Genomic DNA, 72,089 nt, shown 5'->3' on the forward strand with positions numbered 1-72,089 from the left:
TTTGGGTGATCAGATTGTGATCGGGTAGCACTTGACCACATGAAAGTACAGGTGTAAATGCACCCGAGACGTATTGAGGACAGATTGTGATCCAATCAGCCAAAACAACTTCTGGAGGTGGTCAGGGACACCATGACCACATGGATGCAAATGCCTTGATAACCACAAAAACAGCAACTACTTCGGCGGAAATATGTATCGGCCGCAGTCTTCTGTAAATAAAATCCAAAAGTTTGACAGCGCAGACAGGAGCCTATACAGTGTGTCCATTCAGTGTTGTGCATAAACGTACTCAAACAGTGCCAATTATTGATCATGCTCAGGTTTTTGGTGAACTGATCGTGTCATCATCATGACACAATCTTCCTCAATAACAAATGTCCAATAAATATTTGATTTCATTCATTTGAATCACAAACGAATTAGCACTTTCTTTTCTATTAGGATATTTATTGTGTTGAGGAGAAGGGAATGAAAAAAGATTTTACTTTATTTTTCTCATGCATATTTGTTGTTTTGACTGTTCTACCTCAGCTTTGTGAAGTGATCCACTGTTTGATACCAGGCTGCTGTTTGGCATCAAGTGTTTGTCATGTTCTGACCATAAAGAAAAGTTTAAAAGCACAATTAACCATCTTTGTTCAGGAGCAAAGAATCTGCCTTTAAACTTATAATAATAAAAATAATGATTAAATAAAGATTTTATTATTTTTTCCATATCGCCCAGCCCTGTTGTGTTAAACACAATATAAACTACTAAAAGAAAAGAAAAGAGTAACTTACACATTATAAAGAAAGGTAGCAAGAAGTAAGTAAGTTTCACTTTCGCCACATACGCCTATGGCGGGTGGATAGTGTCAGAGCGAGGATTACCAGGAGAAGGAGAAGGAGCAGTCTACCCTGCCGTCGCCGCCAGACCGTGTGGATTTTTGAATGGGAGTGATTGGGACTGCAGACGGGAGACCGGCAGCGACTTGGCGGCGAGTGCATGGAATCAACGTCTTCCGGCGGCGACGTCACGGCGGCGTATGTTCGAATTCCTGTATAAATATACGCCTACTAAATACATCTGAACTAGGTACGTCGCCTTACAACCGTGTGATACACACGTCGTCACTAAGTACGTCGCCTTATAACCGTGTGATACACACGTCGTCACTAGGTACGTCGCCACCAATACACCACTGTCAGTGTAACTCCTATTTTAACTTTATTGAGTAAATTCAAGTCATGCTTTGTACAGCCTGTGTTAAATGCTTTTATTCTTGTGGTGACTGGGAACTCTGGAGTAGCCTACAGTTCATAGCCTGTGTTGTGCTTTATTGTTTGGATTCACTGTCCTATAAAATTCCACTGAAGAAGATGATGCTTTCACCTCCCCACAATGTGAAAATGGTTGTATTAGGCCTACAGTTACTTATAAAATTAATCATTGAAGTATTAGAGCTGTTTCATGCTTATTCAGTTTCTATTATTATTTGTTATAGGCATTTGCCTGTGGTTATTTTATTGGCAATGTATTTTAAATGTATATTTCTGCATAATGATTTGGATTATTTTGATCATGCTAATGCATTACTAATCAATGTAATCCTAAAGGAGTTATAAGATAATATGTTACCTTATATCTGCACTTTTTGTTTTTTTAGCAATTACATTGTTGTTGAAGTACAAAACACCAAATTAAAAATCTTAAGATCCTCAGTGAAGTTCTTCATTTTCCATCGGGATGCTACGCTAAGAGAAACCAGCATACTATTATACAATGATTCAAACGTAATTTCCCACTCTGCATAGCTTATTGTTAATGCTCATATAAATATAAAGCTCCCATGATTCTATACCAAGAACACCATTTAATGTTCAACTGTAGACAAACGTAAATGTAAGTGTTATCTGTTACAGTTAGGCCGACTGGTAAAATATGTAATTAAATCACAATTTCTTATGAAAATGCTTAAGATGCCATCTGAATATTTTCTTTAAAAAGCTTGGCTATATGTTGAATAATATTCATTTTGTTGCTTTGCGTGCATTTCATGTGCACATTGTCTTCCTTTGCCATTTCCAGCCACAGTTGTTTAGTAAAGTTTGTTGCTGTTCTGATGCTTTTGATTGGTTCTCATGTTTGAATTTGCAGCGCCACCGTGACTCAATTAAACTGCCTCTCAAGCTGTGTTTTTAAAATGGTTAACTGTTGAAAAACAAAACATTTATGGCAGCATCAAATATGAGGAAAACATTGATGTAAATAAAACATGTAGCTTGGTGTTGGTCTATTTTTTATATTATAAATGACAGTTGGGTACACAAAGTAAATGATAAAAGCACAATTTTAATCTACAGAATAGACCCAAAAGTAAACATCATGCCAGTTAAAAAAAATTAAAGATGGGAGGCTAGAACTTCAAGTTGTCCCTGATATCTATAATACAACAATATAGCATAATTTCATGGCCTATAGGCTACTCAATTAAATTACAAATATTACCAGTTATATTTTTGAAGTTAGAGCTATAGTCTATTAATGAATAAATGTAAAAACACACTCAATGTAATATTTAATTAATTTTCAAGTTTCTGCTGTAAACTTCTCAGCTGACATAACTTACAAAATTAAGTTGATTAATATCTTTGATAAATATTATATCCATTAGATTACCCTCCTTTTAAATTTCTGTGTAAAATTTAATTTTACAGCAACACTTTTAATGACAAAAAGGCTGGAGCATGTAGGCCTGTAGTCCTTGTATTGAAAATAATCTCTGGTTCCACACTCCAGTCCAGTTGGTGGCGCTAATGCACTTCTCGGCTAGTTTGCCAACCACCAATAAAAAAAAGAGAAAAGAAGAACAAGTTTGAGGGGAAAAAAACAAGCCTGACGGCGACGGGCTTATCAACAACGTTGTTCACTGGCGACGGAGTAGCCTATCCACACACGTAGCTGTCACACGACGGTCTCCTTTGGTAGGTTATCCGTGGCACAATCCACCCGCCATACTCAGACCAGCTGGACAGGATGAACAGCACAGTGGCCAGTATGCTGCAACCCTGCAGCACATGAGCCACACGTCTCCATCCTCTGCCTCTGCTGATGTGAAAGGAAAGGCTAAGAAGGTAATATATTTCGGATTGCAAATTCTCATGTTAGAATTGTAAAGTCTGTACTTGATATAGGTCTTACAGATTTAGGCCTAAATAGAGAGGTACAACCATTAGATGTGTATTTTAATTAATCTACAACATCTTCAGAGTTTTAACTTTCACACATTTCTAAATGTTCCCTTATCTTATTCCTTCATCTGATCTCTCCGATTCTTTTTCAGAACTTCCTACTCTTGACTGAAATACTGCTCGTGCTGCCAATCTCTTTGGCTCAGTGTGAGAGGAGATTTTCGGCACAGAATTGTATCAAGAATACCATCTCCATGCAGCAACCTCCCTGTCTCCACTGCTGAAGTCCTCTAAGAGGGCCAGGAGGCAAAATAAGAAAGAGTGCCCAGCAGACAGGGTTGGGAGGATTACTTAAAAAATGTAATCAGTAATGTAATCCAAGTACCACAAAATAAAAGTAATGTAAACTAATTACTTTAATTACTTTTGGATTACTTCAATGCCAAATAGGCAAATGGAGACAAGAAGAGAATCAATGATGTGTTTTCTGCTCAGTGTATTTTTAGAGAAACATAGAATAATCTCCGATTCCCAAAATGACAAATGTTTTGTAGGTATTCTTGATGATATTTAAGAGTTTCTCATTTGGAAAAGCATTTTAAAATGTTGATGACTCATTCTGCACTTGTATTAATTTGGCGTCCCATGAAAAGATTTCTCAATATAATGCTGCTGAAGCAGTGTTTCTGGGACCAGGCCCCACTGATAACTTTACAAAAACAACTTCACAGATTTTGGTGAAACTGGATCATATTTGATGGAGAAATATTAGAAATATGGGGAAAATATTTTCTAGTTTTCTCTCTGATGTCCCCCTGCTGCTGTGCCTCAACTCTGTGATTCACAGAGTTTACTGATAGACAGATAGCTTTACTTGTTGCTGAAGTTAGTTAACAGCTAACTAGCTGCTGTTTAGCTCAGTTAGCTGTGCAACCACTGGTCAAATTACCTTCCTCTGCCCGTATTGCGAGCTCGGAGCACCTGGGGAGTGTTAAGCAAGGATTATTGCCTATACCCTGTTGGAGCGATGCCCTAAACCAAACAGGAAGTCAGCCATTTTGAATTTTATGGCAATTTTTGGATGATTTACACACTCCGTACTTTAACTAGCTCCTCCTAGGGATTTAGTCAGAGATTTTTGCTGTGCAGTCAAAACCCATTGACGATTAAAAGTTGTAGAAACGGTGAATTTTTGTGGAGTGGCGTCCAAAATCAATGATTCGTCATAAAACAGGAAGTTGTTATAACTTCAGTCGACATGCTCACATCTGCACCAAATTTGGGATGCATTATAATACTCACACCCTAAACACATCCACATGCCAATATTCCATCAAAGTCATAGCACCACCTGCTGGCAACAGGAAATGACACGTTTTACGCTGTAATCTACTACTCCTAGCAGGTTGGACATACCAAGTTCAAAACTGTCCCAGGAAACCCTGGGAACGAATCATGGATTTTTGACAGTACGCCACGGGCAAACTGGTCGACTGGTAATAAATACTGGTTTAAAGAGTCAATGGGTTTAGACTGCACAGGGAAAATTTGAAGTCGAAATACTAATAATCCCTTCACTTTTAACAGGTACCTCACATTTCGTGCTCGACCCTAATAATCCCTTCAGTTTCAATAGGGACCTTGCACGGTTCGTGCTCGGGCCCCAATAATAATAATTCCTAATGCAATTAAATGTCTGTCAATTGAGTCAAAAGCAACTTGCCTTTTCAGGAATAAATGTTCGATTTACTCTAATTTTTTCATTAGAACTACTACTACTACTACTACCACCACCTGTGTGAGTCTTTCTTGCCTGTTTTTAGGGGGTGTGTCCTTGTTTTCTGTATAGGGTGGCCCTGTGAAGTTTAATTATTAATTATTATCCATTATTATAACTTTGACTTAAATGAGCACCACACAAAAATGATTCGTATCATATCATCTAAGTAATTCATCACTTTGTATGGTGATGCATTTATGGATAGTTTGGACTACTGCAATGGAGTCCTTAATGGGGGTCCCCAGCAAATCCCTGGACAGGCTCCAATATGTCCAAAACTCTGCTGCCAGCGTCCTCTCTCGCACCAAGACTGGCAGCACATCACCCCAACCCTCATCCACCTTCACTGGCTCCCAATCAAGTCCCAAATCAACTACAAAATCCTCCTTCTCACGTATAAATCCCTCCATGCCCTTGCCTCACAGTACCAAAGCCTTAAGTATTGCAGCCCCGACCCCCTGGAATGCCCTCACCGCAGAAATCCACAACGCTTCATCCCTGGACAAGTTTAAAAATCTCCAACACCTTCTGTTCACCACATTCTGGAAACTTATATATATATATATATATATATATATATATATATATATATATATATATATACACACACACACACACACACACACACACACATACATATATATATACACATATATACACACACACACATACACACACACATATATTGTTTTGCCACATAGGGAATTCTGTAAAGTGTCTTTGGGTTAAGTTATTATTAAAAACAGAATAAACTCTGACCACATTGTTAACATTACAAGTTGGTTTTCTTGAATTAGGAACATGCTGGGATCTGTTCGTCCTCTCATCCTCAGCCACAGGCGACAACTGAGGCTAGCTCCTCTGAGCTCACAACTTACTGAGGCGGAAGGTACAGAGTGCACATCCCCACCACACTGCACTTCTGACATCACATGCGCCTATTAGATTTCATCGGGCTAGGCTAATTGTCTGCATCTTTCCTCCATAGCAACCCTCCATCAAGCTGTGCTAGTGCCGTCCGCATATGCACATTCAACCCGACAGCATCAAGGAGGTATAACAGTGTGTGTTGGGGACCCCGTTATGGTGTCTTGAGTGTCTTGGTACAAATGTCATAAGTCCGACTATTTACGAGATTACTTTCAAAGCTATTGCCCCAAACCCTGTATCATGGGTGATTCCTCAATACCTCCGTCAAGAAAACATGTCGCCATACATTAGACCACTGCACACTCGTTCATAATGCTTTGGCTGGCGTTGCTTCTTGTCGATAATATTGTCTTCCATAAAAATAGCTGGGCCGTAGCGAGCTGTCACAGCGTCAATCAATCCAGAAACTTTAACTTGTAGCCTACCTAAATGAAAGGGGCATTTTACAAAAATGTAAAAAGGGGACAGCAGCGTGAATTTCCCCACGCACGAGAATTCCACATATAATGGCTGCTGGTGAAGCTTACATTAACGCCAATGCAGCTGAGAGCGAAATGAACGTAAGTGATGTAACATTACAAAACGCACGGTTTCATCAACGGCGTTACTTCTTACCGGTGTGAGTCATTCGTCAACAGGCAGCGGTAGAACTGAGAAGCTGTTGAATTCTGAGCCCGTCACGCGCTCGAACCTGAATCCACGGTTCGAAGCCTAGCCTGCCTCCAGCAGCTCTTCACACCATCGCTGAACGGAGACGCCGGCTCGTACATCCAAAAGCACGTCCGTTTCTGGAAGCAAGGCGGTCACAACACAGTCACTGCTGGAATGTGTGCGCGCGTGTGCGTGAATATGGGGGCTTCAAGTGCGCAAGCCTGCGGTAAGTAAACTGCGACAAGTTAACCACAGCTAGCCAGAACGACACCGGAAAACAGGTAATTTCGCTCTAAGAAATAAAAGCACACTTTCCTTGTGTGACATGCATGCAAAAACTGGAAACAATATGAAATTGAATGATTGACAAAGAAATAGAAACGGTAAATTAACTTAAATTATCTGTGTGATGAAATTCAGAATGCAAATATCAGATCACAAAGTAACAAAATAAGTGATGTGCAGTATGAGCAAACGTGGACTGCCAAGATTATGTTGGGGTTTTTTTTGCTACAGCAGTACAGGAGGCACCTGACGCCTCTTATTATATATAATTGAGTTATATTGTCCTTTAGCTGCATTTGCAAATAAATCAAAATCACCATTAACCACACAGTGACTCTGAATTAATTATCTGTTCTCTGTGTGTAGCATGAAGAGACTACAAATTTTCTTTTTGTTATACAACCTTGTGTTATATAGTGATAAATAAACTACCTTGTATGACCCTAGTACAATTGGTTATTCAGCCTAAGTCCCAAAAAATCTCATTCATTTCTGACACGGTTATGTTATGGTTCATTTGCAATTAAGGACTTTATTTTGAAGCAAATGTGGAAGTAGCATTTTGTTACTTCAGAGTCTTTCACTCTGGCCGATTCATACAACAGAGAAAGAGAGGAAGATAATGGCCTTTCTTAGACATGCCTTGTGTAAGACCAGGAATGAATAGCCACATTTTTTTTGTGTGTGTGATTTTGTGAAGTTTTTATTTTGTTTCAAGGAAAAATACATATAGGCATATGTACTTTACAAAAATAGAGCGTAAAGATATATTCACACACACACCTATACATACGCACATATACAGATACATATAATTAAATTACTAAAATAAAAATAATAATAATGAAAGAAGAAAAAAAAAAAACACCCACTCCCTGGATCCAGAACTCCATATCTCAGTCACATATTACATCTGAAACCCACGGACGATAGCTAAGAGTGAATGCCAAGCCTGTATTGCTGACTCTTTTGCTCCGTGGATTCTAGCTGTCCACATCTCTAAATTGGCAATATCCAAATATGTAAAGAATCAAGCTTGAAGAGAGAGAATGTGGAGTTTTCCAACATGTGGCAACTATTTTCTTTGCAGCTGTGAGTCCAGCCAACAATGCTCTTCTCTTATCCAGTGTCAAACTCAGCCTTGACAAAACATTCAAAATGAGTGTAGCAGGCCAACAGGGCAATCTAATCTCAAACAACTTAGACAGGTTAAAGGCAACCATCTTCCAAAATTTAGCCACTGGGGTACACTCCCAAAACAGGTGAAAAAAACTGCCAATCACATTGGAGGAACAGAAAGTGCACGTAGGATCATTAATAACCTTCGTCAAATGAAGTTTCCTAGGAGTTAAATATACCCTGTGTATGTAATTATAATGTATTTGCTGATGATCAGGGTTTCTGGATGCTAAGCCTACATTGATCCACACCATATGCCTGTGAAATGTAGGTTCCAAGCCTGGAACATCTCTCCTCCACACCGTGTCAAACACCAGAGGCATATAAGCGTGCTGCAGTAAGAACCAGTAGAGCCTCAATACAAAACCCACTTGCTCCCAGCAGTGTAAAAAACAATTTGCAAAGTGGATGTGGTGTGAGAGGGCCCTGTCTTAAAAGAAGTCTGGATTGAATTCTTTATTTCAGAAGACTTACTAAAAAGGACATATTTCCATTACATTTGTTGTCAGTAGTGGGATGGTTTGGCAAAGTTTGTCTGGGACCTGAGTCAGCCGGTGACTGATCACCCTGGAGTAAAGTGTTTCAGCCTCAACTTAGCTGACTTAACAGATGGGAGGGTCGACCGTCCGCACCCCAGTGTCATGTACAAATGTCAACACAGAGTCCATGGGACCATGTTGGCTTGATCGTTCTGTTGTGAGTCAGGACAGAACGGACCCAAGAGGAACAGAGGACCGAGAAGGAGAAGAGGCCCAGGAGAACTGACTGGAGGGATGGAAGAAGGAGTGTGGTGGCAGGCATACTGGCGAGGAGCGAGGGGGGAGCTGAGAGGACGCTGTGGAAGACGCCTGAGGGGAGAGGGCAGGTAAGCAAGCCCAGCTAACATGACGGTGGACAGAGGTGAGTGAACCTGGGGAAAAGGCAAACAGACAGACAGGGTACATAGGGAAAACAGAGAACAGGGAAACAGGGATTTTGCAGGATTCAAAGGAACTTGAGTAATGCAGTGGCACCAAGTCAGGAGCAACGACGATCAAGCGGAGATTGTGTGGAACCGTGGTTGATATACTGGCAGGGATGGAGTTGATTCCTGGCAGGTGTAGCAGGCAGAGGAGGCTGCTGATGAGGTGCAGGTATGGATCGTCAGCTGGGCTCAGGAGCGGAGAGAGAGAGGGAGAACATAAGCAGTCAGCACTTCTATACTAGATATGATCAATCTATCTTTATCAACAGGCTATGTACCACAGTACTTTAAAGTAGCTGTAATTAAACCTCTTCTGAAAAAGCCCAACCTTGATCCAGATGTTTTAGCCAACTATAGACCTATATCTAACCTTCCATTTCTCTCTAAGGTTCTGGAGAAAGCAGTCACTAAACAGCTGTGTGACCTTCTACATAGCAATAGTTTATTTGAGGATTTTCAGTCAGGATTTAGAGCTCATCATAGCACAGAGACAGCACTGGTGAAATTACTAATGACCTCCTAATTGCATCAGTCAAAGGACTTGTCTCTGTACTGGTTTTATTAGATCTTAGTGCTGCATTTGATACCATTGACCATCAGATCCTATTACAGAGACTGGAACAGCTCTAAGCTGGTTTAAGTCCTATTTATCAGATCGATTTCAGTTTGTACATGTTAACGATGAGTCCTCCATGCACGCCAAAGTTAGTCATGGAGTTCCACAAGGATCTGTCCTCGGACCAATCCTGTTCACTTTATATATGCTTCCTTTAGGCAATATTATCAGGAAATATTCCATAAACTTTAACTGTTATGCAGATGATACTCAGTTATATCTATCGATCAAGCCAGATGAAACTAATCAGTTAGCTAAACTTCAAATGTGCCTTCAGGATGTTAAAACCTGGATGACTTGTAATTTTCTAATGTTAAACTCAGATAAAACTGAAGTTATTGTTCTGGGGCCCAAGCACCTCCGTGAAGCATTATCTAAAGATATAGTTTCTCTTGATGGCATCGCCCTGGCCTCCAGCACCACTGTGAGGAATCTTGGAGTTATCTTTGATCAGGACATGTCGTTTAAGTCTGACATTAAGCAAATTTTATGCCTTTTTTCACCTACATAATATTGCGAAAATCAGAAACATTCTGTCTAAAAATGATGCAGAAAAACTAGTCCATGCATTTGTTACTTCTAGGCTGGATTACTGCAATTCCTTATTATCAGTCCATTAAGACTCTTCAGCTGATCCCGAATGCCGCAGCACGTGTTCTGACAGGAACCAGGAAAAGAGATCATATTTCTCCTGTAGCTTCTTTGCATTGGCTTCCAGTAAAATCCAGAATAGAATTTAAAATCATTCTTCTTACCTACAAAGCTCTTAATGGTCAGGCACCATCTTATCTTAAAGAGCTCATAGTAACGTACTACCCCACCAGAGCACTGCGCTCCCAGAATGCAGGGTTACTTGTGGTTCCTAGAGTCTCCAAAAGTAGACTAGGAGCCAGAGCGTTCAGCTTTCAAGCTCCTCTCCTGTGGAACCAGGTTCCAGTTTGGGTTCAGGAGGCAGACACCATCTCCACATTTAAGAGTAGGATTAAGACTTTCCTCTTTGATAAAATTTATAGTTAGGGCTGGCTCAGGTGAGTCCTGAACCATCCCTTAGTTATGCTAGTATAGGCCTAGACTGCCGGGGGAGCTCCTCTCTCCTCTACTTTCTCTCCTTCTGTATGCAACCTCATCTCATTAATGCATGTTACTAACTCGACTTCTCCCCTCTCCTTCTGTCACTTCCTGCAGGTGTTTCTGGCTCTGGAGCTGTGCAGTCTGAATCTGTGGTTGCGAGTCACCTGCTGCCCCCGTGTTCCTGCTCGACACCCTCTGCTACAACTATTGTTACTAGTCTTATTGTTATTATAATCATTTACATTACAATTATTATCATTAACACTACTATAAATTTCTGTTCCATTTTTCATTTAGTCTATAGCAACATCACCTTTACTGTCTGTACCTCTGTGTGTATATTGTGTAGGCTGCCTCCCTCCCCCCTCTCTCTCTCTCTCTCTCTCTCTCGCTCTTTCTCTCTTACTCTCTGTCCCTCTCTCTCTCTTCCTCTCTGTCCCTCCCTCTATCTCTCTCTCCATCAATTTCAATTCAATTCAATTCAAATTAGCTTTATTGGCATCAATGTGTAACAACAACATTGCCAAAGCATCATACATACAACATAAGAACAATCAACCCCATACATTTCATTAAACAAGTAATTAAAGCGTAAAGTAATCAAAGCGTATGTGTTTGTATAAAAAAAAAAGAAGAAATATTAAAAATTTAAATTAAATAAATAAATAAAACAGTAAGCGTTTGTGTGTTTGTGTCTGTGTGTTAAAAAAATTTAATAAAATAAATAAATAAAACAGTAAGCGTGTGCGTGTTTGTGTGTGTGTCTGTGTGTTAAAAAAATAAAAAAATAAATAAAACAGTAAGCGTGTGTGTGTTAAAAAAAAAATTAAAAATAAAATAAATAAACAAAACAGTAAGTGTGTGTGTGTGTTAAAAAATTTAATTAAATAAATAAATAAAACAGTAAGCGTGTGTGTGTGTGTATTAATAGACAAAAAACTATTTTTTAAAATAATTGATAATTGATTGATTGAATAATTGATTAAAAAATAATAATAAAATAAAAAATATAAATAAAAAAATAAAATCAGTGTCAAATGTAAAAACAAAACAATTACTAAAATATCAAACAATCAAAATACGTGATCAGCTCGACAGAGATGGCGGCTTAGGGTTTTAGCTCTTGGCCTAACCCCGCCAAATAGTTGTTTTTTATGGTTCCGCCACTGATATTTTTATCACTTTGTATCATTTGAAGCAGAATGGCAAACAAGAACAAAACTCAACATGCCGATATGGACGCAATGGCAGATGCGGTGCTGGAGAGACAGAAAGGCTACCTCAAGTCGCTTTTCTCTCGGAGTGACGAGAAGCTAACTTCTATACATGCTCAGCTAGCATCCCTGACTGCAAGTCTCTGCGCTATCAGATCTGATCTGGACACTCTTAAAACGGCCGTGGAGAACAACTCAAACACTCCCAGCGGCTATGGCCAAACTTTCGAGGAGCAGCGGGTGAAGCTAGCAGATATGGGGGACAGAAACCGCAGATTCAATATTTGCATTATAGGGCTAAAGGAAGGAATGGAAGGCTCCAATGCTATTCAGTTTCTCTCGTGCTCTCTGCCCCTGTGGTTCCCGAAATTGTCGGATGTCCAGATCGAAATTATGAGAGTTCCCCAAATCAAACCTGGTTTGTGTTGATTTCTTGATGTGTACTAGTTCTGGTCACACTGTTGTCTGATATGATTATAGAGCCTGTGTCTCTGAATGACATATCTGTCTTGTTGAAAAGTGTTCGCCATCGTCTCTTTTTGTTTTCTGTTGATGGGAAATGTGGTTACTTCAAAGCCAATTTAGTATGGATCCAAATTGATCTTACAAGCAGGTTCAACAGGGCCCATATTCACTGTACCCCTGTGCTGGCCCGTGTTTCATCTCTGATCACTGACCTAGTTTTAGTGTTAGCCTGGCGGCTCTCAGGTAGACATAAATCTTTTTCCAGAATAGACTTTCTTTTTGCTTCCCCCCAATTATTTCATTCAATTGACAAAGCGGTGCTGCTCCCAATGGCATTGTCGGACCATAAAGGGGTTTTTTGTGCCGCCACCTTAGACTGTCTGTCTCAACGTGCTGTTAGATGGTGCTTTTACGCCTCCTTACTAAAAAATGAATCCCACATCACTCAGTTTATAGCAGAGTTCAAATGTGCAACACCATACTATTCTGCTATAACATGTGTAAAGCTACAACACTGAGACAGCAAAATCTTGAAGCTGAGTTCACCAGATTAGACTCACTGTTACAAACTAATTTTTCAGACCGAATAGCTTTAGAGCGATCATTAGTCAAGAAGGAAATAAACAACTTCTGAAACAGAAGTCTGAATTTCTAATTCACAGAACAAGACAGCACTATTACTTTCAGGGTGCTAGACCTAGTCACCTTCTGGCAATGAGATTAAGATCCAATGACTATTTTGCAGATATTCCAACTATTAAATCTTCAGATGGTAGCCTTAGAACTGACCCTGTTGAAATTAATAAATCCTTTCAGACATTCTGTTCCAATCTGTATGAATCAGAGGTTACTTAAATCTCACTGTTACAGCTGGTTGAATCAGCTTGATTTGCCTCAGTTGTCAGCAGAGGACTCAACTAACTTGGACAAATTGATTGCTATCGAAGAGTTAAAGGTGGCAGTACAGAATATGCAAAAAGGAGAATCACCGGGCTTTGATGGGATTCCCCCAGAATTCTATGCAACTTTTTGGGAACAGTTGGGCCCTTTCCTTCTTGACATGATTAACTTCTCAATTGAAAAGGGCGAATTCTCTAGGGATGTTAACACAGCCTTAATTTCCTTACTCTTGAAAAAGGATAAGGATAAGTGTTCTAGCTATCAACCTCTGAGTTACTTAATGCTGATATAAAAATCTTAACCCTAGCCCGTCGTTTGGAGTCTCATATGGCAAAATTAGTGAACCCCGACCAAACGAGACTAGCAGCAGATAATGTTGAAGAAGAAGACGTCTACTTTTATTGGTATGATTAAGCTTTGTCTTCTAAACCCTCAGCTCGAGTCTTAACCGGAGGCACCTCCTCCTCTTTATTTCCAGCTTCGACATGCAACCAGGTGGAGCCGGGCATTGAACCGCCAACCTTCCAATTAATGGCAAGAACAAGAGTATGATATCTTCATAGCAGCGGCACACTCTGACAAGCCTGCCAAAACAAAGGCATATATCCTCCTCAATCTCGCAGGAGCGGAGGCCATGGAACGGGAGCGTTCATTTGTTTACGCAGTGGAGGTGAGGGCGCCAGGTGACGATGGAGCCATTGTCGTTCCAGCTGAGTCTAGAGAAGACCCCGAGTGCCTGAAACGTAAGTTTCGAGAGGTATGTAACCCTCAACATAACAAAACCATGGAGAGACACAAGTTTAATTCACAAATTCAAAAGCAAGGTGAGACTATCAAATCCTACATCAGTGACTTGAGGATCAAAGCTAACAGTTGTCACTTTGGAAACCTGACAGATGAACTGATTTGTGACAGAATAGTATGTGGCATCAGAAATGACAGCATAAGAAAGGCTTTGCTACGTGACAGCGAATTAACTCTAACTAAAGCCATTACAATCTGTAAAGCTTATAGTTAGGGCTGGCTCAGGTGAGTCCTGAACCATCCCTTAGTTATGCTGCTATAGGCCTAGACTGCCGGGGGATTTCCCATGATGCACTGAGCTCCTCTCTCCTCTACTTTCTCTCCCTCTGTATGCAACCTCATCCCATTATTGCATGTTACTAACACAACTTCTTCCCTTTCTGGTAGTCTTGTGCTTTCTCGTCTCTCTCCTCTCTCCTATCACTTCCTGCAGGTTTTCTGGCTCTGGAGCTGTGGAGTCTGGATCTGTGGTTGCGGGTCACCTGCTGCCCCCGTGTTCCTGCTCGACACCCTCTGCTGCAACGACTATTGTTGCTAGTCTTATTGTTATTATTGTTATTATAATCATTAACATTACGATTGTTACCATTAACACTATTATAAATATCTGTACCATTTTTCATTTAGTCTATAGCAACATCACCTTCACTGTCTGTACCTCTGTGTGTATATTGTGTAGGCTGCCTCCCTCCCCTCTCTCTCTCATTACATCCCTCTGTTTCTCTCTCTCTCTCTCTCTCTCTCTCTCCCTCTCCCTCTTCCTCTCTCCCTCCCTCTCTCTCTCCTTCACCCCCAACCGGTCGAGGCAGATGGCCGCCCACCCTGAGCCATGGTTCTGCTCGAGGTTTCTGCCTCTTAAAAGGAAGTTTTTCCTTGCCTCTGTCGCCTAGTGCTTGCTCTTGGTGGGAACTGTTGGGCTTCTGTAAATATCATCACAGAGTACGGTCTAGACCTGCTCTTTTATGAAAAGCGCTGTGAGATAACTGTTGTTGTGATTTGGCGCTATATAAATAAAATTGAATTGAAATTGAATTGAATTATCCAATGTGCAGTGTTTGAGGAAGTTGCCACCCAGATGTCAGGTGCTAAAGTGTTGTCTGTGTTAGACGCAAAGAGCTCATTCTGGCAAATACGTCTCGATCACAGGTCATCAATGCTGACCACATTCAGCACACCTTTTGGGCGCTACAGCAAGTGAAGTTTTCCAGTGCTCAATGGAACAGCTGTTTGCAGGATATCTGTGTGCTATTATAGTGGACGACATCATCATAGGAGGTCGTGATGCTACGGAACACGACGCCAACCTAAAAAAAATGCTGGACCGGGCCCGAGAGATAAATCTCAGGCAGAACCGTCTCAAATGCAAGTTCTGCCTGGACCAGGTCTGCTATGTGGGTCACATATTACAAAGGAGGGTCTCAAGGCCAACCCCGCCAAGACAGTGGCTGTTAGGAGTGTGGTTTTTGTGTTCATGTCTTTCCTGTTTAAGTCTGTTTTAGGTTCTGTGTTTCTCTGTGTAGTCTTAGTCAGTTAGTTCCTAGTCCTGTACATTAGTTAATATCTTTTGTGTTTACTCCTGGTCTTGTGTTCCCGGTTTTGTCTTGTGTATTCCCTTGTTCATTTACTGGTTCTGTTTAGCCCGTACTTGTGCATTCTTGGTTATTCACCCATGTCTGCTTGTCTAAGTGTTCTCTGTTGTCTCTGCCTGCATCTCTGTTTTCCTGCTGTCTCTCTGCCTCCCTCGTTAGCCTCATGTCTGTCACCTGTGTTGCTCCCGCCCTGCTCGTTAGTCCGTGTGTGTGTATATATACCTGGTGTTTCTGTCTTGTCTTTGTCTGGTCATTGTTCATGTTACCCCCCAGTCTGTCGTCTGTGTACTCTCTGCCTTCCTGTAACCAGTCTTGCTTGTCTTGTCACCCTGTACCTCTGGATTTTGGATTTCTGTTAGGAACTACCTTTGTTTTGGATTCTGTATCAGCCACTCAATCAGTAAGTGTGCTCGCCTTTTATTTGTTTAATTAAACCACCGAACTATACCTGCTCCGCTCTGTGTCCTGCGTTTGGGTCCTCCAACCTGCCTCCACACCACCCACCGTAACAGTGGCGATCACAGACGTGCCAGTCCCTCAGGACGTCCCAGCCATGCAGCGATGCCTTGGCATCTGAGACAGCTCACGCACAAAGACACTGCGTGGTGCTGGTTTCCACAGCATCAGCAGGCGTTCGACCGTCTAAAGTCATGCTTATCCAGCGCATCAGTCTTATCATACTACGATGTGAGAAAACCAGTTACCCTGACCTGTGACGCGTCATGCTACGGACTTGGTGCTGCATGCCTACAGGAGGAGAGACCAGTTACCTACGCGTCTCGCACGCTCACAGACACAGAAACACGATATGCTCAAATCGAGAAGGAGCTGTTGGCAGTGGTGTTTGCATGCACCAAATTCAAGGATTACGTGTATGGGAAGCCTACGGTCATTGAAACCGACCACCAACCTCTCGTCACAATCTTAAAGAAACCCATCCACACTGCTCCTGCCCGATTGCAAAGGATGCTACTACAATTACAGGCCTATGACATCACACTAGTCTACAAGAAGGATAAGCACATGTACCTAGCCGACACCTATCACGAGCTCCAAACAAAACTCTCTCACAAAGCCCAACTGCAAACAACACATTTGAGGTGATGTCCATCAGCTACATCTCAAGTAACAGACTAGAGGAGCTCCGGACCTACACAGCACAGGATCAGGTGCTACAGACTCTCAGCGCAATCATTCAACGCGGATGGCCTGACAAAGAACACAGCGTCCACCCATCCATCCGTTCATTCTTCCCTTACAGAGATGAGCTGGCAGTGGAAGATGGAATAGTCGTCAAGGGCCACAAAACAGTAATTCCCCACTCTCTGCACTGGGAATACATCAATATTGTACACAGAGGTCACCCAGGCTTAGAGTTAACCAGGCGCAGGGCTAGGAGCACTGTCTTTTGGCCGTCAATGAACAAAGACATTGCAGAAGAACTGCTATCATGCTCTGTCTGCAACAGCACCAGACCACACCAGCAGAAGGAACCTCTACAGCCACATCCAGTTCCAGCCTTGCCATGGTCTACAGTGGCTGCTGACATGTTTGAGTGGCACGGACAACAGTACCAGGTGCTGGTAGACTCGTACTCAGGGTGGTACGAAATTGACCTTCTCCGTGACACAACTTCAGCAGCTGTGATCACAAAGCTGAAAAGGCACTTTTCTGTCCATGGTATGCCTCACACCCTCATCAGTGATAATGCGAGGCAATACACAAGCCAGCGCCTTAAGGATTTTGCCGAGCAGTGGGACTTCATCTACGTCACCAGCAGCCCGGAGTATCCTCAGTCAAACGGACTGGCAGAAAGAGCAGTCCGCAGTGCCAAACTACTGATGGAAAAATCTCACAGAGATAGGACTGACGTGTTTCTCAATCTGCTGAACATCAGAAACATTCCCCGCGACCAAGCATTGGGCTCGCCTGCAGAATGTCTGATGTCACAGCAGATATGCTCGACTCTTCCTGTCAGCACCAGACTGCTGGAGCCAGCCCAAAGAACACAGAGCGGGTCACTGCTCAACTCCAAAATAAAAGACTCAAAAGCGATACTATGATGCATCAAGCCGCCTGTAACAAACTATGGAATAACAACAAACAAAGGAAAATGTAAGGTAACCACGGCAGAGCTTTATTTTAATAGTTTCCTCTGTTAATATTATGAGTCCTCATTTGGCGCCTCCTAGCGGAACGTTAATTTCGCATCTAAAGGGTGGGAATGTTTTTTGAGACGTACCCACGGAAGTGAGGAGGAAAAACACATGTCGCTCTGAAATCGTATAAATCTCTTAAAAGGATAACTTAGCACCTAGCTGGAATGGGAACAAGGTATTGTGTGTTTGATTTGTTTAATGTTTATGTGCAAAATATGTAGTTTAATCTGTTCAACTGTGAAGAAGTGTTTTCGTATTGTTATCTCGTCATGTGAAGTCATGCTAATCTAAGCCATTTAGTTAATATTGACGAAGGTAACATCTCAGAAAATGCTTTTATGAGCAGCTGTCTGTAAGGTTAATGCAGCCTTTGGCTAATGTTCATGCTTGTAAGAGCAAATTTTATGTTGTTTATCTGTCCTATAGCTCTTACGGTGTTTCAGGAAGAAAGGGTGTAAGGAGAGAGAAACCAGATTTGTGTTCAAAGCTAGGTTGACGGCTCAACGTAAATAAAGGCTTCTGGAAACATCAGTACGCTTCACCATTGTCTGGCTGGGGGTTAGCTACACCGCCCACTACAGCCGCTTGCAGAGGGACAAGTCGTCAGGATGCAGACCATCAAGGGACACAACCACTTGGGCACAGTTAAAGAAGTTTGCAAGGAACCACGCTCCTACATCATCGAGTCCGACGGAGGGAACTACAGCAGGAATCGCCATCACATCCTCCCCGTTGCTGAGCCACCACCACGACAGGTCGACCCTGCAGACTTTCATTGCCAGTCAGTCCCCCACACAAACCACACACACCTCGAGAGACTCAGGTAACCCCTCAGCCAAGCAGTGGGCAGCAGAGGCCTGCTGTTCAGTCTCCAATGGAGGTAACACCAGGTAACACACTGTATGTGACATGCTCAGGTCGCATCTGCAAGCCAAACCCAAAGTATGAACAATGTGCCTTAGAAAGTGCTATTACAGAGCCTTGGTCACTCCATGACGTTCTCTTTGCCAATGTTTCTAGCAAACGGTGCCAGCTACGTTTTGGCCCTATTATCTCTCATCTTATTAAAACTTGGAGATTGGCTGAAACTGGCACACGTTTTCCCCTATATTCAATAATACAGCACTCCTGATTGGGGGGAGGCCAGTAACAGCCTCACAATGGGAGAAGATGGGACTTTGTTGTCTAAAAGACATTTTAACGAGGTTGGCTTATTGCCTTTTTCTGTCTTGCAGAACGCATTCAGTCTACCACGTTCCTCTTTTTTCTTTTACTTTCAATTAAGATCAGCACTCAAGGCATACGGTGTCCCTTGGCAGAGGCCTTTGCCCACCCATCCTATCCGGGAGTTATTTACTGTGCACCCTAAAAACTGTGGGATTGTATCTAAGCTTTACCAGTTCTTAGTGATATCTGGCCACTCTGCCCTTCATATTGAGAGGATCTGGGCGCGCGATTGCCCAGGCCTGAGTATCGATTTCGACTGGCATGATGTATGGTCGAACATTCCAGAAGTATCACGCAATCCAGACCATCAGCAGATTCACTACAATTTTATTCATAGGACATATCTCACCCCTGTGAAAATGCACCACATGAAAATAATTAACAGCCCATTATGCACCCTCTGCCCAATAAAAGCACAAGGCACGTATTTTCACATGATCTGGGAGTGTTCTCCTGTGAGTCAGTTCTGGAACAGTATTGCATCCAAAATATCTGCCTTGTTTAATGTTACTGTACCTGTTACTGTCAATGTTTTGATTTTAAATGATTTGTCTGCCTTTCAGCTCTCTGGAACTCAGAAACGTGCTGTATTTGCTGGACTTACAGCTGCAAAGAAAATGATTGCAACTCGTTGGAAACCACCTCACGACCTGTCTATCCACACTTGGACTATTTCCTACTTGGACGTAGTATATATGGAGCTGTCCACGGCGCATATTAATGGAGCGCCAGGAAGGACCCTGGACACTTGGGTGAACATTGCTGAGGCTGTAAAGTCCGGGCTGTAGCCGTGTTTGGTTCCTTGTCTTGTGTCTGTCTGTGTGTGTCTGTTTGTGTTTGTCTGTTTCTGCTTGTTGTTTTTGTCTCCCTCCCTCCCGTCTGTCCTCTTTGCTCCTTTTTCTTTTTTCCTTTTACCTTTCTGTCCCTGGGACACATTCTCTGTCTCAGTGTATTGTTTGTAGTTGTTTTTTTTTATTATTAAAAGAAATAAACATTTGATCACAAAAAATGAGCATTGTCCTTTAGCTGTGCAATGACTACTGAGAAATTCATTCTCATTTTGCTGTTCCTGCAGTTTTCCCAAGTCAAACTGAGGTAGTGTTATGTCTGTCTGTGGAGGTGATGGTAGAGTTGACACATTGAACAGCTGTGTTGTGGATCTTAGGGTCGGGACGCCTGGACATTGCATTCGCTTTGGCATGTTGTTTACTTTCCCGGTGTAGGAGGTTGTAATCATACACGTCCAGCTCGAGAATCCATCTGCTGTGTCTGCCAGTAGGATCGTTGTCCACTGGTTCTTTCCTCAGATTCAGAAGGGGCTTATGATCTGTGATCACTGTGAATACACTGCCAGACAGGAAATGTTTCACAGACCAAACCACTGCCCAGAGCTCACGGTCAAAGGTGGACCACATTCTTTCAGGAGGCTTGAGTGTGTGGCTGGCATAGCAAACTACAAAAGCAGGAGCACAATCCGATGAATGCTCTCAACTTGGTGGCTTTTCTCGGAGGTGGCCATCCACAAGCCTTTTCAAGGTTTCCTGCATCTGGTTGGAGTCACCGATTGGAGACTATGTATCCCAGGAAGGTCACTTGTGTTTGAGCGATCTGGCACTTGGATTTCAACTTGAGACCAACTTAGCAAAACCCGGCCGAACACTTCCTCAAGGCTCTGTAGGTGATCCTATAAAGAGCGACTGAACACAAGGACATCATCCAGATAAATCAAACAGTTCTTCCAGTGCAGGCCATGGAGCACCAGCTCCATCAACCTCTGAAACATAGGTGGGGCGTTGGTCAAGCCCATAGGCATAACCTTAAACTGGTACAGAGCACTATCAGTACTGAATGCTTTTTTCTCTTTGTCATGTAGCTCAAGCTCAACCTGCCAATAGCCACTAGATAAGTCCATTGTGCTGAACCAGCATGCACCTGATAGGCTGTCAAGGGCCTCTGCAGGATGTGGCAGTGGGTGTGAGTGGTGGCTGCATTTAATTTTCTGTAATCAATGCAGAATCTGCAGCTGCCATCTTTTTTCTTTACAAGAACAACAGGGGAAGACCAGGGGCTACTGTTGTGTAGTGAAAGGTTCATCTTAATGACCAGAACAGGTGTCGTTCAAACTGAACGTTTATTCTCCAACATGCTGAATTTTACAGACAAGGGGGAAAACAACTGCTGCACGCGACATCGTAGACACACCATAGAGCAGCTACTTCCTGGGAAATTCAAAGTTAAGGCTTCCCTGTCAAAATAAAAGCGTCTCAGTCTATTGCTTGAAACAAAGCATTTTCTCCATGTAGTCTCCATTTTAACAATGAATAATTACGATTACCAGACCTTTTATGATGGGTCACATGTATAGTAAGCACCATAACCTTTAACACTGTAAATCCTTTGCATTGTTTTATGTACAGCTTAAACTGAAGATTTCTTTACTTACTAACTCAAATCAACAAAATGTGAAATCAGTATCTTATCCACAACATTCTCCTGCCCGATGAACAACTGTTCATCATTACTCAGTTCATCGCTTCAACTAATCTCTAAAGGATATATCAACTGAACAGGTCTTTTCAGCAAACTGCCTGTAGTGGTACGAACATTACAGGAACGAATTAGTCCATCTCTCCCTGGATACAGCTCAGTTATCCTGCCCATTTTCCAGATCTGCCTGGGTATGTTGTCCTCTCCAATCAGGATGACGTCTCCCACTTTCAGCACAGAGGGTACAGGTGTCTCACACTTGTGAGCTGATTTCAAGTCCATCAGGTAGTCCTTCCTCCAGCTGTTCCAAAAGCTGGTCAGGAGTCTTTGCGGGAACCTCTATCTCCAGCTCATGTCTTCTCTGCTCAGAGAAGTTACCTGAGATGGTGGTAGCATAGTCTTTGGCGGCAGGGAAGTCAGTCTTTTCCCAACCAGGAAATGAGAGGGTGTAAGGGGGTGGGGCTCTGATGCATCACTGTTCAACACAGCCTCTACCTCAGCGAGCATGCTTGTCAATTCCTCAAAGTTCAGAGAAGCCCTCCCCAGGATCCTTTTTAGACATGCCTTTACAGATCTCACAAGTCTCTCCCAGAAGCCACCCCACCAAGCGTCTCTCTCTGCTATAAACTTCTAAGTGATCCCTCTGTCAGTGAAGAACTCTGCAAGCTCTGACTCTCTGATCGACTTCCACAGTTCCTTCAGATCTTGGTCTGCTCTTTTGAATGTTCTGGCATTGTCTGAATAAATAACCTTACACAGCCCTCGGCTTGCAATAAATCTCTTTAAGGCTAAGAGAAACCTTTCTGTAGTTTGATCTGAAACTTGTTCTAGATGCACTGCTCTCGTGACAGCACAAGTGAAAAGTGCAATGTATGCCTTAGACTGACTACTAGACTTAACATATAGTGGCCCTGCAAAATCCACCCCAGTAACTTCAAAAGGTGGTGACTCAGTAACCCTGTTTCTGGGAAGAGGAGCTGTGACTTGCTGTGCTATCTTCGCCTTTAGTCTCCTGCAAACGTAGCAATGTGAAAGAGTTTTCTTCACTAACTGTCTCCCCTTTAAAACCCAGTATCTGTCCCTCATCTGCACTAGAGTATCTCTGACCCCAGAATGCATCACTCTTTCATGACAGTATTGAACTAGTAACTGAGAGTACCTGTGCTTTGTCGGTAACACCCACGTGTGTTGCTCCCTGAAGCTGAGATCTGAGTACTGTAGCCTGCCCCCTACACAAATAAGGCTATTCTCATCCAAGAATGGTTTCAAGTCTTTGATTTTTGACTCTCTCTTAATTTCTTGTCCAGATTTCAGCTGACTGAGCTCTTGGTTGAAGCTACGCTCTTGGGTCACCTTCACCCAATACACTTCTGCTGCAGTGAGCTCCTCTGTAGTTAGCTCTCCCCGGGCCTTCTGACTAGAGCAGGAATTAGCTTTGAACCTTCTTACCCAAGCAGTAATTCTCAGCAATGTTTTCAGCCTGCTGTACTTCTCCAGGTCTAATAGTGGCTCAGCTTGTTCAGTGCTGGTAAACTGGACTACAACCTGAAATTTAGACCTAAGCTCAGTGTTCATGTCATTTGCAACACAGTCCTCATCAATGTTCTCTGCATCATCAGTTGACGGCTGGCTCTGAATGAGGGCTTCAACGCTCTGACCTCTGGTTGGTAAATCAGCAGGATTGGTTTTGCCGCTGCAGTGAAACCACAACTTGATTGTCTTTGAGTTTGGCTGAATCTCAATTTGGTACCATCTTGGAATGGCCACCAGGTGGAGCTTCGGCAGCTCCACACACCATTGATCCCATTTTTCAGCCAAGTCTCGAGGGAGCTGCTCATCCCAACTGATTCCCCTTTCCCACAGTTCTTGAAACAGACATTTTACACGTATGGTGAATGGAGCAAGGAAACCGATGGGATCAAAGATGCGAGCTGATGTTTGCAGCATGTTTCTCTTTGTGTTTTCTTTACCCTTTAGAATGTCAAGCAGCCCCCTTGGATCAAACACAAAGTCATCCCTTTCTGGTCTCCACACCAACCCTAACACCTTCAGCGCATTTCCAACAGTATCTGCTCTGGTGGAGGATCCACTCCATTCTCAGTCCACTATGCTCTAAGTTCTGGTGAATTTGTCACCCATTTGCAGAGGTTCATGCCTGCATGGGACAGAATCTCCTTGGCTGTTGTGGTAACTGAAAGGGCTTCATCCACATCTCCTGAGCTGGAAATAAAATCATCAATGTAGAGTGACTCTCTCAATGCTTCCACTGTCTTAGGCTGCACTGTTTCATACTGCTTGATGTGTTTTCTTATTGTTGTAGCTAACAGGAATGGGCTAGGTGAGACTCCAAAAAACACTCTACACATTCTCATGATGCGCAGCTCATCTTTACAGTCTTTGGTTGGAGGTCCATGTAACCACAGGAACCTAACAGCAACATCTAACAGATTTGGATTAAGGTTTGGCCCAGTCAGTAAACAGTCATTCAGGGATGGGCATCCCTCCTCATGTGATGATGCATCAAACACTACTCTCAGTTTAGTAGTTACCTTGTCCTCTCGTGTGATGTGGCATGTAGTATTTCACTGTGTCGGGCTGCTCTGCCACTGAATCGCTGTTTGGTACATCCTCACAGATGCCCTGCTGCAGATAATCCTGTATCACATCATTGTACCTTGTGTACAATGTTGCATCCATTTTTAGTCTCCTCTTGAGGCCTTCAAATTGTCTTTTTGCAACTCTGACGTCATCTGGAAGATCTGATCTGTCAGGTCGCCATGGTAACTCAACTTGGTAGCGGCCATCCTTGTGTGTAGTAGACTGTTCGAAACTCTGAAGAGCCTCTGATTCCTCTGGGTTCTGTGTTTGCTCGTTGACAATGCCCAGCGACTCCACCTCCCAGAAGGCTCCCAGGGCGCCGAGCAGGAACACGGGGGCAGCAGGTGACCCACAGCCACAGATCCAGACTCCACAGCTCCAGAGCCAGAAAATCTGCAGGAAGTGATAGGAGGAGAGAAGAGAGGGACGAGAAAGCACAAGACTACTGGAAAGGGGAGAAGTTGTGTTAGTAACATGCAATAATGGGATGAGGTTGCATATCGAGGGAGAGAAAGAAGAGGAGAGGAGCTCAGTGCATCATAGGAAATCCCCCGGCAGTCTAGGCCTATAGCAGCATAACTAAGGGATGGTTCAGGACTCACCTGAGCCAGCCCTAACTATAAGCTTTATCAAAGAGGAAAGTCTTAAGCCTACTCTTAAATGTGGAGATGGTGTCTGCCTCCTGAACCCAAACTGGAACCTGGTTCCACAGGAGAGGAGCTTGATAGCTGAACGCTCTGGCTCCTAGTCTACTTTTGGAGACTCTAGGAACCACAAGAAACCCTGCATTCTGGGAGCGCAGTGCTCTGGTGGGGTAGTACATTACTATGAGCTCTTTAAGATAAGATGGTGCCTGACCATTAAGAGCTTTGTAGGTAAGAAGAATGATTTTAAATTCTATTCTGGATTTTACTGGAAGCCAATGCAAAGAAGCTAAAACAGGAGAAATATGATCTCTTTTCCTGGTTCCTGTCAGAACACATGCTGCAGCATTCTGAATCAGCTGAAGAGTCTTAATGGACTTTTTCGAGCAGCCTGATAATAAGGAATTGCAGTAATCCAGCCTAGAAGTAACAAATGCATGGACTAGTTTTTCTGCATCATTTTTAGACAGGATGTTCCTGATTTTCGCAATATTATGTAGGTGAAAAAAGGCATAAAATTTGCTTAATGTCAGACTTAAACGACATGTCCTGATCAAAGATAACTCCAAGATTCCTTACAGTGGTGCTGGAGGCCAGGGCGATGCCATCAAGGGAAACTATATCTTTAGATAATGCGTCACGGAGGTGCTTAGGCCCCAGAACAATAACTTCAGTTTTATATGAGTTTAATATTAGAAAATTACAGGTCATCCAGGTTTTAACATCCTGAAGGCACATTTGAAGTTTAGCTAACTGATAAGTATCATCTGCATAACAATGAAAGCTTATGGAATATTTCCTGATAATATTGCCTAAAGGAAGCATATATAAAGTGAAGAGGATTGGTCCGAGCACAGATCCTTGTGAAACTCCATGACTAACTTTGGCATGCATGGAGGACTCATCATGTACAAACTGAAATCGATCTGATAAATAGGACTTAAACCAGCTTAGAGCGGTTCCTTTAATGCCAATGAAATGTTACAGTCTCTGCAATAGGATCTGATGGTCAATGGTATCAAATGCATCACTAAGATCTAATAAAATCAGTACAGAGACAAGTCCTTTGTCTGATGCAATAAGGAGGTCGTTAATTTTCATCAGTGCTGTCTCTGTGCTATGATGAACTCTAAATCCTGACTGAAAATCCTCAAATAAACTATTGCTCTGTAGAAAGTCACACAGCTGTTTAGCAACTGCTTTCTCCAGAACCTTAGAGAGAAATGGAAGGTTAGATATAGGTCTATAGTTGGCTAAAACATCCGGATCAAGTTTGGGCTTTTTCAGCTACTTTAAAGTACTGTGGTACATAGCCTGTTGATAAAGATAGATTGATCATATCTAGTATAGAAGTGCTGACTTAGGGTAAAACATTTTTATCAGCCTAGTCGGGATGGGGTCTAAGAGGCAGGTTGATGGTTTAGATGAAGAAATTATTGAAGTTAGTTGGTAAAGATTGAGGGAAGCAAAACAGTTTAGACATATTCAGTTTTTAAGGTTCCTGAGTTTAGAGATAAGTCGGTGCCAGTTAAGGGCAGGTCTTGGTGAATTTTGTTTCTAATAGTTAGAATTTTATCATTAAAGAAGCTCATGAAGTCCTATTTTCCTCAATTAATGATGAGTAGTACGCTGCTCTAGCATTACGGAGGGCCTTCCTATAAGTTTTAAGACTATCTTGCCAAATTAAACGAGAATTTTCCACTTTGGTGGAACGCCAATTCCTCTCAAGTTTCCGCGATATTTGCTTTAATTTGCGAGTTTCAGTATTATACCATGGAGCTAACCGTCTTTGTTTTATTATTATCTTTTTTAGAGGGGCTACAGAGTCGAGTGTCATTCGCAGCGAGCCTGCAGCACTATCAACAAGATGATCGATTTGGGAGGGACTGAAACTAGCATATGAGTGACTTGATAATGGATTTAGAGCTGATGGAATCGCATCCTTAAATTTAGCTACAGCACTAACAGACAGACGTCTTGTATAGAAATTTTTGCCCAATGGCGTGTAGTTCAGCAATACAAACTAAAAAGTTATCAAACAGTGGTCAGATAAAGAGGGATTCTGTGGGAACACTATTAAATGTTCATTTTCAATACCATACACCAAAACAAGGTCGAGGGTGTGGTTAAAACAGTGAGTCGGTTCATGAACGATCTGAGAGAAGCCAAAGGAATCTAACAGAGAGATAAACGCAGTCCTAAAGCTGTCATTCTCAACGTCCACATGAATATTAAAATCCCCTACAATAATAACTCTGAGAAAAACTCTGCAAATTCAGATAAGAATTGAGAGTATGGACCAGGTGCTCGTTACACTATAACAAAAAGAATTGGTTGCAGTGATTTCCAACTTGGGTGTGAAAGACCAAGAACAAGGCTTTCAAATGAGTTATAGTTTAGTTTAGGTTTAGAGCTGATTAGTAGGCTAGAGTCGAAGATAGCTGCAACTCCACCTCCTCGGCCTGTGCCTCGAGGAATGTGAGTATTAATATGACTGGGAGGGGTGGATTCATTTAGGCTAACATATTCTCCATCACCCAGCCTGGTTTCAGTAAGACAAAATAAATCAATATCATAATCTGATATTATTTCATTTACTAGTACACCTTTAGAAGAGAGAGATCATTGATGTTTAATTTTCCTATTAGTTTGCACTATTGCTCTTGTGATTTTAAGTTTTATGAGGGTTTTATGCATAGCTCCTCTTCTATTTACCTTTGATTTAAATTATTTTGATGGTCGGGGAGCAGACACCATCACTATAGGATTTCCACTAAGTAACTCCTAGAATGGAGGAGCAGAGAAGTGTGTTAGACTGCGACTCTGCGTAGGGTAACTGCTGAATTCGAAGGGCAGAGAAGTGTGTTAGACTGCGACTCTGCTCCTGGTCTCAGCTCTGGGTTGTCATGGATTTGGTCCACTAATAAACTTGGCCAGATTTCTAGAAATGAGAGCTGCTCCTTCCCAAGTGGGATGGATGCCGTCTCTCCGAATCAGACCAGGTCTTCCCCAGAAAGTCTGCCAATAATCTACAAAGCCCGCATCGTTTGCTGGACACCACCTCGACAACCAGTGGCGGAATGATGACATGTGGCTATACATGTCATCACTGGTCAGATTTGGCAGGGGTGCAGAGAAAACTACGGTGTCCGACATTGTTTTTGCATATGTACACACCGACTCAACATTAATCTTAGTGACCTCCGATTGGCGTAACCGGGAGTCATTACCAGCCGACGTGAATAACAATCTTACTGTATTTACGTTTATCCTTAGCCAGCAGTTTCAAATAAGACTCAATGTCGCCCGCTCTGGCCCCAGGGATGCACTTAACTATGGCCGCTGGCTTCGCTAACTTCACGTTTCTCAAAATAGAGCTGCCAATCATCAGAGTTGGTTTCTCAGCGGGTGTGTCGCTGAGTGGGGAAAATCTGTTAGAAATGTGAACAGGTTGATGGTACCCCATGGGCTTTGAATGCTTACGACTATTCCTCTTTCGGACAGTCACCCAGCCCCCCCTTCCTGGCTGCACAGGAGATGCCGGGGGACTAGACTGATCTATCAAGGTGCGGAGCCGGACTTCTAAATCACTGAGCCTCGCCTCCATGTCTAAAAATAAACTACACTTATTACACGTGCGAACAGCAGTCACTAAAAGATGGAAAGAACTGTGAGTGCTTAGGCAAAATTACTGTAAGAATAAGTGTTTAGTGGACAGTTGGCCGCTGTAATCTAACAAATGTAACTGGTATTTAGCGAGAGCAGCACAACACACTACCAACACACAAGCACCGGAAACGGAAATGAGTCGACACGTTTACCGCAGTACGTCAGCAACGTCAGAACCTCCACATGTGGTAATGGTCTTCTAAATCTGTTGCACCAGGACAGGGATCATGGCTAATGACATATTTTAGAGGTCCTGACTTTTGTTTATTGGCTGGCCCATGGGGTATCTTATCCAGTGATGTTCCATGTTGAAGTGTCCTTGGGCAAGATACTGAATCCGCTGTTCCACCAGTGTATGAATGTGTGTGAATGCAAATGTAGTGTAAAAGCGCTTTGAGTGGTCGAAAATTGTGCCTTATTGAAGGCACAGGAGGTTGGGCCAAACTTCTGATCAGAAGTTGCCCTGGCCTGTGAATTCCTCTACAATCTGTGCCTTACTCATGGAGATATCTTGGAAGAGCCAGAGCTCCAGCCTGAAGAACCCCCTGCTCTACCTGACAAGCATGCCATCCAGGAGAGGAGTGGGGCCAACTTGAGGGATGTGCTATGTGCCCACATATTGGCACCCCATCAACTTCAGGCCCTTTTCATATGCCAGATTATGAATATTTTACTTGAGTCAAATTCCCTTTAGTTTACATTTATTACCAACTAAAACAACTCTGCTATACCTTTTAGAACATTTTCTTTGCAACCTGTTGAACATTTGACTTTGTGGACAATAAATCCATAAATTACCTCATACTTGACTTCTGTGATTCTTGTTTGTTATGGAAATGTTCTGACCCTAAAAAATTACATTACAACACACATTTGTTCTGCACCCTCAAAACCCATTTATGGCAAACCCTTTCAACACTCACGCTGGAAATCTTAAATCAAAGATCACTGCACTGAGAGTTGCTTTACATCCGTGTACAAAGAAGGTGGATGAACGCCAATACCAATTTAAATGCATTCAGCTCATATTGGCTTACTGAATAGGACTGAACAGTCGTTCAGTATGATAAAAAAAAACAAACATGTACAGGCAATTCACATCTGTTGTACATGTACACTACAATGCAATTACAGTTACATTTAAGTCTAAACTTACCCTGTAGTGCTTCAAACCTTCGACTAACTGATCATAACAGCTCTGTCGTTGAATGAGGACATGGTAAAGTATTGCTTTCCTCACAAATTCATCTTTGTTGGCCATACTGACAGGGTTTGGAAGACCTCCGATTTGGTATCTCCATGGGTCACTGTTGTGGGGACAGCCCGGCTGACGGTGAGTGTCCTGTTCTTTTCTCGTTTTCTTTTTTCCACTGTTTTGTTCTCCTGTACTCTGCCTGCCTCCCTGCCTTCTCCTCCTCTCTCTCTCTCTCTCTTTCCGCTCCTGAGCCCAGCCACCTGCACCTCATCAGCCACCTCCCCAGCTTGCCACACCTGCCAGTAATCAACCTCATCCCTGCCTGTATATCAACCCCGGTTCTCCACACCATCTTTGCTTCATCGTTGCTCCCAACCTGGTGCCAGCCTCTCTCAAGCTCCAGTTAACTCCAGAAGAGATCTCTGTTTTCCAGCCCATGGTTATTTCCTGTGTTTAACCCTGTCTTTCTGCTCTCCCTCCCAGGTTCACTCACCCTTGTCCTTCGTTCAGTCGGCTGGGCTCGTCCTCCGGTCCTCTCCTCTCCGGCTTCCTCCACGGCGCCCTCCCGGCTCCCCCCCGCTCCTCGCCAGCCCTCCTGCTGCCTGCCACTCCACTCCCTTCCCCGGTCCCCTGCCTCCCATGGCTCCCCCTTCTTCAGTGTTTCTCTCAGTTCCATGTCAGCTATGTCATCTGGAGTGACATTCACTTGAAAGATGTGTCCTGTGAGAAGGTAGTCCACTACATGAGGAAAAGTAGGGCTGGAGGCTCACCACCCTGGACTCTGATGGTAGACATCATGTGTCCAATAGTGCACTCCATTCTGCACATGACAAATGTTCATTCACTTAAAGCCATTTCGAGACTCTAGGAGAAAAGGACAAAAAAAAAAAAATTCTGCTTGTGCAAAAATAATCGTTCATGGATACATAACCTAAATGTGATATCTGAGACTTAACAAATTAATTAATTTGCATTTGAGTTCCCCAAATTTTATAGGGCAATTTACCCATTATTTAAGACAAAGCATTTTAACAGCACAGTAGCAAATTAACATTTAGTACCAAACATTTATGCAAAATAAGATTACCTTCAAATGCTCCACTCTCTCTGTAGATAGCTTTTATAAGTAAGTTTATGGCAGCCATGAGGCTTGCCACAGTACAACAGCGTTCCTGTTTTGTAATTTTTGCGTTATTTGTTTGTGAAGTGTCGTGCTTGATCCAGCACACTCGCTTGGAGCTCTTAAACCTCAGATACACTTCTCATAGTGATCTGGGTCCATCCACGTCTCTGCTAGAGAAATTACGGGAACTAAACATATCAAGCCTTTCAACATCATGGCTGCCGACCAAAAAAAGCCGCCGCTCAGGAACCTTTGCTAGGTTCAGGAGACGCCCTTATTGGCCACCGCTTCCAGCCCTCTTGTTGTCAAACGTGAGATCTCTTCGGCACAAAATGGACGAATTTCAACTTATGTTACAAACCAACAAAGACTACAGTGACTGCTCTGCCATCTGCCTGACGGAGATCTGGCTGGATCAATCAGTACCCGATCAAGCGGTAACACCTCTAGGCTTCACATTACATCGTGCTGATAGATCACCTAAACTATCGCAGAAGTCGAAAGGCGGTGGTATCTGCTACCATCAGCAGGTAGCTTGCCCTAGCAGAGGAACCAACACGTTGGACCACTGCTATACTACCATCAAAGAAGCTTACCGTGCCTTTCCGAGGGCTCCGTTGGGAAGGTCCGACCACGCAGTGCTGTGGTCCTGTGCATTCCACTCAAAAAGATCATATACTACAATAACAATAAACCGTGGTTTAACAGCGACATTAAACAATTAAGAAGTGAGAAGAATTCAGCTCAACTATCAGGAAAAAAAGAACAATATATGGCTGCCAAATACAATGCAATAAGAAGAGCCAAATCCAATTATGCCACTAAACTTGAAGAACAAATCACCACTTATGACACGGTTAATTTGGAAAAAACTCCAAAACATGACAAATTATAAAAAGAAGCCCACTATTACACTCGACGGCGATAATCAGCTTTCTGATACACTCAACCTTTTCTATGGGAGGTTTGAGCAGGTACCTGTTATACCACCATCCACCCCCGACCCTCTCCCTGCCCCCCCTTTTACTATTTACGAGGAGGAGGTGAGGAGCATCTTCAGGGGACTTAAGGAAGGAATAAAGCCCCAGGCCCAGATAACATTTGTCCTACCGCTCTTTACCACTGCGCTGCAGAACTGGCTGGGGTTTTTGCTGACATTTTCAATACCTTCCTCCGTCAAAACTCAGTACCTAAGTGCTTTAAAGAATCCATTATCATCCCGGTTTCCAAAACCAAGACCATCTATTGCCTCAATGATTATCGACCTATTGCATTGACATCAGCAGTCATGAAGTCATTTGAGCTCATCGTACTCAATTACCTAAAAACTGTCACCATCCCCCTCATGGACCCATTCCAATTTGCATACAGAGCCAACAGGTCAGTTGAGGACACCGTCAACATAGCAATTCATCACATACTGAATCACCTCGAGTCCGCAAATACATATGCCCGTATTTCTGATTTTAGTTCTGCATTTAATTCAATAAACCTGGCCAAATTGCTCAATATACTACTCGACATGAATATCGACCCTTGCATCTGTTACTGGATTCATAGTTTTCTATGGAATAGGCAACAGAAGGTAAAGATAAAAACAATACATCCTCCTCTCTGTTTCTCAGCACAGGCGTACCTCAAGGCTGTGTCCTCTCACCCTGGCTATTTTCCTTCTACACAAACCAGCTTACATCACACCACAGTTCTGTCAACCTATATAAATATGCAGATGATACAACTATTATAGGACTCATTACCAACAACCAAGAAACTGCATACCGTGCACAGATCAACCAAGCAGTGACCTGGTGTACAGACCATGATCTTTTACTTAACACATCAAAAACAAAAGAACTTATCGTCGATCTGAGACGTCAGCCATCCTCCAAAACACCTGTGCATATTAATGGCGAACCCATCTCCATCACTAATACATTCAAATTTCTTGGGATACACATCAGTAACAATATTAAATGGAAAATCAACACAGATAATATCTACAAAAAAGCTCAGCAAAGACTTTTTCATCTTCGACAGCTTAAGAAGTTTAGAGTAAGGTCTCATCTCCACTTCTACATGACCATCGTTGAAAGCATCCTCATCTCATCCATCACAGTCTGGTTTGGCAGTTTTGACTCATTTTCCCAGAATAAATTACAGCGTATCATTAACAAAGCATCTAAAGTTATCGGTTCACCCTTACCATCCCTTGAATCACAAACGGACACTATGCAGAGCCCACAAGATAATTTCTGATACTTCCCATCCTTCGCCTTCAAACTACTTCCCTCTAGGAGGCGTTACAGGACAATAGCCTGCAGAACAACTCGCTTTAAAAACAGTTTTATTCCAGAAGCGATACACATTCTGAACTCTGATATCTGAACGCTGAGGACAGTGGATTAAGCATGACCCCTCATGTATTATGTATTATATATAGTAATGTGGTGTCTGTATGTACATGTATGTTACTTTATATGTTAATGTCTAAATATCTATTGTCTAAATGTTGGAACCTGTATCAAAAAGCTGTACTGGAAACAAATTCCACCAGCCTGGCTGTGTGGTCAATAAATTAAATTAAATCAAATCAATCAATCAATCAATCAATCAAGTACACGGAAGAATTCTCGCCTGGACCCTCTGAGGTCTTCAGCATCTTCATTCGTGTCTCCATCACTGGCAAAGGTGACATACAGCACATAGGTGCTCTCAGCAAATCTGAGTCTACTAAACTGTCGAAGGGCAGTTGTCCACACATTTCCTCGGCCGATGTACTAGATGGATCTGTATGCTGTTCTGACAACCTTCTCACTGTGTGCTTTTACAATTCCAATAATTTCCTCTTTGCTCAAAGTTTTTGAAAACCTTGAAAAAAAGTACCTTAACACACAAGCCAAACTGATCTTGTCTTGTGTGAATGGTGCAACACTACTAGTTAAAAATACCCTGAAAATCGTAAGGACTCCAGAGACTCTTCCATAATCCTGCGTCTGATGGCCTCCTGAATGGCTTCATCTTCTTTAACATCAATAGGAAGAGATAATAGACATGAGAGGATAAAAGATTAATTCCCTAAAAAAATTAACCAACACAAAATGTAATGTAAATGTTAGGAAAACCATAACACGTGTGTTGTTTTTTACCCACCTCTTCGTTGCAAAATCACTGTCATCAGACAGTTCCACACATCCATTCTGCATAATAGAAAGGTGTGAACTCCTATGTTAAACAGGGAACTTGAACACCAAGTTACAAAGCAAAATCTTTTACATTATGACACATAATTTTATCTGACTGACAAATCATATATTTTGTGTGGGGCGTATGCAACATCTAGCTAGCAGAAGGGGGTAGAGGACTGTGGTGGATGAGGTTGTGTGGGGTGTATCCGTGATCGCATACAGGTTCATTCATCACTGGATCACCATGTCATAGATGTGTTCTCTCCCATGTGCAGTAGTGGGTTGTGGGTCCTTCTGCCTTAGGTCTGTGGAAATGTAGGATCTGAAAAACTGTTGACTACTGTGGGTTTTTAGTTTAATAAATGGGCAGTAACCTATTTGGACTAAAACTCCTGTCTCACCAAATTGGAATCAACTAAACTAAATTATGCAATGATCTTCTCTCCTGTGCTGAAATTTCCATTCCAAACATACAACTTCCCTGGTGTATGTTTTGACATGTCTTCGGTTCAAGTAACCCGATCGAGACCCGCCACGCCAAGGAATTGATGGCAAGGGGAACCTACTGAAAAAGAAAACAAACAAAAACACAACAACTGAAATTTATCTTAATGGTGCACATAGAGTGAAAGAAAAGCTGTAAAGAACTGCATATAGGCTGACATTTAGTGTTGTGAAGGCACTCCAATCATTTTGCCATTCACAGGATTCAATCAGTAAATGCCAGCCAAGTTAAGTTACATATAACATTCCAATTTACAAAAGCCCATTATGGCCAATGTTTAAATTCAATATTAACCAGACATTGTTCTATCAGTGATTCTTTAATAAATTCTAGGCAAATTTAAAATAAATAACTACATTAGCAATAGTAGATAACATAATGCTATTGCCCATCATCCCCTGCAGCTGGCCTCAATAACAAGGCTGGGTCCCTCGCAGACGCACAGTACAGTAAGTAATGCTTTACTTTTGCTTTACTTCTATTGCTATATTAAAGAGCCATTCTTCAGATAATAGGTGGGTTCTAGTGATGTGCAGATCGCAGTTATATCCGTGGATCGGGTGGGTCTTTGTCATAAAAATTAACATTCTTATTAGTAGTGGATGGGTGAAATAGGATGAATCGACTCCCCATTAAGAAATGCGCTGTGCGTGTTTACGCACAAGGTACAGCAGCAAAACCTCATTGATTATTTAAATCTCCCGAAACTCTGACTGACAGGATCGGTTAAGATGCGCTGACAGCAGCCTCTCCAATGATGAAAGGAAATCGTTAAAGAAAACACACATAGAATTCTATTTATGCATGATCCTTGATGATAAAGATACAGAAAAATTTAAATGCATATCAAAATAGCAGACTGTCAATACTTTAGAGACCCTCCAAATGTCACATCATGTTTTCAAGGGAGCTACTGACCTATTAAGAAGAGCCGAGCTCCCCCTGGCTCCCTGTAGTTTGCCCCCTGCCTACAATTTCAAATATTTCCAGCAACAGGAAATAAGGTTTTTACTCTTTTACTCACAGATTATTCATATGGTGCTGAAAAACCACTTAATTTTGGGTTTAAAGGCGTTGTAATGTGTGCTACTGAGACTGTAATGTTAACAGGTATAACAAAATATTATTACTAATGCATGATATTACTGCGTTAACGTTACAGCATAAAGTTATATATTACTTTGATTGCATTACTTTTGTAACACGTTACTCCAAACACTGGTGTACAATGAAAGATCAAGACAGGCAACAGCAGCACAACAACTCTTAACTTACCACACATCACAACTTCACTTACTATTCTCAGTATGTGGGCAGAGCTGGAGGTGCCTGTGGTTTGGGGTTCCCCTGTGGTGTGGTCGCCTGAAACAAGAGCCCGTATAATGTAAGATGTGGCGGCAAAGCCCCCTCAACTTAATGTAACGTTAGTGAGCAAGCGAACGAGCTAGCTATCCAGGAACGTTAGCCACATATTAACCACAGCATAGAATACAATATAGACTAGGCTTCATAAACTTGAAAGTTTGTTGCTATCCAGCTTATGGGTAACTTTGAAGGTTACCTCATAGCTACAGAAAGTGCATCACAAAAACCTTAGCTTGCATCTGACTCACACGTTACCTGGCTAGGTACGTTAGCTAAAGGGAACTCCATCCAGCATGCATTAAGAAATTAAAATGAAACCCAAACTTACCGTTAATGGTGTGACTGGTAATGTTACCGGTGGAACTACACCCTGGAGGGCAACCCTCACCTGCCACAACCGCCTGCTCAATCTCTCCTAGTAGTGGAGTAACGTTAGACATTTTCCTATCACCATCATCTTCTTCTTTTTCTTCTTCTTCTGTGGTGGGAGGGTTATGGTGGTTTTATAACGTTAACTCAGACTCTTTGTTTCACATGTGGATCTCATGGCTGATCCAAGGTCAGTGGTGTGGGTGAGAACCGAGAACCTGTGGTCAATTTGCATGTTTTCTAAACATTTAGATTTAACATATAGATTTAACATTTATATAGATTTAACATTTAACTATTTATTTTACTTTATAAACAGATTTTAAATGTGAGAAAAGTTAGCTAAATGTGAGGAAAGTGAGCTAAATAATCATAATATATCAGAAAAGATTTTTACACTGTGAATTTCATACTCATATTGGTTGAACAAACCATGGATGCAAATCTCGGCAGGTAGCCTATAAAATCGCCAAATAATGCATCCAGCCCACCTCTTAACTGGACACATGAAATCAAACTGTGATAGCAAGGTAATGGTGTTATCGGCATACTTTATTTGATCGATTGACAGGGTGAATTTGACGGCTGACATTCATTTTTCACATTTCGCAACTTAATTTTAGAAAACCTATTACACTTTATAACTGGTAAAACACATCGATAAAGACAATACACACACAATAATTGAGAAATTAATCAAGGAAACCTCGCAAATTTCAGACCATTGATCATGCTATATCCTGTGAGTCTGATAAAATATTAATGACTCTTAAAGTTCATAAAATATAGACTTCGAATAATTTATCACTACTGGTAACCCTCACAAACAATTTTATATAGTTTTTTAAAACCGTAGACCTACTTTGGCATAGAAATCATTGATATCTAGTTGTTTTCGCTTTAGCTGTGCGCGCTCCCGCAAGGTGCGTGCATGCACAGCTCGGCACAACAGATCCCAAACCGCAGCAGCAGCCTTCATAAGGCAGTAGCTTACGCCAGGAACTAGGTGTCCAATATTGATGAAGGCTGTAAAGAAGTGAAAAGAAAATGTCGACTTTAAGATATTGTGATAAAATTCGCTGGACCCGTACCCATTCTGTAACACAGCTGAGAGCAGCGCTGGGTGTTAGGATGGAAATGATGGATGTGTGTGGATGATGTACGCGCATCGGGGATCATTCCTTCTCTGATAGAAGAGTCTCCGGGATAAAAAATCACCATCGCATCTCTTCGCCCGTCTGCCTCTTAATATTCCGAAAAAGAGTTGAGTGCAGCGGAGCAGAGGAGAGGACAGGAGGTGGATAGCTCTGGGAATGAAAGACGCTACCATTGCATCTCTGGACGGCTGCACAGTTCTCCTGATTGAAGGGCCCGCTGAAGGACCGGGAAGCCAAACCCACCAATGTGGGGACGGAGAGAGCCTATATAAAGCCCAGCAGCGGGATTTCAGATGGTGTCTGTCACCATCATCATCATCATCATCATCGCCGCTTTTCGACCTGCAAACTGACTTGGATTGATCATTATTTTGTGTTGTCAGAATAGCATAAAGGAGCAGCCATGTCTCATGGATGGGGATACGGACCAACCAACGGTGAGGCTCTGGCAGCAGGGAAACAGGGAAATGTGTTCTTTTTATTCTATACATGACAAACCTTTAAAACGTGAACTATTGGTAGAGTCTAACCTTCCTCATGGGATGAACAGCATTTGGACTGACTACAACATTATATGCTGCATACACATTAATCAATCATTTAACATGTATTATTTTACATTTTACTGCTAAGAAAAATGGTAAATATATTGTGGATCTTTTGCTATTAATGGGTTATAATAATTTAATTGAGGTACAATTGTGAGGTACTTGTACTTGACTTGAGTACTTATATTTTAGTTTCCATTTTATAATACATAGAAGCAGCTGTAATTATAGCAGTAATATCATGCTAAAAGAGGCCATTCTGCACATTTACTTCTTTAACTTGTAAGACAGGTTTGGTGCATTTTGCTGATAATACTTACATGCTTTTACTTACTTTAGTGAGTATGTTTGCACTGTTTTATTGCTTGATTTTTGAATGTGGAAACTTTGCTATTAATGGATTATTATTTTTCAATTGTTGAATCATGTGAAGTATCAGAACTTTTTACATTACTACCTGATAAAGCAATGATCAAAAAGAGAAGTGAGGAAAAGAAACAAGAATTATTGTCATAAATCTAGTGGAAGTACTTTAAATAGGTTGGTGTGGACATGCTCCACAGAACATAATAGAATAGCACTGTTTGTGGTATCAACATGTATTTATTTTATTTGTTTGTTTATTTTTTGTAGGACCTGACAGATGGGTAGAGGATTTCCCTGTAGCTGACGGGCCCAGACAGTCTCCCATCAACATTGTCCCTAAGGAGGCCAAATATGACTCTACTCTGAAGGCTCTGAAACTCAAGTATGACCCCTCCAATGCCAAAGGCATTCTCAACAACGGACACTCCTTCCAGGTGGACTTTGTGGATGACACAGATAGTTCCAGTAAGCACAGCTCAGCTCTTAGTGTTAGGACATAGATAAGGACATTTTTTATTGTCATTCCAGAGCATCTTATACACTTATACCGTAATGTTAGTTGCTCTATTATTTACAGTTTTTGTACAACTGTACCTGCACTAAAAAATAAGTTTTACAATATTTACATAATATAACGTAATATAAAGGGTTTTCTTTTAAACTAGAAAAAAGGTCTAAAAATGCCAGACTCTAGAGAGTTGTAGAACTCTCACTTGTCTGTATGTATTAAATTGTTTTTAAACTGACACCCTAAATAATCAAAAAAATCTATATATTTCTAGTAAGTAAACTTTATCTGGCCAACTTGTTTGTGCCTCCACCCTTGCTGGATACACTCTAGCAGATAAGAGACTCTAATGATGTCAGCGCTCAGTTAACCCTGATCAACCCTGTTTCATTATCTGGGGGTCAACAGGACATGTGCACCACCTCACTCTGTCTCACTGATACTGTTTATTCAGCATTCATCCAGCAGTGCAAATTATTAAAAGCATATCAATATGAATTCACAAAATGTCATGTACTTTTATACAGTTGAGAGACTCACAAGAGACAGATTAAAAACAATATGGTTAAAATTGAAGCAACAGAGGCTAAGATAGCCAGAGTTACCATAATATGGGTGAAGCTCCAAAACACCTGGATGCTACATTTCCCATAATGCATCTAAAATAGTATATTTTATTTGATCCTTCCTGACTGGGAAGCACCCACATGTTTAAACTCAAAACCTCCACTTTGTAACCCAGGCTTTCTGTTTTACAGACAACTGACCTTTATGTGGTACATTTTGTGCAGTGCCTCTTTCAGATGGCGGTGGAGAACAAATTTTTCATTGACAGAGGATCTCTTGAACGTTGTACAGAACATGGGTGTCTGTGTTCTATGGTTAAAAAAAGGAAATATGCCATTTGAATTTGCCCCTCTTACTGAGACAGCTGATGAAACCATGCTGACTTCTTTAAAGGAACAGAGCTAGAGCCACACATCTACAGTGGGATAAAATTGTAGAATTTGAAATAAAATATGAACAATAAAAGCAGTAAAGTAGAATATAAACAAGTAGTAACAAGTAATAGGAATATAAAGCAAAGTCCCAACATGTTATTACGAACTGTTTGATAATGTGCTGGTTACTGATGAGCATAGATTACTTAATTGTTTATTTTAAATGTGTCTTTTCCTGAGTGCATCTCTGTTGTTTTGTCCCTTTTGTTTTGTTCTAACCAGTCCTGACTGGAGGTCCTATTTCTGGAACATATCGTTTGAGGCAGTTTCATTTCCACTGGGGAGCCAGTGATGATAGAGGCTCCGAGCACACTCTCAATGGCATCAAGTTCCCCAGTGAGGTAATGAAATTACGGTACCTGAATGGGGATTAAAAGATGCTTACAACTACCACATACAGTAATAGACCCTTGATTCATGTTAATGAATAAACAGATAGGTGATACTATCCTGTCTTTGTCAAGATTTTTAGGAAAAAATATGTTACATCTGCTTATAATGGTTCTTTTAGTTTTTCATATGCAGAATTTTTCAAAACCACAGTGGGCACATTGGGGTATTCACACATTGGGGTATTCATTCCACAATTAACATTAATAGTTCATTCTAGTACCTTTAAACCCAGTATGTTCAAATGTAAATATGCCAATAAACAAACAAATAAATAATTCCTTGCAATGTAAAGAGGTTTTTAACAGCATTTAGATCTTCATGTAAATGCTCCGTATTTGTATAGCGCCTTTCTAGTCTTTGCGACCACTCAAAGCGCTTTTACACTACATCTGCATTCACCATTCACACACTGAGCCTAAGTGCTCAAACGGAAACTAACATTCACACACATTCATACACTGGCGGAACAGCCACCAGGGGCAAATCGGGGTTCAGTATCTTGCCCAAGGACACTTTGACACGCAACCAGGGGGAGCCAAGGATTGAACCGCCAACCTTCCGATTAACGGCCAACCCAACCCACTCTACCTCCTGAGCCACAGCCACCCCGTGCAGGGAAATAGAATTTACAAAACATTTTAAAAATCTATATAATTTAAAACATTTAATTTTATTTGAGTTTCGGTGGGCTTGGACTCATGACCTCAGTATTTCTAAATCTTGATCCCTTCATTATCACAGATGCCCCTCCTCCTTTGTTCTTTCCCCCACCCCATATTTGTGGATCTTTCATAATTGCGCACAAAGACTTGCTGAACACAAGAGAAGCTTGAGAACAACTGCAATTGTCTCTCTCATTTATAAAATATACACACAATTGCATATGTTAAGTTTTGGCTAAGGTGACACACTATCTGTAGTCTGTGTCTTAAAAGTCACATGTTGCCTCTTCTTCTTCTTAGCTTCACCTGGTACACTGGAACACTAAGTACCCTAGCTTTGGAGAGGCAGCCAGCCAGCCTGATGGACTTGCCGTGGTTGGGGTCTTTCTCAAGGTGTGTCGTCAGTAATTCATCATTAACATACCATCAGTCTGTTACTGCACTACACACTAGGGGTAGAAAAGTGATCCACGTATTCATTCAATTAACTTGTGTGTGTTGTGCTCCAGACTGGTGCTGCCAACCCCAGGCTTCAGAAAGTTCTGGATGCCTTGGATGCTATTAAGACGAAGGTAAAAACAGCTGTCCCAGAATTTCCAAAACACAGCTTTGCTGAATACAAATGTGCTCATACTGCCTATGAACAGCAATTTTTAAGCTTGGGAAATCACAACTCCATTGCCATGGTTAACAATGTGTTCTAATTGCTTTCTTTCCTTCTTTCCTTCCTGTCTTGGTCCCTTCCATCAATCTTTCCCTGACACTTGCAGGGAAAGCAAACCACCTTTGCTAACTTTGATCCAAAGACTCTTCTACCTGGTTCTCTGCATTATTGGACCTATGATGGCTCTCTGACAACACCCCCCCTGTTGGAGAGTGTCACCTGGATCGTCCTCAAGGAGCCAATCAGTGTCAGCCCTGCACAAGTAGGCTACTTAACTTGCTTCACATACTCACTCACTTTACCTACATATAATTAAAATTAGTGAAGAAAACACACACACACACACACACACACACACACACACACACACACACAAATCAGACAAAGCTCATGTGCAGGAAATGAGGACACACGAACACATGATTGAACTGAAAGCATGCCTTCTGTAGCTCTTACATAAAGGTCTTAGAGCACAAATACACTTGCTTTAAACTAATTGTGCATGATTTCTATCTTGCGTATCAAGTACTACTTTTCAGTATTGTTTGTGTTCTCAGAAATCGATGCGATTAGGTCCCATGAACTATGACAGGCAGTGTATCAGGTTGCAAAATAAGGTCGGAGGAATACAAATACTAATAGAGCGTATTTCGGCTGTGCCTCTCTTGCTTTGATCTTGGAACATAGACAATATAGTAACCTTAAGTGTCAAGTTTTGGTCTCTTAACGTTCTCAATGAAGATATTGCTGTGTTTTCTAGGGATATTTTGTAATCCTCCAGGGACACAATATGCAGGGAAATATGTGAACATATATTGTAGCTACTTGTCTATGACTATGCATAGTTAAAATCAAGAATATCTCAAGCTTTAATCTGTGAAAATGAATATAACATCCAGATATGGGTGTGACATGTACTGTTAACATATAAACACTATCTGTGAATCGACATACTGACCAATTTCTTCATGAGTCATTCCTGATTAATTCTGAACCAGATGATGAATGGCCTAAAACTATTAAATACTCACTACACTTTATTTATTTTTAAAGTATTTTCGTAATTGGACTGATAAGCCTATTGGCTTATACACTTTACGCTTTGATTTGGCAATCGTCTCATGAAGTGTTTGTGCATGGTCAAAGGAGGCAAAATGTTGTTCAAACATGGTTAAGGTCATGAGTGTAAGAAGCCATATCTTGCTTTAGAGCAGGGTGGGTCTGAGTCTGGAATATCATGTGTTTCACTGAGATTACACTGACAGCCTGTATCAACAGTGGACAGTTTTCACTCTGTCTCTTAACATAACTGATGCCGCCACATTGTATATTCATGTGACATAAAACCCACAGAGTAGGTAATGGGCCTTTTCCTCTAAAGTTGTAATGCTCTGTTTTCCCTCCCTATATAAAACCTAGATGCACAATCATAAGATGCCCAAATGAAATGAAAAAGAAATATACTTAACACACACTTTTTTTGGATGCACTTATCACTTTTTAATTGTACTATACTAAGTGTATATTAAATGTGTTATTTTGGAACAACTTAAAGTATGGTAAGTGTCATTTTAGAAATACTTAAAGTCAACTTTAAGATAATTGTAGTATATTTTAATATACTTAGTTGTGTCAAAATGGACCTACTTTAAGTAACTTTAAATATACTTCTTTAAATTTAACTTAAAATACCCTTTTGTGCTATAGTTGAAGAACATTTTAAATATATTTTAAACTTCACATAAATGCGTTCCCTGAACATTTTTATAAGCATTTCAGCTTATTAGTAATTTATTACTAGTATACTCCAAGAGCCAATATTAATATCTTGGGAAAATGCTTTATGAAACCATTCAGTATGAGAATAATGCATTAAAAATACCTTGCAAAATGACCTTTTAGTATAAAAACAGTAAAAATGTATTTTACAACACACACACATACAGACAACTAATAAACCTTAATTTTGTGGACATTACAAAAATAAATTCCTGTACATTAAAAGGTACAGCAGCATGTATCACATCTTTACCAAAACACCTTCAAATAAAAATAAAATCTGTAAAATGATGACATATGATCAGTATTACCGAAAAGTACACCATACACATCCCATCATTAACACAGGTCTACAGGGTACCAAACATGCAATTTTGACAGCAAAGCAAAAGAGCCAGGCTCGTTGGTATGGCAGTCCAAGCGCTTACTCAACTGTAATGAAGGTACTACGTCACAAGCATACAGTACAAATGGTGGAACCAAACTGAAACTGAAAAATGTCACAATCCTTATCCTTGGAGCTTTATCACACAGCATCTGTGGAAGGGAAAAGGAAATATTTTGACTATATCAAAGCAATATTACCTCTAATTAAAACAACCACTGTCAGATTTTTTATTTTGTTTAAAGTTGCTGAAACACAATATGACATCATGTCTAATAATACTAACCGTTTAGGTTCAGGTGAAATGGTTTTCCACAAGGGACCCCTCCCAGTTAATGCTCAGTTCTTCCATTACAACATGATCAAAAACATTACATAAACACTAGCCAATGAGCTGTATATGATAAAATGTTATTAAACGGGTACAACAAATAACAACTGTGCTGTCCACATGTAATTTCACGTTAACACAGCAGTCAATTTGTGAAGTGCAAAAGTAGTCAACAATATTTTAAATAAAATTATTTTTTCCCAAGAATATTTGTTTATTTAGTCTGACCCCGTTGACATGTAGTCAGAGAAAAACAGTGATGGTGTGCAGGAGCCAGACATATCTATGAGCACATTGAGCTTGTGAGGGTCCAGCTGGACCTTTGAGGTTTTCGTGGCCTCTAAGCCATCTGAGTGAGGCAACCCAGGATGCTCTAAAAGAAAAGAAATGCAGTTGCAAATGAGTTTAAATATTCAGTTAGGCCAGTACTTCCACCTTATTTAGTTATTCATTTGCGTATCATTATAAACACTGTAATTTTATTCTTATAGCAAATCTTTATTATTATTCTTTATTTAATTTTCTTGAGCTAAGGCAGGAAATTCCAACTCTGGACTTAGCAATAGTTGGTTAAAGTTGGCAAAGGGTAGGTTCAAGTTTTAAAAGTTGAACACAGGATCTATGACCATACAAAGAGCAGTATTGAGCAGTATTTTATATAACATCACATTATATTAAATCGTGTGGTGTGGCATTGCAGGACACAAAAACATTATTTCAAGCGTGTCTTAAAACAATTCTCACATATCCGTGTACACTTTAACATGTTATAACTGAGTTATTGGTCACTGTAATGATTACCCCCTCCATGGCTCAGTGAAGAGAAATCTCTAAAAAACAGTGTACCTTTAGAAGATATCCATTTTTGAATAGTATAATGCAGATGCTTAGCTGATGATTCATAGTAGCTTCAGCTAAACTTTAGAATGAATTTATACAAAAATGACAACTGTGGTGATGTCTTTACAGACTATATGGGCAGGAATAATGATTACAGTGAACAATAACTTCCTGTAAACATAGACATGTGAGTATTAAGGTAGACTATAAAAATGTGAACCTATTCTTTAGCACACAGAGAGAAATATATTAGTTGCATTTATTACCTTGATAATTACCTCACTGGTCATTTTAACGGTGCAAAAGCACAATTGAGGGCTCATATACACACATATACAGGCCTGTCTTGTTAAAATCTCATGCATAAAATTCCAGCAACAGGGTTACTGAGATTGAAATTTTAGTAACATTAAAAACTGCCCTACAGCAAAAAGCAATACTGTAACGTTAATTACGTTACTTTTGTAACGCGTAACTCCCAACACTGTTTATAAGGCAGACAAAAGTTGCTGTCTCGATTAAGAAGCTATTAAAATGCTAACTAACGTTGACGCTGACCGGATATTCTTCTCTTCTGTGTTCTTTTCTTATTATGTCTGTGGTGTCCACCTTTGCCAAGTCCGAGTCGATAAAGTAAAACAAAGGAAATCTGAGAAACAAAATGATTTCTGACCAAATTAGCTTCCCTCTCAACGACAGTAAACACATTAACTTTCGTAAAGCGGACTTTCACGCCGTGTGATTGGGTTGTCGATTTGAAAACCTTGATTCTGATTGGTCAAATTGAATGCACTGCTAGTGGGCTGGGCGGGAGGGCACACTTCGCCCCTGTGTACACATGTGTTCACTGTTTACAAACAGAAACAAGTATAACTACATTATGATTTAAAGTATGCTTATTTCTATATGTTGTTGTTTCTTAAGTTAATAAGTGCTGCTTCCTTCTAGGCCAGGTTACCCTTATGTAAGAGGTCTCTGATCTCAACTAGCTATTTACCTGATTGAAAAATAAATAAAAAAGAAAATAAATAAAAAAAAAAAAAGAAATAATATGCATTTGAAAAATACATTTTAATGTTAAAAAAATATGTTTAAAAAATCTTCTAGAATTCAGGCTGAAGCATGTGGCAATTACATAAATAATTACAATATTTTGCAGTAGCCTACACAGTGAAGCATATTTGGCATAAATATATTTTTAACCCACTAAAAGTGCAATTGTTTAACAATGTACTTTCACAAAGTACACTTAAATAGTATTTACTAAGAGTTAAATAAATATATTTTTAATAAATAGACTAAAATGTTGTGAAAAATATGTTTTTATTTAAGCATATTGATTAAAATTTTAATTAAGTATATGTATATAAAATATACTTTTGAGAAGTATGTTAAAGCTCAGGAGAATATATCTTTAATATTAATATACATTTTCAATGCCTTTAAGAGCACTTCTTTTTGACCTGGGTGTGCTTTCATATAGAAATATTTCCTTTCTGCAATGTAGAAATAAATACACAGATACACTAAAATACAGTGCAGCTACCTCAGCAGAACTGCAAGCATTGCTCATTGAGCCTGCTGAGGAAATGTAATTCAAGCACAAAAGCTACCTAAAAGCTAAATGGCTCCCGGAGGAGTTGTTTATGCCACACTGCTACTTTAGTTGTTTCAGACACACACAGCCAGATCTTTTAAACTCAGACAATGCACCAACAATGTATTCTTGACCGCAGTAGCTCATTGTTCAGAGATTTGGTTTGTTTTGCAGAGGGAAATGAAGGTTGTTTAATTTCACAGCTTCCTTAGACCTCTTAATGCTACAATGTGAAGTATGGGACTAGTTTCAGTCAAAGGTGTAGGTTTCGTTTCAACATTAAACAGGGCTTTAGGGGTGCAGCCCCTGAGTGTTAAATACTAGATACTGGTGATTTTTTTGCATCAATTTATGGTGGAAATGTCTTGGATATGAAACAAATAAAAATATGAAAATATAATGCAATATAATGCAATAATGCTAACATGTATTCTGTATTGCTTTCAGATATGTATTCACATATGTATATGTAATCAACATTTCTCATTTTTTATCATCCCTGCTGAGTCAGCACACATGCAGGCATAATTTAGCTATTCATATCAATGATAAATTATTTCATTTTAAATTAGAAACCCCTGGACTTTAATAGCTTCTCTGTTATACATGTTCTCTGACGTTTTGAGAAGTCATAATGTTTTGAGACAAAAAAGTCATAACATTACGAGAATTAAGTCATGATTTTGGGGCGGCTGTGGCTCAGGAGGTAGAGCGGGTTGGCCGTTAATCGGAAGGTCGGCGGTTCAATCCCTGGCTCCCCCTGGTTGCGTGTCGAAGTGTCCTTGGGCAAGATACTGAACCCCGATTTGCCCCTGGCTGTTCCGCCAGTGTGTGAATGTTAGTTTCCGTTTGAGCACTTAGGCTCAGTGTATGAATGTGTGTGACTGGTGAATGCAGATGTACTGTAAAAGCGCTTTGAGTGGTCGAAAAGACTAAAAAGGCGCTATACAAGTACGGAGCATTTACATTTAATCTGAGAATCTAATGTTCACCTTCATTGGCCTACATTATTGCTCTGCTTATATTATGTATCCCCATGATGCAGAACCCAGTTTGGGACTGGATGAGACAAGTGTGCTGGTGTTCATTGGAGGTGGAAAACTGAAGCACAATTCTGAGAAATCTCACCAAAATCCACACAAACATTAACTTTAGCAACTCTGATAAAGTGCAGTTCACAGCCGCTTCAGTGAGAAGCATCCTGGAGCAGAGAGACAGTCTCAAAGAGCTCTTGCTAATTTTCTCACTGTTTGTATACCAAGTATACATTAGACACGGACAGACAACAGTGGTTATAAAATCCACATTTTGCTACCAGAAGAATCTGAGTCCATTTGCATTTGAGAAATTATTCTATAGCCACTGAAAATATTTGTTTCTGATTGGATGGCAGGTGGCGGATAGCTGGAAAGTTGGATCTGGAATGTCCAAACAATATTTAAAATTTTTGTGCTGTACACACAATCACAGATTCTTGTTAGCATAGCCTTTTATGTTATTACAGGTAATAACAAAATTACAGGTAATAACAAAAAAAAATGCAAATGTATGTGTCTGTTTGGATTTGAAAAGTCAGATCAGCTGAATTAGCTTGCCCTTCTCTAACTGTGACGTAATAGGCAAAACTCTGAAGTATATTTTGTGTGTTGACTCTCAAATGTGGCAGCAGCTGCTGAGCCATGTATAAAAAGTGGCTGATCTTAGGCCCAGGTTCTGCATCTTACACATGGCTGCTGCAAAACTACATCATACCCAAACAAGAGTGGCAGTTAACACAACACCCTTTGATAGATATGCTATATTCAACTGACCACGTGCTTTTGAGTGGAAAGGTGGCTTTCCCTAAGTGCTATTCCTGGGCAGTTGATCGTAAAACTGGCCACTTGGCAACAGCCGAGATAAGCCTCTCGGTGCCTGACTGTTAAACTGACAAAAGGGACATTAACCAGCGATTAGCGTTTCCCTGAACAGCCTATCAGAACTCTCCTTAAAAGGTTGCAGGAAACCCTAAACTGCTCCCCCCACACATTGAACCGTGGCAACTGAATAATAATAATCTTTTAGTTACTTGATTACGTTTGCCTCTATTTGAGTAGTTATGTTACCATGTTGTTGCTATCTGTTGTTGATATTATTGCTGAAAAGAATCTAAAGTTATTTTTGCAGTGTTTTAATTTTCAGCAAGATTAAGGACACTCCTTCATTTTATGTGTAACCAATGCTTGTTCACAATACTTTCTCACACAATTCCTTTAGAAATGATGATAAATGTCATACTACATGCTATTAATTGCCAGCTTGAATTTAAGGCCAAATAACTAAATTTCCAGCGCCTGAGAAGATTGTTTTGGATTAATCTAAGCTTTCCTCATGTAACCTGAGCTCCCCCAAGTGGACGAAATAAGTATTACATACCATCGTCGGAAATGCCGTTAATGTATAAATGTCACTCATTATTTATCATGACCAATAATTTGACAATTGTTTTCCTGTTACCAAATGCTTAAACTTAGAACGGTACAACCGTTTGACCATTGAGGCTTGATTGTGGAAAATATTTGATTATAATACGCGCAAATAGATTTTCTTTTCCTTTTTAGAGACATTAAAAGTTTAGAAAGACAGTCCCTCGGGAAACTGGAAACGGCCTGCCCGGCGGGAACGAAGGACTGCCCTCTGGGGAACCACGCCCCAGACAACAAAAGAGCGACACACAACGTCGGTCACTCTCTTCTCTTACGCTCTTCGCTCTGCTCTCTGGACGCTTCAGCATGCTCCCGACGTGCCATCTCCCGGCAACGCCCTAAGAATTCGACCAGCGCAACAAAGTCTTTGTTTCGCTTGAAGCTACACACGCGAAGTGCCGCAGCTTCAGATTCCCTCAGTTCCAGCAACTTTACTTGTTTTATGTTCTTTCGTTTGTTTTGTTAAAAGTTATCAGTCCATTAAGTTACACTGGTCTAATTCAGGAATGACCAAGTTCCCTTCTAAGCTTTTTCGTCGAGCCAACTTCACCAAGGTCAGACCTGTGGCCAGTGACGTCCAATAGTTGCTAATCCATTTATCTTTAGTCCAGCATATGTAATCTTTAAACCCCTAGACAAATTTAACCGAGTTATCATCTAATTGCATTCATTAGCAGCTGTATGAGTCAAATGCTTCCCACAATCGAACCTCCATTCTCATTGTTTAGCCATTGTTGTACTCTGATGTACTTAACCGCCTTTTTATATCACCTTCGTTAGTTAATAAATTCACTGTAACCAAGGAATTGTGTGTATTGCCTACTTCTGAGTCCCTGCCAAGAGAATTGACCCTTTAGATATGAGACTGACTGATTGATTTAAGATAATTGAGCGATTATTAACTAACTGATCACTGGTGAATAATTGTATAATTATTAAAAGCTACCTAGAGGTCTGGAGACTCTAGGTTAATAACAACTCTGGTGGTGCCCCGAAACGAGAGATTAATATTGTCTGAATATTCTTGTACCGAAACTGTGCCACAGAGTGCCTAACAGTCACAACTCATGTGTCAGACCACTATTTCATTCAGTTCACAGTATGCCTACAGGAAAAGCCCATTCTTCCAACACCATTGGTCTCAGTGGTAGCTTCTGCTCTAGCCTCCCTCAAAACATTTTACTCACTTGAGGTCAATGATGCCACACAATCTCTGTGCTCTGCACTAAGCTCGTGCCTGGATAGCCTGTGTCCTCTATCCACCAAGCCTGCTCGCCCAAACCAGTCCCACCCGTGGCTAACTGATACCATCCGTGGGCTCCGTACTGATCTCAGAGCGGCTGAAAGAAAATGGCGAAAAACCCCACCGACCTTAAGGACTACCAATTGCTCCTATCCTCCTTCTCAACAAGCATCAGTGCTGCCAAAACTGCATACTATAATGACAGAATAAGCAGTTCCACTGACTCAAGGAAATTATTTTAAATCCTCCTCCACCTCCACCATCCACAAACTTGTCTGCTGATACCTTTACTGCCTTCTTCACAGGCAAAGTGGAGACTATAACTAGCCAATTCTCTGAAACACTCAAACTCAACGATTGTAGCAGTCTTACTACATCTTTTCCTCTGCCCTCCCAGGTCAGTGGTTGTTCACTCTCCTCGTTTACTCCTCTCACAGAGAGCAAAGTATCAGAACTCTTGACCCTTAGCCGTCCAACTACATGCCCACTGGACCCGATTCCTACAAATCTCGTCCAAGCCATTTCTCACTCGTGATAAATATTTCTCTGGCTTTAGGAACCTTCCCGACCACTTTCAAAAGGGCTCGGGTTACACCCTTGCCCTTACTTGACCCAACTCAAGTTGAGAACTATCGACCACCATCTCGGCGCGGATCACAGACTGTCTATCGGACATATCTGCATGGATGAAGGCTTGCCACCTTCAACTAAACCTCTCTAAGACTGAATTCTTGGTCATTCCAGCCAAGCAATCTATCCACCATGAGACTACAAATTGACTCCGCAACCATCACTCCAACCAAGGTGGTGAGAAACTTGGGTGTCATGACTGATGACCAGCTGTCCTTTTCAGACCATGTTGCTGCTGTCTCTCGGTGATGCCGCTTTGCTCTATACAACACAAGGAAAATCAGGCCCTACCTCACTCAGTACGCCACCCAGCTTCTGGTACAGGCCATGGTTATCTCTCGCATCGACTATTGCAATGCCCTCCTAGCAGGTCTTCCAGCTTGTGCGGTGAAACCCTTAAAAATGGTTCAGAACGCATCAGCGCGTCTGGTTTTTGATCAGCCCAAAAGGACTCATGTCACTCCATTACTCAGTGACCTCCACTGGCTCCCTGTGGCTTCCAGAATCAAATTCAAGTCACTAATGCTTGCATACAGAGTGCGTACTGGGTCTGCACCCATCTACCTAAACTCCATAATACAAACTACGTTCCTTCTCGGTCGCTACACTCCTCCAACGAACGGCGCCCTTCACACAAAACGATCCCATCACGCCATCAGAGCAGGGGCGTCCCTATCTAACTTCAAGAAAATCTTGAAAACTCATCTCTTCCGAGAACACTTCCTCTGATAACACCTCTAACTCCTAACCTCTAACATGCACTTCCTGTGCTCTTCTTCTTCTATCCCTTACAATCTTGTATTGATTGCACTTTTTAGTTTTGATTGCACTTTTTGTTAACTCTTACTTCCTTCCCTAGGTATTAACCCCATGTATGTGATATGTACTATGAGCTCATACTAGTATTTATTGCTGCTCTTACTAGTATGTATTGTCAGTTGTGGATCTGTATTTGATGCTGTGTTGATGCTTGTATGTTGTTCCTCAAATGTAAGTCACTTTGGATAAAAGCGTCTGCCAAATGAGTAAATGTAATGTAAATGTTGTTTGCAGGGGTATTGGTTGAAAGTAGGTTTTGATTGATGTTGAGGATTTTGGAGTTGAAAAAGGAAGCTGGAAGGAAGGAAGGTGCTAAGGAAGCTGTTGTTGCTGTTGATAGGGCATTTTTATAGTTCACCTAGTGGTCTCTGTATGCTTGTGGGTGGATTTCAAGAACGTTTTTTTATAGGAGGGTTTGTGTAACCGTCCAGTGGCTTTAAAGTGTCGTAGCACAGTGGTGTACCAGGGAGCAGTGTAGGTAAAGGACAATGAATAGGTTTTGAGAGGAGCAAGATTATCGAGGGAAGAGGACAGGCAGTCATTGTAATGGGTGATTAGTTCAGATTAAGTTTATGTTCCTTATATTTCTGAATGTGATGATTTGGGGGTCAGGGATGTCAAATAGAATAGGTTTGTGATCAGAAATAGGGAGGTGACCATTACTAATATACAGGGTAGACACCTGTGGAACAGACTAAATCTAGGGTATGAGTAGGGAAAGTTACATTTTGGGAGATATCAAGACTGTCCAGTAGGAAAAACCAGCTGCAGCCAAGTTACAGTTAGCAGTTTTGTCAACATGGATATTAAAATCACCTACAAGTCTGCTAATGTGACTCAGTCCATGGAAATCAGACTTAATTTTCTTTCTCTTTTCCTCCTTTCTCCTTATTTCTCCTCCTTCATTAGATGACCAAGTTCCGCAGCCTCCTCTTCACTGGAGAAGGAGACACTCCATGCTGCATGGTGGACAACTATCGGCCTCCTCAGCCTCTGAAGGGTCGTCAGGTCCGGGCTTCCTTCAAATGAGCTTCATCTTCTTTGCCCCTGTATTCATCCTTCCCAAACCTTTTTACTCCCATTATTCTCCGTTTGCAGTCTTTAGCTTAAAGCCCTATTGACGACTTGAAAAGTAGAATAAAAACCTGCTTACGCTTATTACAACATGTATCTTCAATTAAAACCATAAAGACATAGGCTGCATTTATACTTTTCATTTCAAAAGCGTCTCATAACCGGATAAAATCCAGATGATATTTAAGACTTATTGCCAAGGCTCTGATCCGACAGGTCGCGTTTTTTTGCGGTGAGAGGCATCTTTTTCAAGTTGCTTTCATTTTACGCGCTGCTAATGTGCATGACCATATCACATCTTTGACATGCATTTTGCAGGAGCACTCTGAATGCATTGAAAAAACTTTAACTAAGAGGAAAAAAAAGCGTTCAACCTCATTTGTTTTTTTTTTCCATTGTCCAGTCAGATTCGATTTGTGAGTTTACTTCCCAGCACAATCAAGCAACGCAAGTTGCATGAAGTCTAAGTGTAAATGGTGTCATAGATTGTGCACCCATAAAATAGCAAAGACAAAGGTACCCAAAGATTTCTATCCCAGAAAACACAGGTCCCAATGGACAAGTGATGTACTTAAATTGTCACAACTACTAATAGTGGGAATTCTGAACGCTGATCTCCTTATTTTTTATACGTTTATAGACGTTTATAACGTCTTATGCATCACATTTTCCCTGGCCATGTTATAACTAATAATTAGGGCCCAAGCATGAAAAATCCAAGGACCCTATTGAAATTTCAAGGATTTTTTTCTTTCTTTTTCCTGCAAATCGATCTCATTTTTGTACCAAATTTTATAAGAGTACCTCCTTTAACACATCTACAAGCCAATATTCATAGTGCCACCTACTGGCAACAAGAAGCGACTACATCTATGCTGTGATGAACCACTTCTTGCAGGTTGGCCATTTCTTTTTCAAATCTATCTCAAGCTTGTGCGTTTTCCTTAAACAGCCTGTCCGTGGTGTGGTGGCGAAGTTCCATGCTTCGCCTTAAAACAGGTAGTCGTCATAACTTCACTGTACATGCTCAAATCTGTATCAAACTTTACACACATCCACACGCCATTATTCTATAGTCGTAGCGGCACCTATAGGCAACAGGAAGAAAGCTCTGTGTTGCAATCATCACGTTATTTAAAACTGAAGTGACATTTAAGACCTTTCGTACAGTGTCCAAACCGCGTGGCAAATTCTGAGCCGTGCTGCAGAGCTGCTGAATCTGCGATGTGGGCACGTCACACCATGACACGCTTCATGTGCAAGGGCCCGCCCAACGCTGCTTGCTTTATATGAATTATTTTCTTATTTATAGTATCTTTTCATGTGTGCTTTATCAGGCTTTATCATAGACAAAATCTAATCAAAATTATAAAAGTAGAAGTTGTGTTAATATAGGAAATCTTAATAAATATTATATTTAACATTTCAAGCAACAGAAACTTATTAGCATTAATGCACTGAAGTAAAAAAACACAAACTACAGGCAACTGTATATTATGGGATCATGTGTGATTTATATTAAACTTTAAAAGCACACCTGAATTACATGCAAAGATATTGATCAGTAATAAATCTAATTAACTCATTAACACAAGCTACAGTATCGCCATTACTACTAATAATAAAAGTGATGATAATCCATCCATCCATCCGTTGTCAACCGCTTATCCTGTGTACAGGGTTGCGGGGGGCTGGAGCCAATCCCAGCTGACATTGGGTGAAAGGCAGGGTACACCCTGGACAGGTCGCCAGTCCATTGCAGGGCGTGATAATAATGATAACACTTCTTATAATACTTAATAATTCATCATCCTTTCTAAAATATAAATTATTTGCCTTGTTTGAAATTAAAGCATTTGTGAATTTCCCCTGCTCCTTTCTATGCATTTCATTGTGTTGTAATTCACAACACATAGACAGCTGCTCAGATTGTGAAAGCGAAAGTTTTTCCTGATGCCTCATTTTGTCAGTTTGAGACAAAGTGACCATACTGAGCTTGGACTTGACATTTATATTTGGTGACAATACAGTTGTACACTGTGGCCACCACCCATCAATTGGCATTTCTATGCAAGTAGATTTTTAGACTCATGATTACCTCATTGCGGTACAATAATGCTATGAAAGTATGTTAGGAAGGACGGTATTGGCTGATAGCACAGCCTGAGGCCATGTCTACATTAATGTGCATTGTGTCTGTCTCTGTGTTGGGCTTCTATCCATTCTAGGTAAATGGAGCTTTTATTCTAAAACTGGTCAGCACCCTACTGGCACATCTGCATTACTGTGGTAATGGCTCTAGCCAACTCTTTCTATAAGTGGTTCTACCGTAAGTGTTACATTTTTTTTAAAGAACTGGGACAACTGAACTACCTATCACCACAGTGCATTATATCTTTAAGATTCATGTAAGATGGAGCTATTAATGTTGGAAAGAATGTAAAGAATCAATTTATGACTATACATTAACACACGCTTCAATATCACTATAGGCTATAGAATCTTTCATTAAATTATTAAACTTTGGTAGCAATGTCTGCAGTCATTACTCCATCTAACTAAACTAAGGTCAATGGCAGGTATTCATAAGAGACCAGCGCAATATTACTTTTTAGCTTTTATATCAATGTTAAAAAATGTCATAAAACAATCAGCTTTCAGTGTGGCTATAGTGAAACAAGCAGTAACCCTTTAAAGTGTGTCCTTTGAAACTGCTGTCACATAACATATGGGCAAATGTTTTGTGTGAATCAGTTGTGTCTTTAATGGAAAATAATTTTATCAATAAAAACTCAGCTAACTTACATATGTCTCAAATGTTCCTTCTTGCTCACAATTCCTAATTATATTATTTTAATTTTCAATTTTTTAGTATTACTCAAAATGGGTATCTTTCTTTAGTAATCCACAGATATTGCTATTTAGCCATACTAGCAGCATGGCAGTTGATGAAAAACAGACATCTGGAGGCAGCCTTTATTGTTACGGGGGGAGTCCAACCACTCAAACCTGAAGAATGTACACCCCATATTCCACCAGCATTTCTCCTGCCCCACGAGAGAACACCTAGGACCATGTTTACACCAATATGGCAATTGTAGCAGAGGGTGTCAAGCAGGAACATGGGGGCAGCAGGTGACTCACAACCACGAGATGCTGACTCCATAACTCCAGAGCCAGAAACACCTGCAGAAAGTGATAGGAGGAGAGAGGAGAGGGACAAGAAAGTACAAGACTACGGGAAAGGGAAGAAGTCAAGTTAAGCCTAGTGCACACTACACAATGTTTACTCCAATTTACCCCTCCGGCGAGCTCGAGAGAGCAGGCAGTTGGCAGAGCAGGCAGCTACTTTTTCACTGCAAAACACTTTTTACTCACCTCCAGCTTTCTCTGTAGCTCAGATGATCCCTGCTACCTGCATGTGGTAATCCATTCTTTCACCCATAATTGGTATCTTTATAATAACAAACAACAGGTGTTTCATGTATAGGTTCACATCATTTCCCGTTTCACATTTCATGTGTGTTTTCTTGACAAAATGTGGTTTGGAGACCAGCATCAGGTGACAGAGTCCTTGTCTGCTCGCGTAGTGTGTGTGACTCCCTGTCACTGATCAGTCACGTAGTGTGAAAACGGCACAACGACTTCAAGACTCCCGTCACAAGAAGGCAAGTTGTGTACCGTGAACAGCACGGCCGACGCTGAAAGTTAGTAGTCTGAACGAGCCTTTAGTAATATGCATTAATGGGATGAGGTTGCATACAGTGGGACAGAAGGAGTAGGAGAGCCGAGCTCAGTGCATCATGCGAAGTCCCCTGGCAGTCTAGGACTATAGCAGCACGACTAACCTAAGCCAGCCCTCACTATAAGCATTCAAAGAGGAAAGTCTTAAGCCTATTCTTAAATGTTCTTGTAAATTTGACGCTTTCATCTAGGATTTTTTTTTCTCAGTTTATTAACCCCACCCTGGCTCCGTATTTTTTGGACACGTAAAATCTAAATATTAAGATGCAGGTAGATGCACGTAAAATCTAAATATTCAGATGCAGCCCCAGTGGGGCAAGTCAGGAGGAAATCTAACAATATTTTATCAAGTGGTATGTATTAATATCAAACTTCTCATCATTAACACTGGGTAAAGATGTGGTGTGGAGCTCACAGGGTAACCTTGAGTTAACCATGAACAAAACCTGCTCGGAGCAGTTTAGAGATGCAGCGTAAATTTAACTAAGAGGGAAAAAAAGTGTTCAACCTCATTTTTTTTTTTTTTCCATTGTCCAGTCAGATTCGATTTGTGAGTTTACTTCCCAGCACAATCAGTTAGGCTAAGGGCAGTTAATTCAGCAACAAGGCTTCAACAAAAAAGTCAGGAAAATAGGCCTCTTGAATGCCCTTATCGATCCACGCAAGTTGCATGAAGTCTAAGTGTAAATGGTGTCATAGATTGTGCACCCATAAAATAGCAAAGACAAAGGTACCCAAAGATTTCTATCCCAGAAAACACAGGTCCCAATGGACAAGTGATGTACTTAAATTGTCACAACTACTAATAATGGGAATTCTGAACGCTGATCTCCTCATTTTTTATACGTTTATAGACGTTTATAACGTCTTATGCATCACATTTTCCCTGGCCATGTTATAACTAATAATTAGGGCCCAAGCATGAAAAATCCAAGGACCCTATTGAAATTTCAAGGATTTTTTTCTTTCTTTTTCCTGCAAATCGATCTCATTTTTGTACCAAATTTTATAAGAGTACCTCCTTTAACACATCTACAAGCCAATATTCATAGTGCCACCTACTGGCAACAAGAAGCGACTACATCTATGCTGTGATGAACCACTTCTTGCAGGTTGGCCATTTCTTTTTCAAATCTATCTCAAGCTTGTGCGTTTTCCTTAAACAGGCTGTCCGTGGTGTGGTGGCGAAGTTCCATGCTTTGCCTTAAAACAGGTAGTCGTCATAACTTCACTGTACATGCTCAAATCTGTATCAAACTTTACATACATCCACACGCCAATATTCTATAGTCGTAGCGGCACCTATAGGCAACAGGAAGAAAGCTCTGTGTTGCAATCATCACGTTATTTAAAACTGAAGTGACATTTAAGACCTTCGTACAGTGTCCAAACCGCGTGGCAAATTCTGAGCCGTGCTGGCAGAGCTGCTGAATCTGCGATGTGGGCACGTCACACCATGACACGCTTCATGTGCAAGGGCCCGCCCAACGCTGCTTGCTTTTATATGAATTATTTTCTTATTTATAGTATCTTTTCATGTGTGCTTTATCAGGCTTTATCATAGACAAAATCTAATCAAAATTATAAAAGTAGAAGTTGTGTTAATATAGGAAATCTTAATAAATATTATATTTAACATTTCAAGCAACAGAAACTTATTAGCATTAATGCACTGAAGTAAAAAAACACAAACTACAGGCAACTGTATATTATGGGATCATGTGTGATTTATATTAAACTTTAAAAGCACACCTGAATTACATGCAAAGATATTGATCAGTAATAAATCTAATTAACTCATTAACACAAGCTACAGTATCGCCATTACTACTAAAAGTGATGATAATCCATCCATCCATCCGTTGTCAACCGCTTATCCTGTGTACAGGGTTGCGGGGGGCTGGAGCCAATCCCAGCTGACATTGGGTGAAAGGCAGGGTACACCCTGGACAGGTCGCCAGTCCATCGCAGGGCGTGATAATAATGATAACACTTCTTATAATACTTAATAATTCATCATCCTTTCTAAAATATAAATTATTTGCCTTGTTTGAAATTAAAGCATTTGTGAATTTCCCCTGCTCCTTTCCATGCATTTCATTGTGTTGTAATTCACAACACATAGACAGTTGCTCAGACTGTGAAAGCGAAAGTTTTTCCTGATGCCTCATTTTGTCAGTTTGAGACAAAGTGACCATACTGAGCTTGGACTTGACATTTATATTTGATGACAATACAGTTGTACACTGTGGCCACCACCCATCAATTGGCAAAAACTGGCACATCTGCATTACTGTGGTAATGGCTCTAGCCAACTCTTTCTATAAGTGGTTCTACCGTAAGTGTTACATTTTTTTTAAAGAACTGGGACAACTGAACTACCTATCACTACAGTGCATTATATCTTTAAGATTCATGTAAGATGGAGCTATTAATGTTGGAAAGAATGTAAAGAATCAATTTATGACTATACATTAACACACGCTTCAATATCACTATAGGCTATAGAATCTTTCATTAAATTATTAAACTTTGGTAGCAATGTCTGCAGTCATTACTCCATCTAACTAAACTAAGGTCAATGGCAGGTATTCATAAGAGACCAGCGCAATATTACTTTTTAGCTTTTATATCAATGTTAAAAAATGTCATAAAACAATCAGCTTTCAGTGTGGCTATAGTGAAACAGCAGTAACCCTTTAAAGTGTGTCCTTTGAAACTGCTGTCACATAACATATGGGCAAATGTTTTGTGTGAATCAGTTGTGTCTTTAATGGAAAATAATTTTATCAATAAAAACTCAGCTAACTTACATATGTCTCAAATGTTCCTTCTTGCTCACAATTCCTAATTATATTATTTTAATTTTCAATTTTCAGATCACTTCCTGTGTTACATTTGTGACTTCCTTTTTATGGATTTGTGGAGTTTTGTCCAATCTGTCCCGCCGAGATCTCTAAAAAGATATTTCTAAGTTTAAGAGCAGTTTACTAGCTACACCAGCAGGGGGCAGTAGCGACATTGCTTCCCATGAGTTGACAGGACATTTACTACATTAATAGTGTCGTGCTCATCTGTAGGAGAGAACAAGCAAAAGGACTGTAGACCAGTTTATGGTTTCAACTTGACCAATTTGTGATTCAGGATCTGGGTCCAGTGGTCCAGCAGAAGTAGCCCAGAAAACTGTGCTGCAGGCTCAGTCCAGTAGCAGCTGAGACAGGATAAGGCCAAGGTGCTGGTGAGAAAATGGGGATAAAAAAGGAAAAGACTCAATGATATATTGTAGAAAATCCTCATCATGTCAATCCCGTAATCATAAAACAGAAACACAGTGCACGTTACATTCTGGGGTACTGTCACTAGGTTAAGTATCATTTTGCACTTATCAGGCCAACTGTCCTAGCCTCCTGATTCCATCTCTGTGGAAACTAAATGTTTACTGATTATCTGACAGCGGTAAATATAAGCAATATTGGTATGCTAATTCCAGTTGTAGTGGGAATGACCAAGTATTGTGAAAACCATAAAAACTGTCTAAGTGAACTAAATGATTTTATGTGAGCTTGTTACATCATGTGGGAAAACTCCACAAATGCGTAAAAAAAGGAAGTCACGAATGTAACGCAAAGGAAGTGATCTGCAAATGTGTAAAAACTATTTTGTGTGCTTAAATGGATCCACAAATGTGAAAATAACACTTTGTATTGTGTAAATTGTGTGTATTTGCAAATCACACTGTATTTTTGTGGATATGATTTTACACAATACAAATGTAAATATACATGTTTTGGTAGTGAGACATTTGTGTATATATTTTTACATATCTCTGTGGTACACATTGGACAAAATTCCACAAATGCGTAAAAAGGAAGTTACAAATGTAACATGACAAATCCACAAATGACCCTGAATTTTTGTGGATATGATTTTACACATTTGTGGATAGAGAAATATCATTGTACACATTTGTGGATTATCTTCTGTGGGTAACAAATATTAAAGTCCAATTAAAACTGCCATAACAGTGTAACTCACTCTGTGTGTACTGGGACAGGAACAGGAACGCTTTGGAACTTTTCTGAGAATCCTATGATTTCTTCAGTGATATAATATTTGGTCTTTATTTAAATGGCACGCCATGCTGGGCTCATTTGAAGTAATGCTTGGCATTAAAACACAGTATTGACAAGCACTTAATGGCCTTATAGCCTACCACATACACAAACTTTGGGAGTATACTCTGTGGTGGCTAGAGGCTCAGCAATGTAAACTTAGCTAAATGTATTGGATGATAACAAAAACAGTCAGTGAGCTACACTGAGTATTATAAATGATTGTTGCAACACTTTCTAACAGTTAGACAGTAGTAACGATACTTTAGTGCGCTGTTATGTTGCGTTAAATTACAGGGGCCGAGACGGTGGTGAAGCTGTCAACCTGAGTAATGGTAAAATGATAATAAATCTAAATTGAACATTACTAAGCAAACAACACCAAGTCGGTGCTAAAGGCTGCCCCTGCTTTCACTATTGGCTAACAAATCACTCCACATTTGCTTTGTACATCATTTTTTGCGGGCTAAAATCAACACTTTGACATAATACCCATGGTACACAGGATAGTAATATGGGTCGCGTTAGCTGGTGAAGTAATGTGGCAAGCCATACAACCAGTGCTGTGCACTGGATAACGTTATTGCTTGGTGTTAACCGGTGAGCTAACACAATCTAACTTGAGCAAACTAAAACAAAATCAGACTATATTTCACATGCTTTGCACTAATGTTCGTTTACCTGTCCAAAAGAATGAAAGCCAACTCTGTGTTGGTTTTTATTTCCAAAACAAAGTGGAGGTTTCTCCGTGACTCAAGCCTTTCAAGTGTTGACTGCGTTTTTGCCCAGCATAAATCGATTCTCGTTTGGCCTGACGGGCGTCAAGCACATAAAACTTCAGTTATTTTTTTATCCTTATGTGGAGTTTGAGCCAGTTGTTTGTTGGTGTTAGTGGACTCCATTTGTGGCATTTTTTCAGAATTAGTAGGCAAGAGTCACAGGAGCGCACATGCAGAAAATTTACCAGATTCCTTCATATAAGAAGCAGAATAGTGGATATTTCAAATACTTTGGGAGAAATCTATGTGATGACATCATAAAAACACTGCCTATGACTGTTACCTAATCAGTAATTTGCCTAAACCTATTGAGATCAGCACAGAAAACTGATCCAGAAGAAGGTGGTCATGGTGAGAAACGTATAGGTTGCCAGCTTTCCATCCATTTGTAGCATGAATGCTACAATTCTTAAGCCTACCTGTTAAGTTTTGGTGTTCGTTTTAGTAGACTAAGCTAAATTGTTGACTAATTTACATAATATTCTACTTCCAGCTTATGCTAAGCTTTCATTGGTTCGGCATGAAAAAATAAAGCATTTCAGAGTTGAGAAAACTGTGAGTTAATCATTAAACTGGTTACTTTAAAACCTTCTTTGGGTGATCACAGGTATATGTCAATTTTTGATCCGTTAACTAGTTGCCTGTCAAATGTATCAACATGACTTGTTAGGCAGAGAAAAGCTGTTGCTCTCAAACACTGTCTACTTAATCAGCTGTCAATGTTCTCGTGAAATAGGCCAATAGGGTGATTTCATAGTACCTTGGAAAAGTATTTTAGTATTTAATACAAAAATATAAATAAAATGCAAACATACAGTAGTTAATTTTATTACATGGCATGGCTGCTGTATTTTGTAGTTTATTTTGATACACAAGGATTCACAAATATATTTCCATTGAAAAATGCTAAGTTGCCATACAAATGATGATATAAGAGTTAATTAAAGAGAGAAGGGGGAACAGATACAGATATAGACACAAATTACTGCATTTATTTGGGCATTGTATTTTAGGAGTACTTTTTTTCAGAAATGTCTTTGTACTCTAACTCAAGTAGTTATTTTGAGTAGTTGTTTTTGCAAAGTAAAAGTACTTGTACTTGAGTAGCTTTTTGCTACTCTACCCACCTCTGTTTATGACACACCAAACACCAACAAAACCCTCTCCAAAAGGTCATGATAATTAAGATATAATTTATTAACATGAACCATACATCAAAATATCGACCAAAAAACATCTGAAAATGTAATGGACAAATGATTTTAGTTGCCAAGTCTGTGGATGTTCCACTTAGGTACAAACAGCATATATACTGTGCAGTTTGGAGTTGTGGAAATAATTCCTACACTAACAACCTGTTTGCAGTCAGTCTTTCAACTCTTATCAGGTCTGTCGATGTTGTCTGTGTCGAAGATGAAGGGTTTATCATAGCCCATTAGGTGGTTATAGTCATGTGGAATGGGGAACAGGTCTGGGTTTACCAGCAACCCCATGTTGTCAGCGTAGAAGGTGGTGAACATCTTGCTGACGGCTGGGATCCTGACCTGCCTCTGGTGGAAGACGCTCTTTTTCTCAGTGAGGAAAACACTGTAGGTGATGGCAGTGTAGGTGTCTCTGTCTGGGTTGTGGTACAGGCGGATCACGTAGCCCTTGGTGATGACGTGTAGGAGGACAGGGGTGAGGAAGGTAAAGAAGCCGATGAAACCACAGAAAACAGCCTGCATAGCAAAGCTCTGGACTCCTAGTCCGGTTTTCAGGAGGATGTGGGGCATGAGGAAAATGCTGGCCCCGCTGGTGCTGTAAGAGAACATCTTTACCCCTGACAAAAGTGATAAGATACAGAGAACACAGGTTAACGAAGGAGGGTTGCTGTAGAATACACTTTTCCATACACTGCTATCATCAGTCATATATCCATTGTTTCCAAGTATTGCATCGCTCACTGTACAGTAAAAGTCTCATAAACCTACAGTTTTACACAGCAACTGAAGATGTACCAGACAGCTAAATGGGTTACAATGTATCAAACTATTACTACTACTATTGAAAGTACTTTCTTAGGGGAGGCAGTAGCTCAGCCCATGGGGACTTTGCTTGGAAACTGTAGAAACCCCTAACTGAATGGGGTGACTAGAGGCCCCTCGCTCTGACATCTCTCCATGTGTTAATCGGGGCTCCAGACTGCGACCAAGTGTGCGAGTTAAAATTTCACGTGGTCGCATTCGAGCAAGTGCAAGGTGATCATCATCAGGGACCTACAGCGTGACCATTTCACTCGCAAATGTCCCTGAAGTGAGAGCACACTGTGCGAGTAAAGACCGCAACCTACCGTAATGCCCCCCTCCCTGCCACTAATAGTAGTATTGTTGTATAGTCTGACTGACCGCCGGGAGCACAGGGAGAAATCCCTGGGTAGGTCTCTCTTTGACTGCTTAAACAACTCATTTTAAAAACAGCGAGAGACGGGAAGGGGATTTTTTGTGTTGTGGTAGCTGGTTATTTAGCTATAGGAGGTGCCTTTTGTTGAAATGTTCAACTTTTCAGTCAATGAGCTTATCAATGTCACTTTTTTATTGACTACCAGCTATATACAGTGTGCTAGCCTAAAAAAAAACAGGTGTTTTCTAACATTAACTTAGCTCTCCTTATTAGCTAGGCTCCTTACATGCTTGCTAATAACTTTTTTTTAAGTTGGATCGCCCACATTGACAGCGTTGTGTTGGACAGATTTGTGCAGTTGTGTTCATGAGGGAGAGAGAGAGAGAGGGATGGGTGAGTGAGAAAGAGAGAGGGACGAGCGAGAGGATGTGTTGCACAAATGCGCTACGGTGCTCTGCAATCAAATACAATTTTAAATAGGCCTAGTAAAAAAAATAAAATAATCAATCTGTGGTGGTCAGCGTTGATATTGTGGCGGGCTGCCACAATTAAATGAACGTATGGGAAACACTGACATCTTTTAATCATCAATGGGTTTAGACTGCACAGCGAAAATTTTAAGTAGATCAAACTCATTCCCTAGGAGGAGTAAAAGTACGGAGCCTGTAAGTCAACAAAAATGACCATTAAATCCAAAACTGCAGACTTCCTGTTGGGTAGGTAATGGTTCCAAGAGGCTTTTTTGTACATCTGGACATGATACATGTGCTACAGACATTTCGTACATGTAGGTCAAACATGCCGCACAGGCTGTTTAACTGAAGGTCACTTCCTGTTGCCAGTAGGTGGCACTATGAATATGGGTGAATATTGGCAAGTACATGTGTTCAGGGAGGGACTTATCAAAGGAGTTAAATTTGGTACAGATTTGATCATGTACAGTCAAGTTACACCAACGTTCTGTTTCATGGAGAATTATCAATTTTCGACGACATGCCACGGACACGCCCATGTGTGAGTTAACGAAAACTCACAGATTGCTCAACTTTTCATCGTCAATGCCTTTAGAATGCACAGCAGAAATCTGAAGTCGATCCGATTAATTCCCTAGGAGGAGTTTGTTAAAGTATGTAACCTGTGAATTGTCAAAAAAGGCAGTTAAAAATAATGTTGACTTCCTGTTGGGTTTAAGGAATCACTTCCAGCGGCTTTTTGTAGGTCTGGACATGATACATCTGCCACAGAAATTACATGCAATTTGGTGAAACATGGCCCTGGGAGCTGCTCTGTAGGGGCACTAGCAAGCCAACCTGTGCGACAACTATATGACGCGTACATTTCGACCATGCTCGAATTTTGTGCAGAGTTTGGTGAGTTTTTGAGCATTTTTCGGCTACCCGAAATGCGTTTCATTTGGGAAAAATAATTCCTTTCATTTCAATGGGATCCTAACATGTTTCATGCTTGGGCCCTAATAATTCCTTCAGTTTCCATAAGCTAATAATATACTGATCATGTCATTTAGTGCTTACGTTACAAAAGTGGCAGATAAAAGGTCTGAGTTGTATAAATAAAACTAAGTTGCACTATATTACAGTGGCTGGGTACTGTCTTAAAGGGATTTTCTTAAGTTTTTTCTTAAGCTGTGTAGTTCAGTAGTCCAACTAGTATCAGATAAAGAAAAAGAAAAAGAAAGAAAAAGAAAAATTGAAAAGTTACTCACCTCGAACAGCACTGCCTAGGCTGCCAGTGTAAATGAGGTTCTCATCCTCAGATTGGGTAGCCGTGGAGAAACAACAGGTTGATGGACAGTTGGACTGTATCTATTCAATGAAACAGAAGAAAACACATGATCAGCTTTATATCCCGCAGAGAGCGTTTCAGCGTTTGTCTGCCAGATTCTGTTAAAATTTTGTTGATTTGGTCATTTTTCCTTGGTTTACGTAGGTAAATGGTTTATTTTTTCGTCTGCTTTTGTGTTTGTTGTTGATACTCGATCTGAAGTGTTTTATATTGAAAGTGACCATATTCTGACAATATATGTGTGCATATATTTATGGATGCACTGATTGCTTGGGACTGGAATTGGCCAGTTTACAGCTTAATTGGCCATGATCAGTGACCGGGGGCCGAGCAGTGTCTGATGTCCAATTTTAAATACAGCTCCTGTAGTCGATTTCATTCAGTACCACGGTGGTCTCGATCGGTAAAAAAACAAAAACAAAAAAAACTGAAAGGGAATCCCTGGTGAAAAAAATTCAAAACATTATAAAACTGCTGACAAATAAAGTCAACAGAGCAGATGGATACATGGCAGGGCTCCAGACTGCAATCATTTTGGTCGCAAATGCAACAATTTTTTTTAAGTGTGCGAGTTAAAATTTCACATGGTCTCATTCATGTGAGTGCAAGGTGATTCTTAGAAGCACAACAGTTTCCCTTGCAAATGCCTCTAAAGTGTGAGCACACTGGGCGAGTAAAGACTGAAAACTGATGTAATCCCCCCGCCTCGCTGCTAATCGTTCAAAACATCATCGGACTGGCCGCTTGCACCGGCAGAAATCAGAGAAGTTGGAACAGGTTGTGGTGAGATGGATCTTCTGCAGCGATGTTTCCTGAATCTGGAAATGAATAAGTCCTGAATGGAGGGTAGGGTTGGCACTGATGATCTTTTCTGTAGCCCTGACTGTCCATTGTAGTCTGTCCCTGTCCTTTTTGGTAGCAGATCCAAACCAGACAGTCATGGACATGCAGAGGAAAGACTGAATGATGGCTGTGTAAAAGTGGATCAGCAGCTCCTTAAGCAGGTTGAGCTTTCTGAGCTGGTGCAGGAAGTACATCCTCTGCTGGGCATTTTTGATGATGGTGTCAGTGTTGGGCTCCCACCTAAGGTCCTGGGATATAGTGGATCCAGTCAAAGCAGTCAAAAGATGTAGCCTTCACTTTTTCAGCAGTTTGGGAAACAACTAGGGTTGGGCCGATAGACGATGCCATCGTCCATCGGAGATGGCTGACAGACATCACGATGCTGAGCTGGCATCATGATTGTAAAACCCCCACAGCAAAAAAAAACAACATTCACATTATACCACTCTGTCCCCACACTCACACACACCTACACCTCAGGTAAACACCCCGGCTTGCCCCGCTTCTCTCAGTCTCTCTCAACCTCAGTCTGCTTTATTTTCTCCATCAGCAGTCGCCTAAAAACTGAGAACTTGTCTTTTTTCTGTATATTTCCAACGTCTGTTATCACGGCAGCAGGTGAGCCGCACTTCGGATTATTAATGACATCGCCTATCAAACAACTGAAACCAACATCTGCACTCTCTGTGTTCACTGTTGCTTTACCTGGTCTGCGCATAAAATATCCACCGCGACTTGTAACGCAAGTTAATAGCCTACCAATGTTTTTACCGAGTGAAGTCACACGCGAGAACACACACACCATCGTCCGATGGAAATTTTGTAGACATCGCCCAACCCTAGAAACAACAGACAGACTTTTCTTGGTCTTGAGAAACTGACACTGTACGTTTACTGCCAGAATATTTTTCTCTGCTCACGTTCACCGTCACTTTTTGCCGCTCGGACAATCACACACTTGCTACACACCTCCCACCTCTGAGTTACACTGCTCTTATAGCAGCACTTGTCATGTAGATGTCCTTTGAATAATGAGGAAGGAAGCAAGCCAAGCAGTGAAGTGTTAGCGCGCTCGCATTGTTTTTGTGAGTGAAAATTAGTAGGGCATTGACATAATAATGATTGTGTGAAATTTTAGTAGCAGCAGTACCGCCGCTCCTGAATGTAATTAGGGGAAACACTGGACAGCTAAATCTACATCTGTCCACTGCAGAGTCTCTATCCACCTGGAAGAGTAACTAGTAGCCAGTATATTGTGTATAAGTATACTATTATAACATTAAATTAAAAGGTTTGTTTGTATAATACTAATATATTTATAGGTTACACTAGGGTTGGGCCGATAGACGATGCCATCATGTCCATTGGCGATGGCTGACATCGTGATTGTAAAACCCCCGCCCCTAGGAAAAAAAATCTCAAATTTTCACATTATACCACCCTGTGAAAGCAGGTTTTAATGATCACGTTATTATTGTTTTTAAGTAGGCCTATGCTTTTCACCTGCCTCGGAATTCTCTTCTCCCCACACTCTGAAACACTCACACACACCTCCACCTCAGGTAAACACCCTGGCTTGCCCCGCCTCTCTCCGTCTCTCTCGCCCCCGTCTGCTCCATTTTCTCAGCAGTATGTTTTATAAAGTCGCCTAAAAGACTGAAAACTCGTCTTTTTCGGTATATTTCCTCCTGCGATCCGTTATCAGGGCAGCAGGTGAGCCGCACATCGGCTTATTAATGACGCAGCCTATCAAACAACTGAAACCAACATCTGCACCCTTTGTGTTCCCTGCTGCTTTACCTGGTACTTGTGACGTAAGTTAATAGTCTACTATTTTTTTTTTAATCGAGTGAAGTCTGCGCGAGGACACATGCACATAAGACTGCTGCTCCCCACGTGCGTGCACACGCCTGCGCACACGATGACATCTGATAGAAATTTTGCAGACACCAAGTTTTTCATGACCATATGAACTGTGAAAAGGTGATTTTTGGTTAGTAATAACATTATAACATTAGCAACTGCAAAAACAATGCGCTGTCATTTTTAGCAGGGGACAGTTTGCAATATTAATATTTTAGTTTTGAAATTCCCTTTCAAAAATCCATGCAGGACAGTTCATTGTACATTAGGAGCTAATGCTAACTGAGCTAAGCTCAACTAGTTTACATGAATCATGTCGATCCTTGTTTATATTTGGAAAACGAAATGTAGCCTAATTAACAGGACTTACTGCTGAGTTATATATAAAATAAAGACATGATCCCTTTAGCAATTATCTTTATGACTACATTATTTAACTTGATGTGTACCTACCAATCCAGTCCGTTATACCTGGTAAAATACCTTTAAATGGCCAATACAACCCATAACATGCAGTATATCACTTGTCAGAAAGTGATTACAGCTACTACTTATTGATTGAAAGGCAGATTCTGCCTCAAAATGGCTTGATTTCATTCAGAAGTTACATTTGACAGATTATAACTCTATAACTAGTAGCCTACTTTTTACCTGTTAAAATACCTTTAAATGGCCAAAACAACACATAAAATGCAGTCTACTTGCCAGAAAGTAATTTCAGCCTCTACTATAGAAATTTACGTTCCTTCTCGCCTGGCTCTGCCATCCCTTCACAAAAAGCAATCCCAGTCCCTATTCTCATCTGTGACACCACCATGGTGGAACAAGCTACCACACAACATCAGAGCAGGGGCGTCCTTCTCTAACTTCAAGAAGCTCTTGAAAACTCATTTCTTCCAAGAACACTTCCTCTTATAACACCTCTAACTCCTAACCTCTAACATGCACTTTCTGTGCTCTTCTTCATCTATCCCCTACAATTATCTTGTATTGATTGCACTTTTTGTTAATTCTTACCTACCTTCCATAGGTATTTAACCCCACTGATGTGATATTAACTATGAGCTCTTACTAGTATTTATTGCTGCTCTTACTAGTATGTATTGTCAGTTGTAGATCTGTATTTGAAGCTCTGTTGATGCTTGTATGTTGTACCTCAAATGTAAGTCGCTTTCGATAAAAGCGTCTGCCAAATGAGTAAATGTAAATGTACTTATTGACTGAAAGGTAGATTCCGTCTCAAAATGACTTGATTTCATTCAGAAGAGTTATATTTGACAGATTATAAAACCGAAATCGTTCCCTTTTTATTTCATATATAATAACATTATATTTTTTGATGACATACTGACCACCAAACCAAAAATGTCCCCGGTTTTCATTTGAGAAATCTGGTCACCTTAGTGAACACATGCCTTTATAAGGCATATATGAAACATTGTATCACAACATACTCCCCAGCCGTCCCGATGTTTCTTTGTAGACATCGTCCGATGGCAATTTAACAAACTGACAAATGAGGAAGGCGTTGTGCATCTCTTGAGAAAACACAATGTCCGTTCGCAGTTAAATACCTTGTTGTTTTGGTTGGAAAACGACCTTCTGACGGCACGTAGTTTCTTCCTGCTTCCTCCTCTGAAAGAAGACACGGTTAACGGCGCACCATGTCCTGCGGCTGTAAGGTGAATGTTACTGAACGACTGAGAAACAATTCGTGGTCGTAATCTACACAGAATGTACAAAGAAAACATCGTGAGTTTGTTTGCAACCTCTTTACACTTAATTTCACCCACAGTGGAGGTACTTCCGTTTCTTCTTCTTTGTGTAATGGTGGCCTACAGACCAGCAAGAAAGGTGCATGCTGCCACCTACTGTATCGGAGTGTGCAACATCTTAAAGCGTTTATAATCGGTATGGAGCTAAATAAGGACCAAATATTTTGTTAATTTGAAAAAAAAAAAGTAATAGAAAAACTAAAACTCCTAACACTTTGATGAGGCCATGTTAACTGCGTGGCGGTCACCTCTTACTGCTGTGAAAGCTGTTATGCACTTTAGGCAAAGCCTTAACACTGTTTGAAACACGTTTTGAGATTTGAAAAAACTTTATTTTATTTGTGAAAATGACAAAAGGGTGATTTCACTACTTTTTGTCCACATGCAGACCACATTAGACCAGGTCCAGATCCAAAACCACTATAACAAGAGTTCTATTTCGTATAGGCTATCGCTATTGGGGTCACCCCTTCCACGCGCCTGCGCGGCACTCAGAATTTTAGTCTATGCCCATCCGCAGCGTGGGCTTCTCCTACTTCCGTACCTTGTATATATATATACACAACGGTGAGACCCAGCCTTCGGCTTCCATTTTTCTCCAGCACTGAGCTGTCTAAAGAGCAGAAGATTTGTCTAAAGAGCAAAGATTTTCCAGCCGGAAAACAAGAAGAACGATGTCTTTCAGGAAGCCGGCCAGAACGTGGGGGGGCCACATGGGCTACATCGTGCTGGGTGATCTCCGTCCCCGCTGCGAGGCATGCCTCGGACCAGAGCACGCCAGCCAAGCGCTCACTCTCGGTTCACACTGCCCGTTCTGCGCCCTTCTGCCCCCTGAAGAGTGGCGGTGCAGTGCGGATAGCTTTGACGTTCAGAACGAGGAGGTGTGGCGGTCCACCTGCTCTCTGGACGAAGCCCTCGATCTGCTGTTGATGGGAGAGCGGGAGTTGGATGGCTCCACTCTTCCCATTCACAGGTCTCCGAGTGGCTCCTCGCTTCCCCCGTTCCAACCTCCGATGACGCCAGCCTCAACGCTACTAGGTTGTAGCGGCGAGGCAAGCTAACAGGGAGCTAATGTTGAGCTAACAGATAGCTTACGTGACGCTCACATGCGGTCTGCCTGGATCAGCAGACCAGGGAGACCCCGTGTGCCCACGTTGCTCCACACTAGCTGCGGCTAATGACATCTAGCAATCGGTTTCATTGCTGCTGGCCGACCCTCGTTGGTCAGAGCGGACCACTGGTAAGCTATGGGTCAAAAATAAGCTGTGAAATCTTGTTGCTCCTTTTGTGGAAGTTGTTGAACAAATGCTGTCTGTGCCTGTCTCAGTTGAACCAGCCACACCAAGCACACATTTCCCACACTGTGTGAGCCAGCTGCCGTTAGCCAGGTGGCTAATGTGCAGCAACAAGCAGTACACTCTGTTCACGATCAGAGGTGCCTTCACACACCCCTCCCCACAGAAACTGAACAGAACTGGACAGAACATATACACACCCAGTACAGATATTTTTCTGACAAAGAAATCTGCCAGGCAGTGTGTGATCCTGTTGACATTATGCACGTTCCCTCGGCAGTGCCCGGCTGCGAGCTTGTGCATAATCACAGGATCAATGGCACGGTCCTTCTGTGCCCGGACTTTGCTGCACATCCTCTCTCCCCTTTCCCTCCTCCCTGACATGGTCAGGTGGCTGGCCTGAGCCCACATGTATGCCTCCCCCGCCCTCTTCCCTTGCCGGGCGAGCGGCGCGGTGATGAGCCCTTGCCTCCCATAACACGAACAGGCTGCAGCTGGCCGGATGGCTTTCATGCTGCCTGGCTCCGATGCCATAAGCAGAATATTTCCTCCTCGCCCCGCCACTGTCTCTACGAAGTCAGTGGCTGCCGTCACACTGCGTGGACCCGCTGCAGCTGGCCATGCGGCCTTCATGCAGCATGTCTCCGATGTCGCAGGCAGACCTTTTCCTCTGTTGCCTGTCCCTGCCCTCTCCCCCTCGTCGGGGGAGTGGCATGGTTACGGGCTCACAGGTGTGGCTGCCCCACCTCGTGCCCGGGCGACTGTGTCTGCCTCTGCCTCCCTCCCCCCACCGGGGATGGGCCTATACTTATAGAATCTGGGTTACAGTACGTAACCCCTGTTCTCAAATCTGGACTACATTGGCCCAGAGAGGCTAAAGTTTCTT

At 41.1% G+C, this 72,089-nt stretch overlaps 3 protein-coding genes across 3 annotated transcripts in view; 1 reads left to right on the forward strand and 2 right to left on the reverse strand.

Moving 5' to 3' along the window:
• LOC119902939 (disks large-associated protein 1-like) overlaps positions 1–7,000 on the reverse strand; it is a 219,384-nt gene extending 212,384 nt beyond the window's left edge. The window contains exon 1 of the mRNA XM_038719344.1: positions 6,500–7,000. Within this exon, the coding sequence (XP_038575272.1) occupies positions 6,500–6,512 (13 nt within the window). The 5' untranslated portion in view covers positions 6,513–7,000. The remainder of the gene's footprint in view (positions 1–6,499) is intronic.
• A 30,168-nt stretch (positions 7,001–37,168) lies between these two features.
• cahz (carbonic anhydrase) lies at positions 37,169–55,414 on the forward strand. The gene is made up of 7 exons (XM_038717180.1): positions 37,169–37,742; positions 38,487–38,684; positions 39,951–40,069; positions 41,084–41,176; positions 41,293–41,355; positions 41,554–41,709; positions 52,446–55,414. The coding sequence occupies exons 1-7, from the start codon at positions 37,709–37,711 to the stop codon at positions 52,563–52,565; spliced, it is 783 nt and encodes a 260-aa protein (XP_038573108.1). The 5' UTR covers positions 37,169–37,708; the 3' UTR covers positions 52,566–55,414.
• Positions 55,415–62,057: 6,643 nt separating this feature from the next.
• tmem70 (transmembrane protein 70) lies at positions 62,058–69,955 on the reverse strand. The gene is made up of 3 exons (XM_038717181.1): positions 69,708–69,955; positions 65,348–65,447; positions 62,058–63,064 (listed from the first exon to the last, which is right to left on the reverse strand). Exons 1-3 carry the CDS (start codon positions 69,882–69,884, stop codon positions 62,619–62,621), a joined length of 723 nt encoding a protein of 240 aa, XP_038573109.1. The 5' UTR covers positions 69,885–69,955; the 3' UTR covers positions 62,058–62,618.
• Positions 69,956–72,089: the final 2,134 nt, after the last annotated feature.

This window comes from Micropterus salmoides, unplaced genomic scaffold, assembly GCF_014851395.1.
Source record: "Micropterus salmoides isolate LMB-PRFRI ecotype aquatic unplaced genomic scaffold, ASM1485139v1 Ms_hic_scaffold_14, whole genome shotgun sequence".
Taxonomy (NCBI): Eukaryota; Metazoa; Chordata; class Actinopteri; order Centrarchiformes; family Centrarchidae; genus Micropterus; species Micropterus salmoides.

Excerpts from the sequence above, each read along its gene's own strand:
- tmem70 (XM_038717181.1), bottom strand. The coding sequence starts at position 69,884 with ATGTTTTCTTTGTACATTCTGTGTAGATTACGACCACGAATTGTTTCT. Across the intron at positions 65,448-69,707 it reads TTTCCAACCAAAACAACAAG|ATACAGTCCAACTGTCCATC; the intron begins GTATTTAACTGC and ends TTCATTGAATAG. Across the intron at positions 63,065-65,347 it reads CCTAGGCAGTGCTGTTCGAG|GGGTAAAGATGTTCTCTTAC; the intron begins GTGAGTAACTTT and ends CACTTTTGTCAG.
- cahz (XM_038717180.1), top strand. The coding sequence starts at position 37,709 with ATGTCTCATGGATGGGGATACGGACCAACCAACG. Across the intron at positions 38,685-39,950 it reads GGATGACACAGATAGTTCCA|TCCTGACTGGAGGTCCTATT; the intron begins GTAAGCACAGCT and ends TGTTCTAACCAG. Across the intron at positions 41,356-41,553 it reads TGGATGCTATTAAGACGAAG|GGAAAGCAAACCACCTTTGC; the intron begins GTAAAAACAGCT and ends TGACACTTGCAG.